This window comes from Trichosurus vulpecula, chromosome 9 (assembly GCF_011100635.1).
Source record: "Trichosurus vulpecula isolate mTriVul1 chromosome 9, mTriVul1.pri, whole genome shotgun sequence".
Classification (NCBI taxonomy): domain Eukaryota; kingdom Metazoa; phylum Chordata; class Mammalia; order Diprotodontia; family Phalangeridae; genus Trichosurus; species Trichosurus vulpecula.
The window spans coordinates 141,628,454-141,690,170 of NC_050581.1; the positions used below are offsets into that span (position 1 = coordinate 141,628,454).

The 61,717-nt window shown below is 39.5% G+C and overlaps 1 protein-coding gene across 3 annotated transcripts; it reads right to left on the minus strand.

Moving 5' to 3' along the window:
- Positions 1 to 31,825: 31,825 nt before the first annotated feature.
- Positions 31,826 to 60,696, minus strand: FBXW12 (F-box and WD repeat domain containing 12). Of its 3 annotated transcripts, none has more exons than XM_036738713.1 (10): positions 60,556 to 60,696; positions 59,125 to 59,162; positions 50,703 to 50,866; positions 50,005 to 50,123; positions 45,745 to 45,954; positions 40,988 to 41,152; positions 35,170 to 35,377; positions 33,454 to 33,632; positions 33,246 to 33,373; positions 31,826 to 32,184 (listed from the first exon to the last, which is right to left on the minus strand). In XM_036738713.1, the coding sequence occupies exons 1-10, from the start codon at positions 60,649 to 60,651 to the stop codon at positions 32,085 to 32,087; spliced, it is 1,407 nt and encodes a 468-aa protein (XP_036594608.1). In that variant the 5' UTR covers positions 60,652 to 60,696; the 3' UTR covers positions 31,826 to 32,084. The 3 variants fall into 3 exon arrangements, with proteins under 3 accessions (XP_036594608.1, XP_036594609.1, XP_036594610.1); XM_036738714.1 differs by lacking the exons at positions 59,125 to 59,162; positions 60,556 to 60,696 and adding exons at positions 52,439 to 52,471; positions 55,731 to 55,797; XM_036738715.1 differs by lacking the exons at positions 59,125 to 59,162; positions 60,556 to 60,696 and adding an exon at positions 52,439 to 52,513.
- Positions 60,697 to 61,717: the final 1,021 nt, after the last annotated feature.

Below are 61,717 nucleotides of genomic sequence, written 5' to 3' on the forward strand. Positions count from 1 at the left end.
CCTTCTCCAGTGGATTAAGGCAAACAGAGGTTAAGTGATTTGCTATCACACAGATAGCAAGTGTCTGAGGCCAGATTTGAACTCAAGTCTTCCTGACTCTAGGCCCAATGCTCACACTAGTGCTCTCTCCTAAATGACAAAATGAGCAATTCAGTTAGACCAAGACTTGTGGGTATATTTGCTTGTATTCTACAAGAGGATATGAGGATATTTCAAAACTTGGGAATAAGGAAAGCCAGGCATTCTTCTTCACATCAGACTGTCTAATGAAGGTTGCCCTAATTCTGAAAGTTTTTGACTGCCTAACCTGTACTGAGGTTTATGACATGAATACACTGATTCACTCAAGTTAATATGGTAATATTATTTTAGACACATATTAGAATTGCAGCATTGTGGAGTATCGATTGGAAGGAACCTTAGGACATAGCATATCACCATAGGAAAGGACCCAGAACACAGAATGTCACAACTAGAAGGCCTTAAATTCTAAGCAAAGGGCTCTGAACTTGATCCAATAAGCACTAGAGACGCTGAAAGGTTTTGTTTAGAGGAATGATATAACCAGTTCTGTTATTCTGGAAATAGTATGGATAGACTGGAGATGGAAGAGAATAGAGAAGGGAAAACCTCTGAAAGCCAGTGGGCCACTAACTGGTATGTGCATGTGTGCGTGCGTGCGTGCGTGTGTGTGTGTGTGTGTGTGTGTATGTGTTCCTCTGTCTCAGCAGATGAAAAGCTCTCTGTATAGGCTTTACCACTCACCTGAATATTCACCCAACACTCCTCATAAACTTCCAACACTGAGCCAACCCAAACATTGTTCTGTAGTCACATGCTCCAGAGCTGCTAGGGAAGAATGATTATTTCAAAAAAAACCAAACAAACCACATACTATATTCCTGTACTGATTCCTGGAACTCTTGTTCCCATATATTCCTGTGGAGCCTGCTGCATTCTGGAATTTCATCTCCAGCTGGAGAGGTAGACTGTAGTTTTAATAATTTCTCTGATTAGAGAAGAGATTTTTCAGATGTTATTTTACACAATCACCCTAGAAAGCTTCCCACACCCCACAACAGGATTACAGGACTTAGAGCTGGCAGGGATCTTAGAGATCTAGTACAACCTCCTCATTTTACAGAAAAAGAAATCAAGACAGAGAAAATGTGCCTTTTCTAAGCTCATCAGGAGGAGAGCTATGATTCCTACCTAGGTTCTTTGACTTTAAATCCAGTGATCCAGCTGCCACAGTATGCTGTCCTGGTCCCATTCCCCCGATTCTCTCCATTTTATAAATGAGGCTACAAGTCACAGAGAGGTGGTGACCTCGACTGAACCAATATTTATTAAGGGCTACTCTGGGCTGACAAGAGGACAAAAATAAAAGAAGCCCTGACCTCAAGGAACTTCTTTTCTACTGCAGGGAGATAGCACTTACCTTGACAAGTAAAGGTGTAATGTAAGGTAATTCCAGTGAAAACATACTAACACCTTTAATTTAGGAGGTGGCACCTGGGCTGAGCCTTGAATGAAGATAAAAACTGTAAGAGGCAGAGATGAGGTGGGGGTGCACTGGAGATATGGGAGGGTCTGGGTTTCATGGGAATTATCTTTGATTCCTCATTCTTCTTCACCCCACATAACCAATCAGTGGCCAAATCTTGTCCTTTCTATTTCCATGATATATCTCTAATCTAACCCCTTGTCTTCATTCAGGTCCTTATTATCTTTCACTTCAGATTATCGCAATGGCCTCTTAATTGTGCTCCCAGACTATCTTTCCACTTAAGAGATTTCCCTTAATCATGCCATTCTCCTACTTCAGCAACTCCAGTGGCTCCCTATTGCCTCTAGGATAAAATATAAATAAAACCTTCTATCTGTCTTTTAATGCCCTTCACAACTTAGACTCAATCTTTCTAGTTTCATTATACATTACTTTCCTTCCTGCACTCTAAGCTCCAACCAAACCAGCCTCCCTGTTCCTTCTACTTGGCTCTCCATCGCCCATCTCCACCCACGCCTTTCCACTGGCCACTCTCCATGCCTGAAGGGCACGCCCTCCTCACTTCCGGTTAGAATACCTAGCTTCCTTCAAAGTTCAGCTGAAGTGACAACCCTTATGAGATCTTTCCTGATCTCTCCAGTTGCTAAATTCCCTCCTCACCCCCAAATGATCTGGTAGTCATTTTGTAGGTACTTATATGTATGCATGGATTTTCCCCCAACAAAATATGTTTCTTGAAAGTAGAGACTGCCATTTTTGTTTTCGTATCCCATGGCACCTAACACAGTAACATATTGAAGTACTTACTATTAACCAATAAATAAAGAATAAATAAATAAATAAAAGAAGTACTTACCAGGATGCATTAAGCATCCTGGCTAAGACTGCACTCAGGTCTTTGGATTTTAAATCCAGCATTCTTTACATGCTATGCTGTCTCTGATACTTGCTACATATGTGTGGTCATTTTATTTTGCTAGGTCTCATTTTTCCTATCTATAAAATGAAGATATCAGTAGATGATCTGAGGTTCCTTTCCACTCTGGGTCCTATAATTACAAAGGTGCTTCTTTATGAACAGCTGCATAAATTCCAGGCCCAGACCTACGGTTCAGTTCAGAGTATAAGAGAGTGCTATGTTAAAGGAAACCCTTGTTAGTGTTCTTAAAACAAAGAGGGAATAATTCTTAGTTGTTATTCACTCAGAATGGTTATTAAGCAGCTACTATTCAACTAAATGAACATTTATTAAATGTCTGCACTATGCAAAGCAATGTGCTAGGTAGGTATCGGAAATAGGATACAAAGACAAGATCATGAAGTTCCTACCTGGCCTCCAAAAGTTTATTGTCTCCTGGAGAAATATAACATGCACACAGATAAATTTTAAAAAATAATTTCAGGAAGAAAAGAGTACTGGCAAGTGAAGTGAATGAGGAAAGTCTTTGGGTAGGAGGGAGCACCTGTGCTGAGCCTTGAAGGATGCCAGGGATTCTAAAAGGCAGAGTTGGGGAAGGAGAACATTACAGGCACCAAGGACAGACAATTTGTGCAAAGACAGAGACAGAAAGTCAAGTTTGACCAGTTTGGCTAGAAGAAAGAGCGCATGAAGAGGAATAATAGGAAATAAGCTTGGAAATGTAGATGGAAACCAGGTAGTTGAGGGGTTTAAAAACCAGGCTGAAAAGCCTGGAAATAGGAAACTGTCATTTTGTGAGGGACCCAGCATTGAACAAAACCTGGACCCTGTTATTATGGAGTTGAGTCTAGTAGAGGAGACAGATAGGAAGAAGACAAATAACCATCTTAAGGGAGAAAATGTGAAAGTACAATAATGGAGGCACCAAGTGCTGCAGAATTTCAGGGAGGAAGAGTTCCAGGTGGAGGGGGTTGGGAAGGAAGCCTTCTTTATGGAGGAGATGCCATTTGAGCTTGGCATTAAAGGATAATGGGGACTCATAGCCAGGTGAGGGTAGGTAAGGAGGGAGAGATTCCATTTCTCAGGGAATGGTGTCAGCAAAGGTATGAAAATGGCAAACTTCAGGTTGTGGTCAGGATCAAGCCAGACCAAAATCCACTCTGAATTGCCCCCAAATCTAAATAGGAACAATATTTCTGTCCCCATTCTCCCCCCCACACACAATAAAGGGGTCACAGGATTTAAAGCTAGAACAGAACTTAGAAATCATAACTCATTTACATAGAGCTTTAATGTTTGGAAAACTGTTTACATACATCTGGTTTGGTCTTCACAAGAACCTTCTAAGGTTAGTGCTGCAATTATTCAAATTTTATAGATGAGGAAACTGTGACTGAGAGAGGTGATTTGCCCTGGGTCACAGAGCCTGAAATGGGATTCAAAGCCAGGTCTTCTTTCTGTGTCCACATAGCACTTTATCTAATGACATTCTTTCTCCCAAAATCTAATTCAAGAATTCTTTTTTATTTTTTTTTGGAGGGGGGGAGGTAAGGTAATTGGGGTTACGTGACTTGCCCAAGGTCACACAGCTAGTAAGTGTGTCAAGTGTCTGAGGCTGAATTTGAACTCAGGTCCTCCTGACTCTGGGGCTGGTGCTCTACTCACTGTGCCACCTAGCTGCCCCATAATTCAAGAGTTCTTAATCTAGGGTCTGTGAACTTGTTTTTAAAAAACAGATAGACAATTGTATTTTGATATATTTGGTTTCCTTTGTAATCCTATGTAATTTATTCCATGTATTTAAAAACATTATTCTGAGAAGGGGTCCTTGGGCTTCATCAGACTTTAACAAGCGGTCCATGACAAAAAAAAAGTTAAGATCTTCTCCCATCTAATTTAACCTTCATTTTACAAATGAATAAACTAAGGACACAGTAAAGTGAAGTGACTTTGTACAAAGAACACACAAGAACAGTGTTTCAAGATTAGAACTTAGATCCTCCACCTTCCCAGGGTTAGACTAACAGATGTCAAGGGTTCCTTACAGCACTAATAGTCTACATGTCCATGACTCAGTCCCTGCACATTTCACTCCTCAAATGCTTGCTGACTAGGGCAGATAGATGAAGGAGTGACTCACTAAAAAAGCGTGTGTCATTTTAACAGGAAACAGAAAAACTGATCAGCGAGCTCATCGCCAGCACAGCAGACACTCGAGCTATGATCGACACTATTGGAAGCAGTCTATTAAATGGTATCAAGTTTAGGATTGCCACCCTGAAAAAGAAATTAGACAATGAACATTCTACCAAGTTAGAGAAATTACAGCTTGTTGCCAGGGAACTTCAAGCCCCCAGACAGCTTTACCAGCAGATGAAAACTCTCTTGGAACAACATCTGAATGCAGTGCAATTCCTTCACGAAGATAAGAAGCTCAGGACAGAAATGGAGAGACTTATGGAAGGCAACTCTCTCCCAAAGGTGCCAGTAAAAGATAACATTTCCATCAGGCACTATTTTCAAGAGCTCATCAAAGGCATGAACATTACTGATTTTGTCCTCTCTAAAACAGACCAGGTGTTGGTGAATGCTGCCGAACTGTGCGAGGCCTGGAGGTCAGAGTGTCCAACACAGAGTGCTTTGTCAGGAGATATTCCAGATGAGATTTTCTGCAAGACTGTGTTGGGTTTGTTTCGGAAACCAAATGAAAAGGAGCCCAACCTTCCTCGAAACCCATCTTGTTCAGCCTGTAGTCCATCTGCTACACTTAGCCCCACACAGGAAAGTGATGCTGGGTCAAAAGAGTCAACAGTATAAGGCAATATTTAGGGCATGAAGATGAATGCTGCTTCTATCACTGCAGATGCAGTCAGAAAGACACAACTACATTAAAAAAAAAAGGGGGCTCAAGTTGTTTTTTTTTTCTCTTTGAACCAAGGGGCTCCACTGGGAATATAACCTATAGGAATTTTTTTTTTAATGGAAACTTCATGTAGCTATCTCTTCATGCCTTACTCATGGACTGATTATGTCCCAGGTCAGCATGTGGGTGCTTTCAATCTGAAAGAATCTGGGGGCTGAGCTCTTGGCTAATGAGAGGAGAAATTTAGCAAAACAAAAAAGCACAGTGAAGGGCAGAGGAGTGATTATCTCTGATCACTTGCCATGGAATGTCAGTTTTTGGGTTTGACCTAAGAACAGTTTTCATTGGTTAGAAATTCTATTAACACATTTCATTCCACATTAATGAAAGCCCCTACTCATGCTTTCACCCCCTTTGCTCCCCCCTTTCCACTGAATGAAGTAACTGCTGGGGAAAGACTTCTTTAGGAATCCTGCAGCAGTTCTGTAGAATGGAAGGAAGTTCTTCTCCTTCCTTAATGCTTGTCAAGAGAATAAGTCTTAATTAGTAGACGGCATCATACAGTCCAAAGGGCACTATTTATGACCTTTTCTGACCTTGTGCGAAGTCACTTTCCTCTGGGGCTCAAATTCTTTATCCACAAAAACACTAGAACTCTAAGCTCCTTCTACCTCTAAATTCTATTCCATTAAAAAAAAAAGGCACCTATAAGAGCCTCAGTCTAAAAGGGTAAAATGATGGTTCACATTTCTGTAGTGGTTTCAAGTTTACAAAGCATTTTTCTCTGAATAGCCTCGGGAGGTAGGTAACACTATCTCATAGAAGAGGAAATAGAAGTTTAGAAGAGGTTAAAGGACTTGCCTCCCATTGCACACATAATTAAGAGTTAAAATACTAAAAAGCAGAGCCAAGACCGGAACTGGGGCCTTCTGACTCCTGTCTAGTACCCTTTCCACTGGAGCCTCTTACTAGTGTGTTCAGCATTGGGCTGGGGGTTGTTGAAGAGTCTATAAAAGAAATGTAAAATGTAATCCCTGCCATCCAAGAGTTTACAATCAACTTGGAGGCATCCATGTTCCTCCCACTATGGTAGGTACCAAGAGGTTTTAAAGGAATTTTAGTTAACTGTATTTTTTAAGGGTTTTTAATACCTCCTAATTATCCATGAGAGGTCAGCTGTATACTCCAGGAGTCCAAGAGTCCCAAGGGGAAAAACACAAATATGTTATACAGGAAGGGAAAGTTACCCATTAATATCTATAGATGTATTAGCACCTCCACTAAAATTATTCATGATTACCTTCTGGAGATACTGAGACTGACTAATGGAGTAGAAGCTATGACATGTCCTACTAAGCTGAAAAAGTTTTGACTGTGGGTCCACAGATGGAATGTATTTGTCATCTGTGGACCAGCCTAGATACATATGCATTATCCACAAAGGGTTGACCATGGGGCAATTAACCTTTCCAGTTACAACTCATGAAACTGTGTACTGTGATGTGGAGGAGTAGCGATGAGCATCAGTGAAGGGAGCACCTTCACCAATTAAAGAAACATCATATTAGCTAACTGAGCACAAGGTTCAGAAGGTAGAGGTTCCAGGAAAGGTAAGTCTTGATGAGTGAGGAGGGAAGAAAAATCTGGAATATATCTCAGCCAGGGAAAACAGGTCTAAATGCTTAGTGGGATACCACAGTGAGTGGTCTTGTATATCTTAAGGGCTGGGGAGGAAGGAGACGGGATATGGTGAGGGAGAAAAAGGAAATCAAAAGCAATTAATTTACTGTTTTACTACAAGTACTTACTACGTGTAAGTCATGTAATATTTCAATGGGCTCCCACCCCATCCTCCCCTAAATTAGAATTGAGTAAACTCTTGGCCAGATTGCCCTCCTTTATCCACCCCTACACAAGCCTGACCCCGTTGCTCTTTGGGGCAGCTGCTTCTGGCTGCCCCACAATCCTAGCAAGAAGGGACTAGGTAGAGATGAATAGTTGAGCATACTATTTAAAAGCAATCCTAGTCTGTGAGATACTGTCTGGCATTTGGCTGTTGCCAATTTACAGCAAAATCTTGTATACCATGGGAATTCTGGTTCATCAATAAGAAATGTTTGGGGCTGTCACTGGGGACATTCTTCCAACGAGGACCTCCACATAGTCCCATTTCTTGGTTTGATTGGTCTTCACTATTGCACAAAGCCTCTATTCTGTAAGGCTTTGTGTACTGTACACATTGTAGACTTCTAGAAGGCGAGACTGTATTGTTATCTCCTAAAGGCCTTCAAACATGATGACAATACTCACAAATCACTAAACTGGGAGTTAGGAGACTAGGTGAAAGTCTTAGGTCAGCCACTAATTTAGCTGTGTAACCTTGGGCAAATCATTTCTCTCTGAGCCTTTGCTTCTGATTTATAACATGAAGGACCTGGATTAGATGATGTCCGTGGTCCCTTCCATCTTTACAATCTTCCATTCTGAGCTGTTATAACCTTGCAATAGTTTAAGGCATCAATTCCCTTGAAAGATAACAGGATTCTGGGAGATAAATTTTCCATCAGCTACTTTTCAACCAAAGTTGTGTAAACCAGGGCTGTAATAATTTTTTTTTCTGAAGAAATTATTCTTTGTTATGCATGTGTTATACAAGGCAGGGTTAGAAGTCAAATGCTTTGTCCCTCAAATTCCATGTCTCACCAAGTTCTATGTCAACAAACTTCTGAAGCATAAGCAGTGACATGTCAGAAATAAAACTCAAACTACCTTCACTAGTGGCTTCTATTATTGTGAGAAACATGATAGTGTTCCAATTCAATATAGTTCAACAAATATTTAGTTATCTACTATAAGTAGAGCACTTTGCTAGGGAGTTCACAAAACTTACGTATGTCCTGGCTCACAGTCCAGTTTCCTGATACTGATCATTTACATCAATCAAATCCCAAGCCTCAGTAACTACAAGCTGACAACTCATTGGATACAAATTCTCATACCTGGTGATAGAGGATGTAAAAAGAGAATCAGAGAACAATCAAGCATTTATTAAGTTCCTACTATGTAACAGACTGTGCGAACCTCGGGTGAAACAAAGACAAAAACGAAACAGTCTCTTTTCTCCTAGAGCTTACACTGTATCAAGAGAAGATACTATGTACCTCGTGAAAGAAGTCTGTACAAAGTAGCAGCTGGGGGGGGGAGGGGAATCAGGATGGAGCCGAGTTCTGGAGGAAATGAGGCATTCGTTCTGAGAAGGGGGAGCCCGGGCACAGGCCCAGAGGTGGAAGGCGGAGGAGGACAGTCAGGATGGTTGGTGGGGCACAGAGTGCCCTCGTGGGGGGAGGGGGGTAGAGCAAGACAATGAGCTCGCTGGAAACATGGCCTGGAGGCCGTGGGACGGGTCAGGGCTGGACAAATGGACGCTCACCGGGATCACCAAGAGCAGTAAAGAGGGCCAGGAGCGGGGTCCCAGGGCCGAGAGGGGCTCGGGTGGCAGGCGTGGCGGAGGGAGACTGACAAAGGACACGGAAGAAGGGGCTTTCAAGAGGGCTCCTCCCGGGTCGTCTCTAAGCTTTCTTCCTGCTCTAGATCCTCAGCCCAAGGTCACCCCAAAGCTGGTCAGTGGCAGAGCTGTGACAGAAAGTCTGGCCTTGTCCCTATGGGCCACAGGCCTTCGCAGGAGGGCCTTGGGGGTCAGGAGACCTGTGCTCAAATCCCGGCACTGCTGTGTGACCTTGGGGAAATCACGGAACCTCTCTGGGCCTCAGTTGGCTCCCCTGAAAAAATGAGAATGGATGCCAGCTCTGGCCCTGTTGCTCCCTTTACGGGGCGTTTGTGAGGGGGGAAACTATCGCCAATCGCGAATCCTGGGCAAACTTAGGCTCTCAGAGTTGGGAGGGGAGGGGAGTCGGCCGAGGAGAGTCCCCTGAGCATGGGCCTCTCTTCCCAATCCTCAGCCCCTCCATCACTGCGGGCCTAACGGCTTCCCTGCGGCCACGTGACGGCAGTCCTGTCAATCTGCGGCAGGCGGGAGCGGAGCTGGGGGCCAGGCAGAGAGGGTGGCCACAAGGCCTGTCACTCCTCGGTTTCCACAAATGGGAAAGGAGGATCGAATCCGGAGAAGGCGGGCTCAATGATCTCCCTTCACCAAAGGGAGTCGGGAATCTCAGCCTCGAGGTGGGCGGGCTCCTTTTGCTTCAGTCCAGTGGGAGCGGGAGAAAGTAGGCGCGGAGGGAAGGAATGGATCGGAGGGGCTGTCATTCCTTTCCTTTCTTCCAATGAGCGGCCAGGGAGCTGCCAGCTCCGCCAAGGGGCCCTACCTTCCTTCCCTCCTTCCCTTCCTTCCTTCCCGCGATGCCTTTACCTCGGGCTGCCGCGGCGGCGCTCGCCCCCGCGACTCCATCCGGGTCCACGCCGCCGCGGGTTACCCCGAACGGCGTTCCGGGGAAGAGGCCGGCGATGGGGGCCCGAGGCTGGCGACCGCAGGCGGCGGGCCCGGACCTTGGTCCTCCCCTCAGCCCTGAGGTGGGTGAGGCAGGAGCGGCCGCCATTTTCTTCGCCCTCCGAGGCGGAGGAAGAGGCGGCGGCGGGCTGTGGTGGGAGGCGGAGGTGGGGGGGAGGGCGGCGGCGGTCGCGCCAGGCGTGGAGAGCTGGGGCCCGGTTGGGTGAGGAGCCGCGGCAGGGCCGCTTCATCCCCAGCAGGCCTGGGACGCCCAGAGAGGAGCGGAGTCGGGCTGGGCTCGGGCCGGTGCCCGCGGTGACAGGTGCCCGCCACGCTGGGCGTGGGGGGAGAGCGGGGACTCGGCCCTCTCCGACACGGCCTCTAGTGCCTGGTCGGAGGTAGGCCCTGGCGGTTACTCCCGTCAAGGGAGCTGGCGGCGGGGAGGGGGAGGGGAACGTGGGGAAAGAGTGAGAGAGCGAGAGAGACACCTTTTCCCCCTCCCCCTCCCCGCACTTCAATCAAACTTGAGGCGCCTGAAAATCCCTCCTCCCGGGCCGGCGCTCATTGGCTGACGGCGCCCATTGCCCCAGCGTGAGAGGCCGCGGGGGCCGCTCGGGCCTCCGTCACTTCCGCTATCAGGTTTGTGGGCAGGGGAGACCTTGGCCTTAGGGGTTGGGATGAAGGAGGGAAGGTAGGGAGTGCGAGAGAGGGGAGGAGAGGAGGGAAAACTTGAAGGGAAGGGGTGGGCCGGAGGTGGGGACGGAACGGGAGGGTTCCGAGGGGACTACTGGATTCCTTATGACCTCCCTTTATCTATTGGGCTATTTGCATCCTCCAATCCCTGGAGCAGCTGCTGCTGCTGAAGCTGAAGGTCTGCTGCAGCAGCCGCCCTTGGGGGCGGGGGGGGTGGGGTGGGGGTGTGTGGGGGGGCGAGAGGATATTCTGTCGGAAAGGAAGGAGGAAATTATGTTCGTGGGGATGAGGCTTGCTGGTTTGAGCAGCAGGTTTGCTTCGTTGAGTCACCGGAAACAGCTTTAAGTACCAGCCCTCGAGGTTTGCCTCTTTAGCTTTCTAAAGCTAGATAAATTAATATTTATTTGGGGGTCATTTTGGGTCATTTCTGTGAGCTCTTGAAATCGAGGCCCTTCCTGATAGCTAATATACTTACTGTGGGATGCTCCAGTATGACCAATATGTTAACCTCTATGTCCTTGGCCAGAAATTACTTTTTTACCTAACATTTTCCTCCTCTGGCCCCCTGCCTACTGCTTTAAAGGTGGTAGGTAGTGTTTTTATTTGGAGGCGTGGGGGGAGTGTGTAATTTTTTTTTTTTTAGCAGACTCTTAAGTTTGTGAACTGATTTTTAAGAAAAAGCTTATTGATGAATAAAATGTGGTAGGTATAGAATTGTGAATTCCACTTGTACCCAAGTGCTTAATTCTTGGTGGAATATTTAGAGATACAAGATTTTTTTTGCTTACAACTTTATCACTTCTGTTTAATGGTCTTCCTCAAACCCACAAATATTGAGAAATTGTGGTGTGAGAACTCATTGTGCATTCACCTAGATGGCCAGATACTATTCTTTTTTCATAGATACTGTGTAATAAGTTGGCAAGATATCCTTGCGGTTCTGAAACAGATTTTAAAGACTTTTTCACCTTAATCCTTTAAGAAGCATTTTTCCAAACATGTTCTTGGAATTTTTAAAAATCAATTGCCCCTTCACTGTGTTTGTACTCCAATTCACATGCCACAGGTTGGTCTGGGTTTTTATGTGTGTGTGTGTGTGTGTGTGTGTGTATGTATATGTATATTCTATAAGAAAGGGGTTGGTATAGATGAAAAGATTTTGCTTAAGAATTACTGTTAACGGGAGTTTCAAGATAAATTCATGGCAATTTAAGTCATTAAAAGTTGAAGTTGGAAAAATCCTTCTTTGAAATTCCTTTAGATTTATGCTTATATTTCCATATACAATTGAAACTGCCTAGTACTGTCACCATCCACACTGGTGTGAATTTTTATTTTTTGGCAATGCTTTGGCATCATCTGCAGTCAATTATGATTGATTATGGCCAGATATTACAAGAAACAAGTTGTTCTGCATCATAAGGTAATGATCATACAGGAACACGTAACAGTGCTTGACAGAAAATTGATGCAAGAAAAATTAAAGGAAGTTTACAATTTTTTAAACTCCAATTTTTTTTTCCTCAGGGTCTTATAGTCCATTGAACCAATTTAGGGGAATACTTTTCTTTGTTTTAAAAACAACTTGCTTGAAAATTAGAAAGTTCAGCCCACAGACTTTGGGGAAAATTATTGAAACTCTTTCAAATATGCCTTATGAAGAATGGATATCTAGGGAATTAATCTAGTCCAACTCATTTTACAGAAGAGGAAATTGAGGCCTTAAAAGGTGAAGTGATTTTACCCATGGGTGGTTAGTTGGCACATGGAATTGAGTGCCTAACTTGGAATCAGGAAGACTCATCTTCCTGAGTTCAAATTTGGCCTCAGACACTTACTAGTTGTGTGGCCCTGGGCAAGTCAGTTAACCTTGTTGTTTACCTTAGTTTCTTCGTCTGTAAAATAAGCTGGAGAAGGAAATCGAAAACCACTCCAGTCTCTCTATCAAGAAAACCCCAAATGGGGTCATGGAGAGTCAGACACGACTGAAATGATTGAACAGCAACACATAGAACTAGCTAGTGCAGTACTGAAACTAGAACCATAGTTTTCTAACTCCTAGACCAGTGCTCATTTACTCACACAACCTGAAAGCCTTTTTTTAATGGTTTTCATATAATGGCTGTTAGCATCAGTGGGACTTCTTGGCCATGATTCTATTTAGTGGGATATCTGCCATATATTCAGATATTTAATATCTTATCTTGTTTATTCAATACTCTAGATGTTTCCACTTTGTAGGTTCAACAGAGTAGTTCTAAAAGTTATTTTCTTCCTATTTTTCATTTCATAGCTGTAGTCTTTTCCAGTATTAAAAACATTGTGTGTTTCAGTCTGTGAAACATGCTTTCGTATTTGGAGAAATTAATTTTTTATTAATGACCAACATGTCTATAATAGAAAGAACAGTTATCTTGTTTTGGAAGACCAGCTTCTAGTCCTGGCTTCTACTGATTCATTGTGGGCTAGTCAATTATTTAATCTTAAGACATGAGGGAAAAACTCCTTCTCTAGGTTGTTAGCTGCTAAAAGGTTTTTTTTGGGGGGGAGGGGTTAGTTTTCCATTTTATTCTAATATAATGGCTTTGTAAAAGAATACAGTATTCTTCCTGAATGAGCTATGAAAATTACTTTACATGACTTTAGAATTAGGCCATCTTGAAATCTTGGTCATTAATATACTAGTTTTTTTTTTTTTTTAACACTGCTTTGACATTTTAAGAGTGAACTTTAATAAGTAACTTTATAGTCTCCTTGCATGGAATTCTTATCTTGTAAGTAACTTCCTTTACTTCCCAAGGTTATTAAAATGACTAATAAAGTAGACTATAATGTACTTTATTTCAGAAATACATTCTACATAATGCAGAATTATTTTGCCACAACAGAAAATTCTAATTGGTTAACTAGTTGTTTTTCAGAAAGTAAAGTTACTATATACATTTGCAAATTTAAATGGTGGGCCAAAATTGTATACTGATTGCATTCTTTGCTCATCTATAAAATTAAGAGGTTGAATGAGTGATCTCCCAAAGTCTCAAATGATGTGATTATAAGCTATGATTAGCAGCTTTTGTGAAGTCAGTCTTTATAAAACATTTTCATTCTTTCCCCATATTTTATGGATTAAAGATTTCTTTCACAGACTTTTTTTTAGGGAGTATTTTAAGAACTTTAAATGGTGTTAAAATGATTAACAGTAATGATGAATCCTGTTGATGACTATTTTAGTATTTTAACTTTAATTTTTAAATTTATTTTTATTTAATATTTTGGTATATATATTTTTATCTCTAGTTGAAATAATTTTACCTCTTTTATGTTAACACAATTGTTAATCTTGAGTTTCATTTTCTTGTGGGTTTACATTATATTAGCTAGCAAGGATTCACTTATAAAATACTGCCTCATTTTCTGAGTTAATAAATTCTTAATGTTATATTATTTGTGAGGCCATCTGAGCTTCCTAATAGCCAAGCAACATCTAGAAAATTAATCGTAATTACCAGAAATGAAGCTAGTTGCAGTAAATTGTGTTTCTTGAAAAAGTTAGATTACCAGAATTTTTCAATTATACTGAAAAAAAAATTGGAAAGGAACTTGATGTAGTCAGGTGTCTTGGTTTCAAATCCTGACTGTTCTATATGGCTCCTATGGCCTTGAACAAGTTAGAGCCTTTTAAAGCTGTAGCTTCTTTGTCTATAAAATTGGAGGAGGGAAGAGTAATTGGAGTAGACTATCTCTAGTCTTTTCCAGGTCTAAATCCTGTGTTTCTATGATAATTGATAATCATGATGATCTTTTTGAATCATATTAAATTATGTTTAGTTCAGAGAAGTTTAAATATATACTAGCCTAGTTCATTAAAACATGTTAATCCTTATAAAGAATTATGAATGTGTCATTGTTAAACTATTTCATATTTGAAATTGAGATATAATCAATTTAGCTCAATTCAGGTGTGCTCTGTATTAGTGACTGAGGATATGATTGGCTTTGAGGACTTAGAGAGTACAGTTTAGCGCTTGTAATATTGGACAAGATGCTTGTGCATTAAGAGTTGAAGACCAACCTACAACTCAGCTCACTTTCATTGTATGAAGTTTATTGAGAATGTTAAAAACTTTTTGGTTTTATTTTGGACATTATAGGCAAGTCAGTTAATGTCTGTAATCTGTTGCTTGAAAGAACATTGAAGAAATTGTGAATTTCAGGGTATCCTGATCACCTGTGGAAAAACTTGCCTAACAAGACTTGAATATTTATAGGGTATTATAATCAGATTAATCATTTGGTTGGTGTTGGAAGGTATAGAAATCTTGAATACCCAGTACATATATTTAAGTAAGTTTATTTTCTTTAGTAGTGCTTCTGACTTATGAGTTTATGAGAAACTGAGCAGATTCTGTTTATTTTTAAGAAAGCTCCATTTAAAAAACTTAATTCTTATTAATGATTTCATTTTTACTGTAACTAGAAATCTGATGACTGAAGTACAATATTTTGGAATTAAAACATGATGAACTATTTTCTGATGTAAAAATAAACATGTGAAAGATCAGAAATTGTACTTTTCATTGCTCTTTAACTTTTTTTCCTAAGAATTTCAGCCTGTGTGTAGATAATTTTAAGACTTAACTCCCTGGGAGGTAGGGTTATATCATACCTGTTTTACAGGTATAGGGAGTACAAGGTATCTAAGCCCTAGATCAATAATTCTGTGGTTTAACCATTTGAATACACCATTGTACCTCAGTAAAATTAACAAATGAATCCATGTAGAGGTGGAATTAATTGGTACTTTTGTTTTAGTCATCTATGTGAGACTTAGTGTCTCTATCAGGTAACTTTAAGGCTCTAAGGTCATTTAACCCTATACTTTGATGAGTTATTCACACTATTTTCTGCCTTCTGCATACATGTTTGAATACTTATGAAGATATTTGTAAATGTTTATGGACTTGTCTATATGGATTAGATATGCCTTGTAATATTAGAAGTACAGGTGCAGAAATATACTAGTTTTTCCAACCAGATTGCCTATTTAGAACAAGTTATACATTTCCTGTAATTGAGGAGCTCTTCCAAGGTGATATATTCATAATTTTATGAAGAATGACAAATGAGTTATATAACATTGATTTTATATCTTCAACATAATTTTGACATACCTTTGTAAACAACATCATTAAATCCAAATGAAGTTAGTTGGCAGACCTTCTCTGACCTCTTTCCCTTCCATTTAGAATTTTAAAATAGTACAATAAAACCTTGAATGCTCAGGGAGTGGTATTTCCTGGTTAACTCCTTTAATTTTAACATTGTTGGAAACATTACTAATGTACTAATCTTTGATCCTAAGCCTGTCCTGAACATCATTCTTTTGATTATTTGAGATTGCTTTGTTATTAAGAGTTATCATTCTAAATGTTCTCCTTTTATCCTGCCTTGCATGCAGATAGTCTGAATATCCGTGGGATCCAGGACATAATTTGAAAGTTTATTTTTTAAACTAAATCTAGATATATATTGTCCTTGTCTAAAGATGGAATGTTTTGAATGGGACTAGAAAGGTAGGATTCTGGCTAATTTTATTTACTTATGTCCTTTATTTTGTTCTCTGCCTCAAACACAGAATGGCTCAAGTGTAACGCCTCTAGACAATTTATGAAGACCACCTAGTCCAACCTATTTTTCTGAAGAAGAATGAGATGGAAAATATTACTTAAAAGATGACATAGCTAGTTCGTAGAATGAGGAATAACTCAGATATCTCTCTGATGCTCTTTTTATTATACTATGCTATCTGTATCAATATCCATTTATTATAATTTAAATCCCCAAAGAAATCAGTTGACATGCCCAGGGTCAACTAGTGGTTGAGCCAGGATTTGAACCAAGTTCTTTTTACTCGTAAATTCCATACTCTTCCAGCCACATGGTGCTTCCTGTAGCCTTTCTTCATCAATTTTGCATCTGGTTTCATGTTAGGAAAAATATAATTAAATGAAATCATCAATTTTCATTCCTCTTCTAAGGATCTATTTGGTGTGGTGAGGGATAGAGTTGACAGAATGTGGATTAGAATTTTGTAGTTGGAATACAGAGAATGATCACTCTTTGAAGCAGAAAGGTTTTAATATATGATCACCAAGGTGTACCATATTTTACAAAAATTGTGAAAGAAATCATATCTTTGTTACATTTTTGCCTTTATAAAAACTTGTGGTCCTCTAGCTTGTATAAGACCTTTTGGGTTCTGTATCCTGATTTTAAATTAGATTAGGAAGAAATTGAATAAGTTCTGTGCTCCACTAGTAATTTAATTTATAATAGAACTTTTCCAAAGAATGTCATCCATATTCGTTTAAAAATAAGTTTCTTTGTTGTTAGCTTCCTAGGGAATTAAAAATGATGAGATAGAATGAGGTTCTCCTCTATTGTGCAGTTTTCTGATTAATTTGACATATGGTGTAGAGGGTTAACTTTTAAATTGTAGGCTAATAAATATTTTAGAAATAAGGCAGTTCTTAAAGCATGGTTATTAAAAGTCTTTTATTCCTTAAATTCTTAACACAGCTTTGTTTCCTTGCCTCAAAACTTAATCCTCAGTTATTTCCACAGCAGCCTATTATGATGTTGAAAACCGGATTTCCAATTATTAAGTCATCAGCAAAAGCAAGTAAGATTGTTATGTCTTTTTTTAATGTAGCTTTTGGCAGAAATGTATGTTTTAATAATATGGTAAGCATCTTTAAAATTTAGAGTAAAGACAGAACCCCTAAAAATGGATCAAGACCCTAAGAATCATGGAGAAGATTAAAGTTGGGGATAGAGTCATAGAAATTGTAGCTATGAAAATCTTATCATGACAGCTTCTGTATACTGGTCTATATGAATGGGATGGGTCCAGTTGTTCAGCCCATTTCCCATATTCTCCTTCATATACTTGAGATTTATAGGGATGTATAAAAGAAGAAAAGAACTATGGGATGTGTGTAATTTTTGGTAGCAGCGCTTACATGACGCAAGTAACAGATATGCACAATCCCCTACACATCATGTAGCTTCTGCTGTGCTTTTTGTGAATTGTGCTGAAGTGTTTGTGTGTTTTGAAACCGTGATGAGAAATATATACACAGAATCCTTTTATAGTTTGAACAAAGCTATGAAGCACTCATTTTTCAGATGATGCCAAGGCTTGCCAAGATTGTGACTTATCCAGGGTCACATAGCTAGTAACATGCAAAACTGAATTCAACCAGGTTCTTTGACTTTGAGAAGTCAGTGCTTTTTCTGCTATTGCAATCTGCCTGATGCTACACAGTGATACTACATAGATGGTTCAGTATAATATGATAAGCGTATAAACTATACTTTATAATTCTTGATCCCATAATTATTTGTTAAATGCCATCTCTGTGAAAATTTTAATTTCTAAGTACAAGGGGGAAATACAGAAGAAATGATGTCTAAATTCAAGGCACCTATATTCTGCTATATAATTTTTCTACATTACAGGGTTTGAAAGGGAAGGGTCATGTTGGCACAGGAGGGAATACTCCTATCATTTAGATACTGAATCCACTGAACTATTCACAATAAGCAATAAATATGCACTATGTGCCTAGAACAGTTACAAAATTGAGATAGGATGTGTTGAGACGTTTGGATGAGACGGTTTTAACTTGTTGGCCTTCAATGTTCTTTCCAGCTCTGTAATTATGATCTTATGGTCCATCCTTCTATGGAGCTTTTAGAGTTTTAATAATAAACCCCTTTGGAACTAAAATTTTGGTTACTCAGCTTCACTATATTTGTGTGGTTCTTTAAAGAGCTTTAAGTTAATAGCGTGGGAAAACTGATTTAACTAGTCATTTTTATTGAAAGTCGGCAAGCACTTGAATATCTTAGGAGAGATGAAGTTGTTAATTTAATTGATCTTTTCTGATTCTAGAGTTGTTGCTTAGATGTTTTTAGCAAAGCTCTTGCCAAATAAAATATTTCCCAATTAATTTAAGGTTTTTATTACCAATTATTCTTCAAAGGTCATTTGAATTCCTAGTTACTGTGGAAAATTGATTTAGAATTGAAGGCAACCATACCTTGGATACTGCTTCCAAATTATATCATGAAAATAAAATATTACTAAGTCTGTATGAGCAGGCAGATTCAAAGTATCTGCATATGAATGTTAGTTTTTTGTATCATGCCAAATTATTCTAGGTTTCTGGGTTATCTGCTCAAGTGCAAAGTCTAGTCATCTTTATTACTAGGTATAAATTGTAAATTAATGAATTAGGGTTTTAGTATTTATACATAATTTATCAAAGCTAATAATTTTGTTTAAGCTAATGATACCTGCCTTGGTTTTGGCCACTTCTAATTTCCAATGCTAGGGACCGAAGTCATTTAAACTTTCCCTAATACCCCTAATTAAAGTTGAAGGGTTTCCCTTAAACTAATAAATTATTATTCTTAACAGCAGGCTCTTTTACAACCAGTTCGTGTGTATATAATTTGGTAACTGCCTATGGTAATAATGCATATTATGAAATCTGTATCAAAGCAATATTTATTAGATTATAGTACTGAATTCTGTTATTGTGCACTTAGCATTTGCTGCATATGGGATGCAGACATGTTTTATTTAAAAAGAAAGGAAGTTTTTAGGATCAGGCTCTTGTCCCTAATCATCAGTCTCTATGACAAGTTTCTTGCTGCATTGAAGTATTAGTACGACATTGATTCATCTGACCAAGCAAGGTAAATGATCTTTGGCTTAGAAATGAATAAATGAATAGGATTTTTTAAAATGCATTTTTTCAAGGTAATTTTGAGGGTCAGTCCAAGACAAATTTGGGGATTATGCCAGGTTCTAGCATTGCCTGCCACCTTCCCATTTTCCTCTCTACTGTAAAAGCATTTCCTTTCTTGCCTCTTTTATGTCAGATAATATTCCCCATTCTTCCTCTCCCTCCATTCTTTTCCCAGCACATCTCTCTTACTCTTTAAAATCATCCCAATCATTGTCAACTCATACCTTTGCCCTCTATGTACATTCCTTCTAGCTACCCTATTAATGGTAAAGTTCTTAGCAGTTACAAGTATTATCTGCCCTTGTAGGAATATTAACTTTATTGAATCTCGTATGGTTTCTCTTTGCTGTTTATCTTTATGTTTCTCTTCAGTCTTGTATTTGAAAGTCAGATTTTCTATTCAATTCTGGTCTTTCCGTTAGGAATGCTTGAAAGTCAATATTTCATTAAATGTCCATTCCCCGCCCCCCTGAAAAGATCATACTCATTTTTGCTGGATACGTTATTCTTGGTTGTAATCCTAACTCCTTTTGCCTTCAGGAATCTCACTCAAAGCCCTTCAGATTCTTTAAGGTGCAAGCTGCTAAACTTTGTGTTATTCTGACTGTTGCTCATAGGTATTTAATTTGCTTCTTTCTGGCTGCTTGTGGTATTTTCCCCTTAACCCAGGAGGTCTAGAATTTGGCTATAATATTTCTGGGAGTTTTCAATTTGGTATCTCAGGAGGTAACTGGTGGATTCTGTTTCTGCTTTACCCTCTGGTTCTAGGATAGTGGGCAGTTTTACTCCATAATTTCTTGAAATATGTTTAGGCTCTTTTTTTTTTTTTGATCACGACTTTCAAGTAGTCTAGATTAGCTATTTTTTCCAATGAGATGTTTCACATTTTCTTCTGTTTTTTTTTCTTTTGATTTTGTTTCTTGATGTCTCATTGATTCATTAGCTTCTAGTGGCTCAATTCTAATTTTTAAGGAACTATTTTCATGTAGCCAATTCTGTCTTTTAAGATGTTTTTCTTTTAAATGGATTTTTGTGCCTTTTTTTTTTACCATTTGGCTTATTGTTTTTTAAGATGTTGTTTGCTTTAGTATTTTTTAGTGCCTTTTTATTGATTTTCTTTAAATAATTTTTCCTATCATTCTCATTTCTTTTCCCAGTTTTTCTTCTGCCTCTCTTATTTGATTTTTAAAATCCTTTTTGAGCTCTCCAGAATTCTTGTTGGGCCTGTGTCAGTTAACTTTTTTTCTTCCTTGTGGTTTTGCTTATCTATTGTTACCTTCTGAGTTAGTAGCTTGATCTTTGTCACCATACTAATAACTTTATGACCAGGTTCCTTTTTGTTTATTTACTCATTTTTCCAGCTTATTTCTTTACTTTTATTTTAAAGTTGGGCTCTGCTCCTAAGGTGTAGGGGATGCTGTCCCAAGGTTCAGGTTTTTCATGCTGCTATTTTCAGAGCTAGGTCTGGGGGTCTGTAAGTTTTCAGTGCTTCCAAGGTGGTATTACCCAAGGAGAGGTGTGGTCACTGCTCTCCTGGCCTGTGCTCTGATTTTTACCTTGTTCTTCTGTAGCTGCAGGTGTTAGCTCTCCTCTTGGCTCTAAAACTGATCAGTTCCCCTGCTGTCCTACAGCTTCAGGCACTAGTGCTCCTTTCTGCCTTGGAACTGAGGCCAGAGCCCCTCCTCCCTTGTGAGCAACTACTAGCAATCTTCTTTACCTTAGAACTGTGACCAGGTCCTTGATCCCATCCCCGCAAGTGCTAGTGTTCCTCTTTACCTTCGAACTGCATATGCCCAGTCCAAGAGATGTCTTAAACCCAGCACCAGCAAAAGGTTCCCTGTAATCTCTCTCTAATCAGGTATCTGACCCTGTTTGTGGGCTTGAGAGCTTCTGAAGCTGCTCCTGCTGCTGATAGCCACCTCCAAGGCTGTGCTCTAGGCCAAGTCACCACCCTAATGACATGAATTTTTCCTGTGGATTTTCTAAGTTGTCTTAGTCTGGAGAATTGTTTCACCCCAACCTTTTGTTTGGTTCTGCTGCTCCAGTATTTGATTTGAAATGCTATTATAAAGTTATTTGAAAGGGAATTTGGGAGAGTTCAGGTGAGCTCCTGCCTCTACTCTGCCATCCTGGCTTTGCCCCCTTGCCAAGTTCTAACAGTGTTAAGAATGATTTGTTAAAATTTAATTTAGTATTAAGATATGGAAAAATAAGTTTGGTGGTTTCTTTATTCAACAATACTCTGCAATTTTAGTTTTCAAGTTAATTTCTTAAACTTAATTTGTTCATTAACACAGTTTAAAATCACATACAGGAAAACAACAGGATCACATCAGCAGAAGAGAACACCATTATTTTGCTTTTTTTTTTTCTTGATCTCTCGACTGGTCTGAGCTGAGATTCTTTCTCCACATCTACCACTACTAAAACAATCTCCACTGTGGGATGAGGTAGTAGGTTGTATAGTTTTAGGGTCACACCCACCACTGGGAGATAACTATACAATCTACTGTCTTTCTTAAAGTGGGAGGAAATCTTCAGGAATATTGTTTTTACTTGAAATTAATAACTAAATGGCATAGAATAGTTCGATCATAATTTACTGCAATTTGCATTATATAAATTATATTTGAAGGTGTAGCATTCATTTCACATGTTAAAAAAGGAAGCAAAATTTTATTGGCAGCTGGGTTACTTTCCCACATTTATGCCTTAAAAATTCATGGATTTGTATTTGTTCTTAAGTATATCTCATGTTATTATGCTTCTAATGGCATAAACAAATTTGTATGAGTTACAAAGAAATAAAGCGATTACTGGACATAATTAAGTTCTGTCTGCTTAGGTAAAAAAAACTTACACAGTTCCTTATGTCTGTTGACTTGAGAATTGTTTCCACTGTAATTATTAACTAAGATTTAGATAAGGTTCAGATACCGAAGTTACTATATAAAGCAGTTTGAGAACAGTGAATATGCCTTTTTGGTTTTATTCTTCTTTCTCTTCATACTTTTTGTAACTTTCTATTTTTGGAACTCTAGATTAAGCAAAAGACATTTTTTGTATCATGTTATGTCTAAAACATTTTTAATGTGTAAAATTAAAAGTATTTATCATAGCTATGTTAAGACATGGTTTTATACTTGTCATCTTTCTGAAAGATTTTGATCATCATTGCTTAAGATTGCTCTATCAGAGTGAGGTAGTAGATTGTATAGTTGTGGGGTAGTGATTTTACCCTGTTCAGGAGATAACTATACAATCTATTGCCTTCCCTGAGGAGTAGACGTTCTACTGTTCTTTGCGGTGATTTGTATCTGCTTAATTTTTCAAAGTTGGGAATATTTCAATTCATAATCCTACTATTGTATTTTCAGATTTACAGAGAAGTTTCTTAAAATGATGATTTTATAGGTACAGTCAATATTAAGAGTATATACTAGCTACGTAGAAGTCTGTATTCACCTGATCTGGCATATTGGGTTGAGTCATGGACAACATATTTTAGAAAGAACGTTGATAAGCTGGGAGGCCTCCAGAAGAGGGCAGACAGAATGATGAATTGATACTATATTAGAATCAGTTTAGCCTACCAAAAAGACTAGAGGAAAATGATAGTTTTCTTCCAAGTATTTGAGGAGCTGTCACTTGGAAGGGGGACTAGACTTACTCTGAGAGAGCAGAATTAGGAACAGTAGGTGGAAATTGCAAAGAAGCAAATTTAAGCTTAAGAGTAAAAAAAATTCTATCAGTGACTCAGAGATAGTTCATGAGAGTTCTTCATAGTTAGATTAAGTGATCCCCTTTCCATGTCTGCAGTAGAGGGAATCCATGTCCAAGTATGGTTTGTACTTATGAATGGCTCCTGAGGTCCCAACTCTGAGAAAGAATTGTGAGAATATCCTGCTTAATCAGTGGAGGATTGGCACAGTTTTTATTTGAAAAATTCAACATACAAGCAAAAGACCACCTAAAGATAAAAAATATTCACGTTCTGTAGCCAGTGAAGATAACTATTTCTGTACTTTTTCTTCCTCATCTCTTACTACCCCTTCCCCCCAAAAGCCAAAGAAATCAAAATACACCATATTTTTTTATTCACAGAAACAATTCAATGAGTATTAAAAGGGCATTATGTACAACTTAATTTCTTCATAAGATGTAGGTAGTATTTGAGTTTTAGTATGAATTTCCAAAGTTGTATATTCTTGAATTTATTCTTAAATTAAAATTATGTATACTGCCAAAACTTAAGGAATGTATTAGTTTTTTCCTAATTTGAGAAGCAACAAAAGCTTGAACAGAAAAATAAGACATTCATATTGTAGCAAAGTTATGTGCTTTTGAACTTGGTGTTCTTCCATAGTGTCAAGAACAGAGAAACTACGCAAACTTAACTCATCTGAAAGACTTTCCACATATAAACTAATCAGTATCCTTTCTGATTGTCAGCAGTATGTGCTTCATTTTCATCATAACCTTTTCGAACCTAAAGGTTTGCCAGGATTTAAACAAACATGCAACCCCTTCAGGTTTTCTTCATTTGTGGTGCATTTCCAAATATACCAACCAGGGCATATTTCAGCAAACTAAGAAGCTTGAAGCAGACAAAAAGAAAAAATTAAAGGTATCAAATGATAGTGCATCAGAATTGCAAGGAGGGATGTTTGTATTACAGTATCACTCTGCAACCAGGACATGCACCTGAAGATGTTCTATAGTCAGCAGCATTTGAAAGTACTTGCTCCACAGTAGATCCTACATGCTGTTTGCTTTGTAATCATACCAAATGCAGTAGCAGTGATAGTATTATTTTCCCTTACTTGTATTCTGAATCTGAACTTTTAAGCAGAATAAACTGACAAAATTTTCTCAGTTTCTTGAAACTAAAATATTTAAGTGATAATCTGTTACATGCCATATATATGCCATAGTTTTCCTGAACATTCTTCAGCTCAAACCCCTGGTTCGCAGTTTTTATTAACAGAGTGTCACTGAATATTCTGGAACATATAGACTTTATCTTTCTCTGGTTTCCTTGGAGAATGTCCCAGTGAATTCTGAGATCACTGATTTAAAGGATGAGGATATTGTAGTCACTTGCATAATTACAAATTGAAATATACTTTAGGTTTCTATCAGTATGCTTGTTGCCCATTTTTCCCAGTTTGCTGGGTGTAAGCTATTTGAAACCTCTTTTACCTTGTAACTTCTTATTGTTAGTGACTTAGAACATATTTTCATGTGGTCATTTATAGCTTGCAATTCTTATTTTGAAACTTTATATCCTTTGTATTCATTTCTTAAGTTCATTTGTTGTTTGATATAATGGAAAGATCACTAACAAGGTTGTGAGGGAGACCTGGGTTTTTCAACCCAATTCTCCTGATTTAGGCACATTTCATTAATATTGGGAAATTTGGATCAGACTTAAGCTATCCGTAAGATAGCTTCTCACTCTGAAAATTGATTTTTATATAGCAAGTACTGTATTAGTCCCTTTTACATGTTTTATAACTCTTTGGGGTGTTCATTCTTTTTGAAGATTGACTTTAGGTCATGGAGTGGACAAGCTATTACAGTACTGAATGGCTGCATAGATATTCATCCATTATGATTGCTCTCCCATGCTGCTATCATGTTGTTTATATTACTAGCAAAGCAAATATTAAACTATTCATTATTTACTATAGAACCAAGTGTTTTGAGCCTAATACAAATTTCACTTCGGCTTCTCTGTTGTTCCCTTTCTGTTTTTTAAAAACTGACTGAGGTATGATCACAAATTTGATTCCTATTACAGGCAAGTTTATCCTTTCTGTGAATACTCAATATAAGAGGCTGCATTGATTCTTTGCATAGCTTCCATTACCAGTTCATATTTGGACTCAGAAAATGTCAATTTTGTAATGCTCTGATGGTCTTGGTAACGTAAAAACTTATTGCCACTGCATTTTCTTGTATTGACAGTGGTGTTCTGGAAGAATGTTGCATTTTTAAGGGTTTGGGTTATTTTTACATGTGTATGTTATTTGTATTTACTTTATACTTATGTTGACTTGTAGACAAGTTATCCTGTCTCTCCTTTGTTTTCTCTAACTTTAAAAGCTTTGATGTAAACAACTGCTTATAATATTTGATTATTGGATGTTTGCTTTTGCGAACTTTATGAATCCCAAGAACTGAAGACCAAGAGGAGCCGCGTTGCAACTGTCTTCCAACTCCAAAGTATAGATACTTGCTAACATTTCTCTGACCTGTCTTCTGACCAGCCTCAACATAAGTTCCTTGTTTCTAATCTCTTGAAGAATAAATGGACTCTAGTACTGTTTCGACTCTGTTTCCATTTGTTTGAGAACTAACCATGCAACCTCTAAAAGAGACAAAGCTTTTAATCAGAGAGGAGGTACTGAATCTTCTGAAAATGTCTGTGGCCCTTCCAGGCAGAAATACATCTTGTTATTTCATTTAATGGTACTGTAAGATTTGTCAGTGCACAGAAATTGTAAAAATCACCCTGTTCTCCAATCTTCCCCAAACCCTCATTTGTCCAGAATGACAAAGAACATTTGTTTTTCCTTGCTGTAGAAGGAAAGCCCAGAATTTCAAGCACGTTGGTACAAATTTGAAAGCAGCATTTGCTCTGTTTTCTAGTTCAGATCTTTAAGGGTTAAAGGGAAGAAAATACAACACTTTCTTTGATGTGCTTATTTTCCAAAGAAGACTTGAAAAAGTCTTAGGATTATTTGATTAAATTTCTGTGATTTTGCACAGACACTTGCCCCACAAATGATTTAATTAGTAAGGGATGAGTTAGGTTTTCAAATTGTGGTCATCTACATACTATTAGTATAACTGACTATTCAGTTTATTCATGGGTCAGTAAACTCAAGAATGCAATGCAGTTTTAGTGTTAGAATTTTCTGGAGAATATGGAGCAACAAACTAAATATGCTAGAAGAATTGGGGTTAAAGCACTTTTTTCCTTCATTGCTCCAATCTTAAGTAATTTCTTTTAAGAGCTTAAGAAATTATCATGGAGGATATTCTCTGTACTAGATTTATTAGTTAGGTGCTGTCAAATAATGTTTACAATATTGCCTACTGTGCTTGATCGAATCATTTCTTTTAACATTTGGTTAAAATGATTATATAAATTAAACAAGTATAAATGTTTGTAGTCTTAACAGTATGAATAGAAGGAATAATTGGTCTAAATTTCAGGAACTAAATATTATGAATGTGGCCTAAGCTAACAGGTTGGTTCACAGTGCAGCTGCCAAATAGAAGAACTGCAGAAGAATGAATGGGCTCCTAGGAAGAGGTAGTAGGTTGCATAGTTTTAGGGCAGGGATTTTGCCCACAAGGAGTTAACTATACAACCTGCTGCCTTTCTTAGGGCTCTATTATTACAACGGAACCTGTTTCTTGGCTCAATTTAAATAGATGTTTACATGTTAAATGGGGGTGAAGGTGGGAGAAAAATAGAGCTATACAAAAAGCACAAGTACATAATTAGTGATGTATATTGAAATAAACAGCAGGTTTGGTCACAGCCTGAAATTATTAGGATTCCTCAATAAAAATCATAGCTACTGAATTTATTTAGATATTAAAAGTATTAGCCCAACAATCTGGAAATGGAGTTTGGTATCGCTAGATGAACTTGGGCCCAAAATCTGTTTAGTTGTATTAAAAACTTCCTCTACTATTTAATCCAGAGAGATCAGTGTATTTATCATTGATGGGGGGTGCATGTTCTTGTAAGCTAGGTCTTTAAGCTTAGAAGTGTCGCATGATATTGTTTAATTCTCATTTTTTGTTGGGGCTATAAATTGTTTCTTTGAAATGTGGATTTTCTTGGAACATCAAGATGCTGAACATGGGTACTCATGCTATTTTATAAATGATTATTTTAATGTGGAGAGAATGCTTAAAATCATGTTTTTAGGACATGCTTAGAAAATTTTTCAGTGGTGGACTGCTTAGAACCTTTTTCAGGGATAGATTGGAATTAGATGGCCTTGGAGCTTTGCAACAGATTCTCTGAAAACCAGGTGCATGTAAATGTCAACTTTCCTTATTCTCACTTTCCTAAAGAATAAATAGCATCTTCTAACATGTTGGGCATTTAAAAATGTTATTTAAAGCTGTATAGTAAAAATGTTGAACGTTCAGTTTCATTTCATTTTTCCCCACAAAATTTTAACAGTGATTTTAATTAATTTGCTTATTGTGAATTGTTGCTTACATGTAGGGGAGAGCGAGCTATCAGCAAATAAAAATCTGTTCCAAATCTGGGTTTTGTTTTTTAAGTTTGTTTGTTTTTGTCTTTCGTTCACAAGAACTCCAGTCTCAAGATTTACAGAAATCCCTAAGTCAATTCAAGTCTCTTGTGGGTGATTTGGGGTGGGGAGGGGAGGGCTGAGTGGAATCAAACTGGTGACTTCATTGGTGTACAGAGCTCAATGTAAGAATTTTCTCAATATAGAGAAGGAACAGATAAAAAAATCGTTAGATCCAGCCTCAGAATTTACAGGTGGAGAAACAGAAATGAAGAGGTACTATTACTTGCTTTGAATATCACAACTAGTGTCTTGAGGTAGGATTTGAACACACGTCAAACTTGAACCTGGTGTTCTGGATTGAGGCCAGCTCTCTTCCCTCTTTCATATGCTATGTTGCTTCTTTTGTCTTCAGATTTAAAGGCAGGTGTTGAAATAGCTTTTTGTTGGTCAGGGTTCTCGCGCCCTAATTTCTAGGGAACATTTTAGGCATGCAGCCTATATTTTATCAAGTGCCTATTACAGGCCAGGCATGATGTTAGCCACTAATGATAAAAATAGTGAAACTCCATACTATCCAATAATAATAGCCTTTTGCCTGCCTTTTTGTGCATTCCTTAGATCACATCTACTTTTGTAAAATTTTGCTTTTTCAGAATGTTAAAACAGAACAGGCATACCTTTTGGGCTATCCTAAATCTTTTATGATAATTTATTGTTACAAGAATATGTCCCACTCTCACCCATTCTGACCTACTTGCACCTATCTTGGTTTTGTAATTTCTAGCCTTAGAGTCATTTTCTTGAGATTAAGTTTAGTAAACATTAAGCATCTGCTCCGTACAAAGTACTTCCTGGAGCATAAAACGTCCTACCTTGGGAGCTCTAAGAGCTTGTGAAAGAACAAAGATGGTGACTAATAATTGAAACTATATTATAGGTAAAAAGTAGTATATAAGGACCTAAGAGTTTTTCAATTGAGATTAATGACATTCCTGATAAGAAGTTGGATAACTTGGTAAGTAAGGTTAAATTAGAAAACCCCAAGGCTATGTTCCCCTTTAAAGTTTACCTAGCAAATCATGGAAGATTCGCCACAAGATGAGAGGGGTTAATCAATGTGTCAGATAAAATTGGGAAGGATTACTGGGGAGACTGCCTGTTTCCCCTTCAGTTTGTCCCAATATTAAATAGCAAATGTTTTTAACTAGAACTGAACTATTGTGCCAACAATTGGAATTCATTTCTACCCTGGAAAAGATTGGATAGTGACTAAAAGTTGCAAAGGACTTTTTCTTTTAAACCTTTAATAACCCTGAATTAGGGGGACTGTGATTAATCTCAAGGTTTAGGAAAGTGAAGTTTGGTTAAATCGTGACTTAAACATGGTTATATCTATCATCAGAAGTTTCAAATCCATGTCTTTTCTGACCCCCAAGTATAACATTCCATCCACTGTACCACACTACCATAATCAATATAGGGGAAAAAAATGCTAAGCCAGCCTGATAAGCGATCTGGCTGCCGAGGCCTACATAAATATTCCTACTATCAGTCTCCATGACTGGTATTTTTGTTTCTGTGTAAGAAGTACCATAAGAAGAGATAATTCACCTACAAGGTGAAATGGTAGTTCTGTTTGCCCAAAGCACATTTTGGCCTTACTTTAAATTAAGGGTGGGGAACCTGTGGCCTTGAGGCCACGTGTGACCCTCTAGGTCCTCAAGTGCAGCCCTTTGAATCCAAACTTCACAGAACAAATCCCCCGATAAAAGGATTTGTTCTTTAAAACTTGGGACTCAGTCAAAAGGCTGCACCCAGGGACCTAGAAGGCCACATATGGTACTTACACAAAAACAAAGCAATAGGTAGCCACTGGAGTTTGCTGAATGACCTGTGTGGAAGATATTGGAATGGGGAACAAATTCCTCCAGCCCCATTTGTCCATTTTTATACAACCTACAAATGGGTTTTTGCATTCTTAAATACAAGAAAACTTGTATTAGTAGGTTATTGTAATAGTAAAGTTAAGAGGTCCATACAAGGACTCATTTGTGCTCGCCCCACATAACAAGTCTGTTTGATTGTTTTTAACTTTCACATCTCCCAGCTCTTTTCCACTCATGCAACTACCACCCCTTGTATGGACCTCTCACCTTTACTGTTACAATAGCCTACTAATACAACAACCTGCTTAGCCCTTTACCTATTTTCATAAGGCCTATGTAAGGCAAGAAAGTTTAACATTTAAAGTTTTCTTACTGTTTTAAAATGATTAAGTGTCTTTGAGTCTTACTAGATGCTAAGCCCCAGGCCCAAACCCCTATCAGGTGTTAAATCGATGTGGGCATGAAGCCTTCAAGGTCCTAGGGGGAGGTGCTAAGTAAGAACTTAAGTTCTGGTCACTCAGATGACGTTTGATGACGGCTAAAGAGTGCATAAAAAGAGAAGACATAGCTATTTGCTTAGGGCTCTCACTCTTGGTGGCACGCTGATGTGGAGACTCTGGGCAGCTGTAGTTAAGAGCCCTCTGGCTTGCCCAGATGTTCAGACTTGGTTAAACTCAGGTAACTATGAATTAAGATTTAAATCAGACAAGGTTTGTCTGTTGATGTTTATAATTTGTTTGTATTTGCTCTGAAGTTCAGGGTGCTGGTTTTTACCCCTGAACTAAGCAAATGATATTTGTATGCTGGATTAAAGTAAGATTGTTAACCCCTTAACATTGCTTTCCTTAGTAAAGCAGATCAAAAGAACTTAGGCTTGCAGCATTCTATGAGCTGGTTGTTGTTGGTTTTTCACCCCCACAACGGCTGCTAGCTGGATTGTTCGGACAACTGAGTAGAAGTTGTTTTTTTTTTTTTAAAGGGGGCAGTAGGCCAAATAAGTTTGGGAACATCTCCTCTAGTAGGTGAGTATCCCAAAGAGATCTAAAAAAAGGGTGGGGGGTAGAGAGTGAAGACCTATTGTACAAAAACATTTATAGCAGCTTTTTGTGGTGGCAGAGAATCAGAAATTGAGGGGGTTTCCATCAGTCGGGGAGTAGCTGAAGAAGTTGTGGTATATGACTGTAGTGGAATACTATTGTGCTGTAAGAAATGATGAGGAGGATGCATTCAGAAAAATCTGGACTTATATGAACTGATGCAAAGTGAAGTGAGCAGAACCAGGAGAACATTATGTACAGTAACAGCAACATTGTATGATGAACAGCTGTGAGTGAATTAACTATTCTCAGCAATACAATGGTCCAAGGCAATTCCAAAGGACTTATGATAAAAAATGCTATCTACCTCCAGAGAAAGAACTGATAGGAGTTTGAATGGAGATTGAAGCATACTATTTTTCACTTTTTTTCCCATGGATTTTTTTTTAGTCTATTTTCTTTCACAACATGACTAATATGGATATATGTTTTGCATGATTTCACATGTATAACCTATATAAAATTGCTTACCTTCTCAGGGAGGAAAAAGAAGAGGGAAGGAGGGAGGGAGAGAATTTGGAACTCAAAAATCTTTTTTAAAATGCTAAAAATAGTTTCTACATGCAGTTGGAGAAAAAAAAAAATTAAAGGCTGAATAAAAAGAGGAACCAGGTAAAATTATCCATGTAAACAAGCTCCTCTTACTAGAAAAGCTACTCAGATGACATGTTACTATCAAGTGGAATAATGCCATTTTGTGCAAAATGCAAAAGAAATATCTAAGGAAAAACAAGTAGTGACATACAAGTTCAGGAATTGTAGTCAACCTAAAGAAGAAAAAAAGCATTAGGATTTTCCTGGCCAAAAGAGGAAGCCTACCTTATATAAATATCATCACTAACATTCAAACTCTTCCATTCCTGTGCTGCTTTCATAATAAATGGGATTAGGAGAACACTTGCAAGGAGAAATCAGAAGAAAGGCTTCTTTCCCAGGCACTTTAAAGAGAACTTGGCAGCAGAAATGCATCACTTACAATACCTAGGCAACTTTGTGGGTCAAGTGTTTGGTAAATGTACTGGAGTGAGGCAGTTGGAATGGTCACATTAGCATGCATAGTAAACTCTTTTGAAGTGAGTAATGACGAGTTGTACTTTCCCTTAACAAAAAGAACCTTCAGTAATTGAAATATCCATTGCCTGGTTGAAGAAGGGAGTACTGAGTTTGCATATGGATCTCAGTGAATACCAGATCTAGCCCTTAAAACAGCAGGCATTTATCACATTACATACTTTTAAGTTGTCTAACTTTGTACAGATTCAGACTGAAATGAAAAAAAAAATTCCGAAGAATTCAACCACATAGGTACGTGCTTGAGTAATACTTGTTTATACAAGCTACTATGTAGTTCCTTACATACTTTATTAGAGTGAAAAAGCTTTTAAATCATGCATCTTTGTATCCTTCATAGAGCCTTAGATAGAGCAGGGAAGCAAATAGTTGTTAAATGATTATCATCACAGCTTGCCTTCTAATTTATTGGTCAAAATTTTTATAATTTTTAATGTTCTTTACTAAAGGCAGAATGAAGAGACAAAATTATAACTATTATCATCTTAAATATGTTATAGATTGAAGAAATATGCCCTTAAAATGCTTTTGCCACATTTTCTGGACTCCACACCCACGATGCTCACATTGTCACATGACACATCTGTGAATCCACTACAGGGAGAAAAGAGAAAATGCGTGTAAATGAAAAACATGTAACAAGAGTTCAACGTTACCAATTACCCTCTGGAGTGAGTCACCTCTTTAAAGACAATATCATCTTTCCAAAGGGTTCTTGGCCCTTAAGGGCTACCTGGGACACTAGATGTGAGATTTTTGAGAACTCAAGTGGCTCCTGTGGAGCAAGAAAACATTGTTGGGATGTTTCAGACTGAGTGGCAATCACAACCTTTTATACTCAGACATCCAATCTTAGGCACTAAAATCGCAAGGAGCACTCACTCACACTGGATCTTTGCCAAACAAAGGCCTGCTTTCTATTGGATTTGTAAGGTTCACTGGTTCAGTAACTAAGGTAGTATTCATTCAAATGAAAAACAGCATTCCACAGTGCTTCAGAGTATCAAAATGAAGTGTTCCAAAGAGCTGAAATTTCAAGATTCATATGAAAACTCATGAAGTGATTGATTCTAAGTCCCCTTAGAAGATCCTATTCCCATCCCTAGGTGACAGCCCACTTTAAGCAAAATTCAATACAACAAAATTCCAAAAGCTTCCCAATAACTGAACACAGTGCCTTGAAGTTGTTGTAAAGGGCACCTGAACCATACACAAAACTGCCCCAGGTTACATCTCAATAAATGTGGGAATAAAGGCAGGAAACAGTAAGTCCCACATGAATTTTAATTCTCCCACAGAAATCACCATTTTAAACAGATTTGTTCATTCTCACAGCCATTAGGTCTCAGACCTCTGATGTTCCAAGTATGCCTGCCCTGAGGTCTTCACGGCCTTCATCACTTTGCATAACTGAACCCCCTGTTTTTGCAAATGCTCACCTTGCTATCCAAGCTGAACCCACAAGAACAGAAACTAACAAAACTGTAGACTCTGCTTAGGAAATGGGACTTGGACTATTAGTAATAAATAGACATCTCTAGGGCATTTAAAGCTTTTCAAAGCTCTTTCCTATCATTTTATCTTCACGTCAATCTTGGTAGGTAGTTTAGTTAACACCTATTTTCCAGATGAAGAAACTGACAGTGAGAAATTACCTGGACCACCTGTGAGATCCCCCTAATAAGTGATAGCAGCTCTTCAGAACAACAGTGTTCTTTTCCCTTTTCCATGTGTACACTCGTAGAGAGATGTCCTGGGAGGAGGTGACAACACGAAAACTGTCCTTAAAATAAGAAGATAGGGAGTGAGTTTACCCAAAATTTAAAGAGGGAGAATGATGGTTGAGTACCTGAATCATCATACCACCCATATGGATGTGATTGTCTGGTGATGGTCTTTAAAGGATGCTAACAGGTTGCCAGTCATTGAAAAGATTGTCAGCTCTGATCCACATCCTAGAAGAATGATGTCAGTACCATGGCTTTCCAGTATATGAGGCCTCCTGATACATTCTGGCAATATAAAACTTGCAACCTGTTGTGCTTTTATCATTAAAAACAAAAACAAAAACAAATAAATAGCTCACATAGTAGCTAAAGCTTTTAGCATCTAAAAATTATCAGTCCTAGAACAACTAGTAAACATACAGTGACCCAGTCACAGGCACATTTATTGCATTTATTAAATACCAAAAGATAGCTAAGTTTTGTGAAAGGGTCAAATTAGGGTGAGGTATCTAAAAATTCTAAAACGACTCATTTTCACTAATATCAGTGTTTCCCATCCATTGTTTTTCTGATAATGAGCCAGCAATTTTAAAAATCTGAGAAACTTTGTGGGTTCTAAACTTGGAAGCCTATATTTCCATTTCATTGGTGGGAAAGGTGGTAGGAATAAGCTAAGGTGAGAAAGAAGACTATTTTACTTGTCCTCAATTTTCACCTAGTGCCTAGCACAGGGCACTGCAAACAGTAGGTGCTTACTAATTAGATAAAGCAAGCTTCCACAATAAGCTCTGGGAGACATCATAGTACAGAAATAAAGCTGGTTCTAAAATCAGAGGACCTGGGTTCTAAGTCTAAATCCACCTCGATGCTACAATATAGATCTGGACCTTTGATTTTTAAGTCCTGTCCCCTACATCACCAATGCTTTTCAAGATGTTCTATATCCTAGTCATGTCTCCTAAGCCATAGACATAAAAGGCCTAATCACCTTAATAATCATTTCTCTAGGGGCAGCTAGGTGGTGCAGTGAGTAGAGTACTGGCCCTGGAGTCAGGAGGACCTGAGTTCAAATCCAGCCTCAGACACTTGACATACTTACTAGCTGTGTGACCTTGGGCAAGTCACTTAACCCCAATTGCCTTGCCTTCCCTGCTCAAAAAAAAAATAATCATTTTTCTAGCCTACATATTTATATCTCCAAGAATCACAGAATTTCAGAAATGGAAGGTACCTCAGCATCTATCTACTGTGACCCATGTCTGAAAAATGACCCCTACTACATCATACTCAACAAATGGTTACCCAGTCTTTACTTGAGAAACTCCAGTGAAGGGGGGAGGTTCATTAACTTTCAAGGTAGTCCACCCACTTTTGGATAGTTCTTATTGTTTAGAAGTTTTCCTGAGATCAAGCCTAAGAACTTCTCTGAATAACTTTTACTGACTGCATCTAGTTCTGCCCTGTGCAGCCAGGCAATATATAAAATGAATTCATAGAACTAGGAGGGACTTGAGAGATTGTTTAATTCAAACTTTCAATTTTACACAAGGGTAAATCAAGGTTTAGAGATGAAGTGATATGTCAGGGATCAGACAGCTAGTTATTGGCGCATTACATTCTAGAATCCAAGTTCCTGCTTCCTAGGGCAGGGCTCTTTTCTCTATACCAAACACACATACACACACGGGGTGTGTGTATGTGTGTATGTCTCCTCTCTCTCTCTCTCTCTATATATATATATATATCCTCTATACCACATATACTATGTGTGTTTTCATTACTGAAAGAAAAGTACTAATTTTGACTTGTTATAAGGGGTAAAGAACACAATTTGAGGAAAGAGTGAGCCTACCCAGTATTTCCACTTTATTCTTGGATCGTTTTGATGCTATATCAAAAGTGGTGACAGACAATTTTCTGGTTCCTCCATCTTCATGCAGCACTATTAACCTGGCTGCCTCTTTGGGTGCCCAGCTGGCATTCTGACATACCCCAACAGGCAGGGAATTAGAAAGAGGCTCATCTTCAGATGGTCTACTCAAGGAATCTGTATGAAATACCTGCAGAGACATCACAAACACCATTGCAGGTATAACCTGAACCATTCCAGGAACATCTGTGCTTAGGGCAAATTCTTGAAGGTAGGGAGCTGGCCTAGAAGGATCTTGGGACTTTAGTGGTGGCAGTGGCCCAGCCATGCAGTTGGGTACTTTAGGTTGGTGAGGGACAAGCAGGAAGCAGGCCCAGGAGATAATGTTTGCCTTTCAAAGAAACATGTACCACCTTAGATGCCAGCAGCCTGGGGCAAAGTCTCATACATTCCATGCTAGTTAGAGCTCTGGGTCCAACTAGACATATTTGGTGAGCAATACATGGGATTAGGTGGGTTTACTGCTGAGGAATCAGTAGCTTTTCCTAAGTTATCTCTATCCTTATTCTGCTGGCTATAGGACATCATCATGTACCAATGGTATTACCTGATTTCAGATTCTGGTCAACAGTAATAGTCACACTGAGTGATTTTACTCTGATGGCAGCGGTTCAGTTAGTAGTCCAATGAAAACAGCCACGGTACAATCGCAGAACTTCAGAGTTGTTAGGGACCTCAGGGGTTATCCAGTCCAGCCAATTCCTTTTATAGAGGATGGAACTAAGACAGGAGTAGGCAAACTTCTTCTTCCTCACTTCCAGGTCTTTCCCCTACCACCTTCACTCAGGAACCTCTCCTACTTTAAGGTTCACTGTACACAAGTACAGCAGATCCTAGTAACTGGTCATTCTTCCTCCTTTCTCCAGTTTACCTATTTCACAGTCATCCTCTCTACCTCAAGTCCTGCCCTTATACTTGATGGCTCCTCAAATACCCTTGCTCCCCAGAATATCCATTTCCTTAACAACTCCTACGATCTATACCTTCACACCAACTTAGCCACACACAGATATGATCAGACCCTTGATTCCTATCATCACCCACAAATGTTCCACTTTCATAATCCAGAACTCCTGTACCTGACCATAACCTTCTATCCTTCCAGTTCACTTCATATTCACCCTTTCTGAGCCCAGTCTTCTACCTCAAAGCAATCTTGAGTCATTCTACCCCTCTCTGTTTTCCCAGTCCATTACCTTATTCTGGCCTATCTTTTCTCTTCAAAATCTCCACTCTGTCATTAATCAATTCAATTTTACACTTTCCTCATCTCTTGAATACCTTGTCCCATTCTTCTGTTACCATTCTTCATTTTCCAGTCCCCAATTCTGGATTACTCCTATCATTTACATTCTCCATTCCTACTCACAAACTGTGAAAAATTACTAGAAAAAGAATCATATAACTGTGCTGATAGGGTTCACTACAAATCAATGTTTTCCATTCTCTCTTGGGTTCATATTATTGTGTGACAACCATCTTCTCCCTGACGGACTCTCTGATACTTCCCACAACGGTTGTTCCAATTTTTTTTTCTCTCTCTCAGCTCTTTGAGGGCAAAGACTGTCTTTTCTGTCTTTTTACATCCCCAGTGCTTAGCACAGTGTTTGGTAGAATCAGGAAGACTCATTTTCCTGAGTTCAAATCCAGACTCAAATCCTTACTAGCTGTGTGATAATGGGCAAGTCACTTAACCCTGTTTGCTTTTGTTCCTCATCTGTAAAATGAATTGGAGAAGGAAATGGAGAAGGAAATCACTCTAGTATCCTTGCCAAGAAAACCCCAAAACATGGAGCTACAAAGAGTTGGACACAACTGAACAACAACCAAAATGGCATATAGTAGAAGCTTAATAAATGTTTATTGGCTGACTTTTTCCAAACTATGTCACCTATGCGCTGACCTTCTTCATTCCCCTCTCTCTGAAACTTATACTCCGCCCCTCAGAACCTGAGCTCTGGTAGGCAAATCTTTACCTTATGTTACCCAGAACCATGCATCCACATCACTTCCTGGCCATTTCTAAAACATTCCACATGGCATGTACCCTCCTCCTTCTAGCTCCCTTTTATGTACTGTCTTCTCTAATTAGATGACTTTTTAAAAATATTTTTATACTTTCAGTTTAATTGATGTATTTTGTTTTTCCATGACATCTATAGATCACTCCCACTTCATGAGAAGTCTCATGTAACAAAGTAAAACAGTTCATTAAAACTTATAATACAGGGACCTCACGTGAAAGTGCATGCAACATTTCACATCCGGAGTACAACCCCACACCTCAATAATTTAAAATGATTAACAGATTAATCTATTTTTTCTCTCACCATAGTCAAGCAAAACAAACCCAATACACATAAAACACTCTCTCTCTCTCTCTCTCTCTCTCTCTCTCTCTCTCTCTCTCTCTTTCCCTCCCCCCCCCCCAAAACTGCTAGGAAAACTGTACAGTAGTACAGAAGAAACTAGACTTACACCTCACACCTTATACAAAGATAAGGTCCAAATGGATACAAGACCTAGATATTAAAGGACATACCATAAGCAAATTAGAGAAGTATAGAAAAAATTACTTATCAGATTATGGATAGGAGAAGAGTTGATGAACAAACAAGAAACAGAAAAGCTCATAGAAGACTAAAATGGATTACTTTCATTTTATAAAAAGTTTTTTTTTCACAATCAAATCTTGTAAAGCTAAGAATAGAAGGGAAATAACTACGAAAATATCATTGCTGCAAGTTTCTCTGAAAAAAAGTGTCATTTCCACACTATATAAGGAACTTATTCAAATCTATGAAAAAGAGCCTTTTACCAATCGATAAATGGTCTAAAGATATAAACGGTGGTTCTCAAGAGAAGAAACTCAGTCTTTTCATATCCACAGGGAAAAAAAATTGTTCCAAACCACTAGCTGTTAGAGAAAAGCAAATTAAAGCAATTTTGAGATTCCATATCATACCCATCAGAGTGGCAAAGATGACAAAAAAGGAAAATTATAGATGTTGGAGAAGCTGTGGGAAAACAGGCACATTGCTATACTGTTGGTGGGCCTGGACAATGAGTACAACCATTCTGGAAAGCAATTTGTAATTATACACAAATAGTTACTAAACAGTGTGTTCCTTTTGACCCATCTATGCCATTGCCAGGTCTATACCCAAAAGAGATCAAAGAAAGAATAAAAGGTCTTACATGCATAAAAATGTTTATAGCAGATCTTTTAGTGGCAGCAAAAAAAAATTGGAAACTAAGAGAATGGCCATCAATTGAGCAATGGCTAAATAAGTTGTAGCATATGAATCAGATAAAATATTATTGTGCTGTAAGAAATGAAGAAATAAATGATTTCAAAAGGACATGGAGAGACTACTATGAACCTACATAGGGTGAAGTGAGAAGAAGCAGCTCAATTCATACTATGCACCGATATTATAAAAATGAACAATTTTGAGGACTTTTATAAACAAATGATGAATGAAATGAGCAGAATCAAGAGAAAAACTTACACAATACCATAAAAACAAGCAACTTTGAAATCAATAAAATTACCATTCATAATTCCCCTACTAGATGTGTAAGCTTTCTGAGAGTAAAAACTGTCACATACTTGCTTGACATTTGAATCCCCAGCAAACTAAACCTTGGCACATGGTAAGTGCCTAATAAATGCTTTTTCATTCATTCATTTCAAGCCACTGAAACTATCCCTCTCACCCACCTTTCAGCAAAGGACCCTGCCTCATACTAAACTGAAAAAATGGAGGCCATCTGAAATAAGTTCTCCCTTCTACCCAATTCAATGCTTTAAGTAACCTCAGCATCACAGGCTCATCACAGGGAAACCCTCCCTCCTCTCCCCCCCCGACACACACTCCCAGCACTCAATTCTCTCCTCCCTCACTCCACCATCAGGGGAATAATGTTGCCTTTCTCCTCGCTAATCCCAGGTCTCCCATCTGTCTCCTCCAAAAGCTTGCCCTTTTGATCATCTCCTCTCTCCTCATTTTTAACCACTCATTCCTTCTCTGCTGCCTACAAATATACCAAGTTCTTTCATGTCTTAAAAAAAGAAGAATTCACTTGGCCTTATCATCTCTTTGAGTTGTCTTGTATACCTTGTTTTCTTTTCATAACCAAAGTCCTGGAAAAGTTACATAGACGAGTTGTGTCTACTTTCCTGTGTCCCATTTCTTTTAGAACCCCATCATTTTACTGAAACTGCTCTCCCCCTTCCAACGTCACCAATGGTCTCTTTATTGCCACATCCAATGATCTTTTCTCATCTCTCGCCCATATCCAAGCAGTTTCCAAGTCTTGTAGGTTTCACCTTTTCTATAGCTCTCAGACCCTCCTCTTCTCTATTCACACCACAGCCATCCTCACCCAGGCTGTGATCACCTCTCAACTACTAAAATGACTTCATACTTGGTCTCACTTTATCTATTCCTGCCCCTCTATAGCCTACCCTCCACACAGCTGACTAACTGATATTCCTCAAGCATAAGTCTTTCTAGGTCACTTCTCTGTTCAAAAAGCTGCAGGGGCTCCCCATTGCGTCTGTGATAAATACATACTTCCTCTGTTTAGAAAACCAGTGTGGGTCCCACCTATCTTTCCATGCTGATTAAATATTATTCCCCATCACATATTCTATACTCCAGCCAAGCTGGCTATCTGTTTCTTGCTGGCTGTTCCCTGTACATGCTATTCTATCCACTACCTTGGTGGAAGGCATGGTTTATGTGGGAGTTCTGAGGCTAGCTGAGTACAATGGGATCAGAATAAGGGCAGCACTGAATGCCAGGCTAAAGATTTATTTTATTCTCTAGGCAGTGGGAAGTCTCTGAAGGGTTTTGATGTGATCATATTGCTTTGGGGAGACAAATATGGCAGCTTAGGCAGAATTACCAGGAGGAGAAGGAAGAAGAGAGAAAGGTAGATAACAGAAAGGCCACAACTGAGGCATTAAGCGATCACAGTTTTAGCCTGGGTGATGTCTGCAGGGAGGAAAAAAGGATGGAATGAATTAGAGTGAGATTTTGAATGAAAGCTTCTATTTCTCCACCACCTCCTCCCTCCATTGTGCCTTGCCTAACTTTTCAAAGCCTAGATTCTACCCCTACCACTAAAGTGCCCTCTCACTAAGGCAAATATTCTCATCTTAACTCATTACAAGAATAGGTACTGTGCCAATGATTTCATTGGAATAAAGAACTCCCCGATGTGGAAACTCCCTCTATCAAAGCATGTTGGCAATTTTGCTGAAACCTAGAGACTTACAGAAATACCTAGAAAACCCTAATAGGTAAAGGATCTTGCCCTGATTCACACTGTCCAGTACTTGTCAGAGAGAGAACTTGAAACCAGGTCTTCCTGGCTTCCGGGTCTTTTCAGTAACTGTCTAGTAACTGTGCCCCTGGGAAAAGAGAGCTTGGAGGCCAGCAAGTACTGAGAAACAGTTTCTAGGCCAGAACTGATCTGTCCTTCCACCAGACTTCTCTGTTGCACTTACATTCTAATGAGTATTGAGTTATTTTGTGCCTGTGCTTTCTTTCTCCTATTAGAGTGTGAGTTCTTAGCTTTCATCATAGAACACAGGACCTTGCACAGAGTAGGCACTAATAACAGTGTCCTGAACTGAACTGAACCAAATGCTGGAACCTATTCCTTCAGCATGTCATCAATATTTCAAATTACACAACCTAGGGGAGATGTTTCTCAGAGATGGCTGTACCTTTAGCAAAACATCTGGAGTCTCTGTGGAGCCAACTAACAACCAGTTCTTGTCAGGTGAGCAACGTAGCAAATTTATATGACAATTGTGAAATGCAGTAACTTGGGAGACCTCCTTCAGACAGGGAATTGTAAAGGTATGAAGCACACCTTCTGTAACAGCCACCTAAAAAAAGAAAAATTAGAGATATCTATAAAGCAGTAGGAATACACAGAACTCACAAGACAGATTAGTAGGAGTCTAATCTGGCGCTCAAAATATGTTTATGGTATCTGAGCTCACACACCATAGGCTGTTTGTCTATTGGCTACTGCCAGCTTTGTTCTAAAAAACAATGAATGAATAGCTGGTTAAGAAAATGGTTCCTAAAGATGGGATTTGGATTTGTGGACCACGGCTTAAAATATAGGAATAACAGGCTACCAGAGAAGGATGTAGAGCAATTAATAATTCATAATAGGAAAACACTAGAAGCTTTCCCAATTAATATAGAGTAAAGCAAAGGGGTCCCCTTTCCTCCACTAATTTAACATAGCCTAGAAAGGCTAGCAATAAAACAAGTGAAAGAAATTAAAGGCATAAAATAGGCAAAGAAGAAAAAAACTATTTGCTGATGACATGATGCTTTACTTAGAAAAATCTTAGGGGATCACTAATGAAAGTAATATAATCTAATAGATTCAACAAAGTAGCAGGTTACAAAATAAACTTACAAAAAACCAACAGTATTTCTATGTAGCAACAAGAAGAGCTAAGAGCAAAGACTAGAAAGAAAGACTGACTTAAAATAACTACAAAATACATAAAAATCTGGAAATGAATCCATCGAAGTCCATTCAGTTCCTGTGTAGATACAATTGCCAAATGCACCTTAAAGAAATAAAGAGCAGTTCATATAGCTGAAGGGAGAGTCAGTGTTATTGTCAAGGCTATGCCAATATAAAAGAATGACAACACTACCAATATTAATTTACAGATTTTAACGTTATGCCTATCAAGTTACCAAAGGGATACTTTGCAAGGCTAGACAAAATAATAATAAAAGTCATTTGGAGAAATCAAAGGTGTGGAATATCAAGGGAAATAATGAAAAAAATAGAAATGAAAAGATTATAGCACTTTTGGACCCCAAATTATATTACAATCATCAAAAATACTCAGCATTGGTTAAAAATATAAAAGTAGATTAATGGAATGGATTAGATAAGGAAGAACCAGAAATTAATTGAATTCAATGATCCAGAGTTATAAACCTGAAACATATATTAACTAGGGAAGAACTCCATATTTGACAAAAATTGCTGGGGAAACTAGTTGAAAATAGACTGTTAGAAATTAGGGTTAGAACAACATCTTTTGCCATCTACCACAATAAACAAAATGGATGTGCAACCTAAATATTAAAGATCACATCATTAAAAAACTTAGAAGAGAACTAGATCAGGTACTTTTCACATTCACAGAAAATATTATTCCCTTATTAGCAAATCAATATTGTAGTGGTAGGATAATAGAGAAGAACTTTGCTTAAGTGGAAATATTTAAATATATGTACACATATAGGATTAAAATGAGAGGATGGAGCAAAATTTTTTATTCTTCAGGCAACTCTAGGGGGAAAAGTTGAAATCATGATTTCAGATAAAGCAGCAACAAAAATTAGTATTATCAATAGAAATGCAGAAATAATATTATGCTTAAAGGTGCCTTAGACAGTGAAAAATACCATATTTAAAACCAAACACACCAAATGCCATAGAATCTAAGTGTTTAAAAGAAAAGTTAGATGAAATACAAAAATACAGCAGGAAACTCATATTTCTCTTACATAAGCAGATAAATCCAAAAGGAAGAAAAAAGGAATATATAAAGCTGAACAGATTATTGGAAAAATAAGATTTGACTGACCTGTGGCAACTTCTGAATAGGGATATTAAAGAAAATGCATCTATCTTGGCATTTTATTAAAAAATGGTCATGTACTAAAGTATTGAGGAATTATGAATGTGTACTAGAACGATAATAATGAACAAAGGACAGATGAGCAAAAGTTAGATCTAAATGGAGATTTAGTAATGACATTCTAAGTAATGAATGGGACTCTATGAGTTATAGAAACAATAATTATGTTAACGATAACAATGAGAAAACACATTATAGCTGTTAAAGCTATAAACTGAAAACATACATTATACAGTTAAAGTTGTTCTCAGAGGGAAATTTATGTCTGAAAATGTATATTGAAAAATAGAAAAATGTTATCCAAAGAATTGCAAACTATTAATAACCATATGAAAGACTACTACAAGGCAGAAATAGTAACAGAAATACAAATTAAAATAACTCTGCGGTTTCACTTCACACCCATAAAATGGACAAAAATGACAAAAGATCAAAAACTCAGAGTTGGAAGGGCTATTGGAAGACACAGACTGGGCATGTCTATATACTGTGGTACAACGAGGAGCTGAAATAACCACTCTGGTGACAAAAATATTCACTCTTTCACTCAAATATCATCTAGTTGAGCATCTGCCCCAAGGAGCTCAAAGGCAGAAAGCTGCTATCTTTGTCAAAAATAATTCATTTTGACAATTTTTTTTGTGATAGTAAAGAAGTGGGGGCAGGGGGGAGTGAGTGGCTATCAGATGGGCAATAGCTGAACAAACTGGGATACATGAACAATAGGATAGTATACATACATATATGTATGTAAGTATGTATTTACGAGGCTTCTGAGTCATTGACAAACCTTTAGTCTCTTTCATTTCTTAGTAATAAATTGTACTTTCCAACATTTTTTTCATTGTCTTTCCCCATGCCCTTCTTTGCTTTGAAGCCTTTGTGTATCAGGGTATATTTGTTAAGGAATGATTCTTAACATCCTTGGCTCCCTTTTCTGTCAGGCTGCCACCCTCTCTACAAAGATGGAAAGGGGCTCTCTGGGACTGAAGATCAGTTTTTATGTTTCTCTGTTTAATGAGTTATAAGAGCCAAATAATTATTTAAAGAGTACCTAATCTGCCCGTGATAAGTCCATCTTTGCTTAGCTGGACTGATCCTTGGACAGCAGGCACATTCTGTTGCCAGGACCACAATGAAGCCTTTGAAGCCTGGCAGAATTTGCCAGAGTTTGAGTTCTACAGGTATATATCCTTTGAGAAAGCAGGGTCACCTCCACGCCACAATGAGGCAGTGAAGTAGGACTCTTATAGAAGAAAGATTTAATTAAAGGAACAATACCAGAATGACTATTTTGTGCTTATGGATCTTTTGGTTATTTAAAAAATAATTTTAAAAGGACTAAAAGCATATAATCATACAACTATATACATATATATAGTTATATATATATAGTTTTATATATATATATATAGTATATATATATATAGTTGTATATATATATATATATATATATATATATATATATATATATATATATATATATATATATATATATATATATACATATGTATACAACTATATATATATGCTTTCTTTAGAGGCAGTTGGGTGGTGCAATAGATAGAAAGCTGGGCCAGGACTCAGGAAGATCTGAATTTAAATCTGGCCACAGACACTAGCTGTGTGATCCTAGGCAAGTCACTTAACTGCTATTTGCCTCCATTTTCTCAACTGTAAAATGGGGATAATAAAAGTACCTACCTTACAGGGCTGTTGCAGGGACTAAATGAGATAATATTTGTAGGGTGCACGTATTTGTAAAGTGCTTAGCACAGTGCCTAGTACATAGTAGATGCTATATAAATGCTTATTCCCTTCCTTTAGTTGTAATACCAACAAACAAACCTGAAAACAACCTATGTGTCCAAGATTAGAAAATGGCTTAACAAACTTAGGTATATTAGAGTAATAGAATACTTATGTTCTGGACCTGTAGTTTCACTCGTATATGCAATTTCTGGCAAGGAAAATTCCTTCTATCTATACAGATCATCAATTTCTCTGACCTAATAAATACTGACAGTTGACTGAGAGTCCCAAGAGATGACTGGGTCACACAGAGGTAGAACATAAATCCAGGTCTTTCTAACTTTAAGACCAGCTGTCTCCACTATGGTGTGTTGCTGTCTCTCTGTAGTTCTATTCTACTATAAATAACAGCTATATTATAAACCATTGAATGCCAGAGCTAGAAGGGACCTTAGAACCCAGACTGTCAGAGCTAGAAGGTACCTTAGAACCCAGATTGTCAGAGCTGGAAGGTACCTTAGAACACAGAATGTTAGAAGTAGAAGTTGCCTTGGAATACAGACTGTCAGAACTAAAAGGAACATTGGAGCACAGAGTTAGAAGGGGCCTCAAACCACAGGATGTCAGAGTTAGAAAGGACCTCAGAGCACAGAATTCTAGGGCTTGAAATGATCTTAGAGCATAATGTAGGAGTTTGAAGGCTCCTCAGAGACGATCTAATTCTGGGATTCGTATCCTGGGTTCTTCAGAGCCTCAAAGGATCTGTGGATAGATCTAGAAGGAGGGGATGTACTGTGAACTTAAATGGGAAAAAATACTTCTTTATTTCCCTAGACTTTGATTTCTTTTATAATCCTATGGATTTTATTTTATATATTTAAGAATATTATTCTGAGAAGGGGTCCATAGGTGTCACCATCCATGGCACAAAAAAGGTTGAGAACCACTGATCTGGTTCAACTCCACCATTTTACAGATAAGGAAACAGGTACATAGAGAGAAGATAACTCGTTCAAAGTCAAACCTCTTCCAAGCCTACTTACTGTCAAGAAGGGGCTCTCTGGCACCCCAGAAAGCACCAGATTACACCAGCTGGAGGGGGTGACGAAGGTGGCCTGCTCCTTCCCAGTTTGTCCATCCCACACCTTGATGGTCCCTAGCCCATCCATGGTGATGACTAGCTGACGCTCTGGGATAGTCAAGAGGCTCCTCAGTGGTGCTGGCTGAACAGAGCTGGACCAGATCTCAGTGCCCTGGGAAAACAAATGCTCATTATTTACCATTTGCGAGAATTGCCACAGCAATATCAAGGAACGTGTTACACTGATGTGGCTCTACTACTTAACAACCTCCAGGGTTTCCCATTACCTACTAAATAAAGTATAAACTCCTTATTCTGGCATTCAAGGCCCCAGCCTGCCTCTCCATCTTTGCCCTCCACTGTTCTGTGTCTTGTGTCAGGCAAATTCTATTCCCACCCCCACATACTCCATTGTAGAATCAGATTTACAGTTGGAAGGTATCTATGAAGCCATCTAGTCCAATGCAGCATCTTAAAGAGAAGGGAACTGAATCCCATGAAGGAAAAATTACTTACCCAAAGGCACATGGGCAGTAAATGTAGGAGGTCGATTTTGAACCCAGGTCCTCTGACTCCAGAACCAAGTGCTCTTTCCACATCCTCTTAATTCTTGTTTCTGTGCCTAACTTATCCAGTCCCCCATTCCTGAAACAGACTCCCCTCCCATATCTGTCTATCCAAGTGCAGCCTTTAAAGTCTAATGCAGAGATTATCTCTTCCATGAAAACTTCCCTAAAAATCTTTTCTTCCCCTTTTTGCTTTCTCTCGAAAGTGATCAGTGACTTCCTCCTCCTCAAATTTGTCACAGCTCTACCCAGACCTCTCCTTTTCATTTACCTCATTTGCCCTCATATCAGTCAATCAATCAACATATAATACGTGCCAGGCACTGTGCTAAGCACTAGGGATACAAAAAGAGGCAAAAGACAGTCCCTGCCCTCAAGGAGCTCACAATCTAATGGGAGAGACACCATGCAAACAAATACACATTAAGCAAGCAATACACAGGATAATTAGGAAATAATTAACAGAGGGAAGGCACTGAAATTTAGAGGGGTGGAAGAAGACTTCAGGTAGCAGGTGGGATTTTAGTTGGGACTTAAAGAAAGCCAGGTAGGTCAGCAGTCAGGAGCAAGGAGGGAGAGCATTCCAGGCATGGAGGACAGTCACTTATCTGTGTACTTTTTCTCCCTCCTTAGTTTGCATATTCCTTAAAAGCAGACCTCGGGTCAGGTTTAATTCCATAACCTGTGTAGGCGACAGTGCCATGCCTGTAGTAGGTACTTACTCAGTAAGTGCTCACTGAATTGAAAAATTCTAGCAGAATGCCCTCTGGGGTTTTTGGCTTAATAAAAATGCTCTTTCCTTCAAACACCTTTTCTCTTTTTCTCAAATGCTAGAACTACTTGGAAAAAACTTAAAAGCATCTAGCTTAACTTTTTTGCTTTACAGTGGAAAAAAAAAATATAAAGCCCTAATGAGGCCTTGAGGGCCGAACCAAAAGAAGAGGAGTGAATTCCCCAAGGTCACCTAGAAAATTAGTGTCAAAGCTGGTATTCTTCCCTGAACTTCTTATTTGTGTCACTGTGATGACTCAGCCAACCTCATAGTGGGTTGGAAATTTTGACTTGGAGCCAAATGAGCCTTTCCAGAGATTACATCATGGAATGAAACCAGCAGAAGTATTCTCAGGGTCACATGCTTCCTTCACTTTCTTCCACACTTACTGACCTTCAGGAGTAAGAGACAGCAAAAAAGGTCCGAGGCCTTGGCTGGAGGTCTGGCTCTGACACTGGCTAGCAGCATGACCATGCCAAGTCCTTTTCCTTCCTGGCCCTTAGCTTCTTCATCAGTGAAAGGAGTGTCAGATCAGATGACCTCAGAGGTTCTTTCCAGCTCTGACATTCTGTAATTCTATGATTTTAAGACAAGGAAATGGGTTTGTGGCTTGGACAGTGAGGGAATTAACATGACTTTAGCTCTTCATGGATATCACCCCTTGATCTGGGAGCAGAAGATAAAAGGACCCACTCTGAGGTCCCCTCTCATGTCAAGCAGGCCTGTCTGTTTCATGAATGAAGTGGGATGGGTCATAATCTGCCCTAGGTGAAGATGCACCCTATCAGTGAGATTGTGGAGCCATTGAAATAGCAGACAGACTTATAAAACAACAAGAAGGAGGGTGGGGAAGGAAAAGTCATGATTCACAATACAAAATGTCTTTGCTTTATCACAAGAGTCACCACAGGGTTGCATTAAAAATATGAGCTTGCAAAGCGCATTTAACTCTAGAAGGATCAGAAGCATCAAATGATGGAAAAATTTGCTTGGTCCTTCATAGAATTCATAGGCTTATAGATTTACAGTTGGAAGAGATCTTACAGGCCATCTAGGCTAATCTCCAAGTTTTATGTATGACATGTTTTTATCCAGAGAATGCACAGATATAATCTGTCTGATTCTGGCTGAATACATTTGACTCAAGCGTTTGGGTGCATCAGAGCGACAAACTCTCTAGCAGCTTCCAGCTATGTGGTGTGAGCCAGTGCTGAAAGGACTGGGTGTTTTGGTATGATGTGGCAAACTGTGGGTGGTACCCTTGGTCCTTCCCCTTCCGCTCCCTTCCTTAATACTGCCCACCCACTTTCCAACCGTACCCTTTGATAGCAGCTAGGAGGTGGGGTGCCCAGCCTTCTATCCACTGTACCCTGGAATGTCTCTCCTTAATTCTACATCTCATAATCCCTAGCTTACTTCAAGGTTCAGTCCAAGTGCCAAGACCTCTCCTGTTTCCCCAAGTCAGTGCCCTTCTCACCCCTCCCCCAAATTATTTTATACATATTTTATATTATGTTATTATTATATATTGTGTTATATTTATATATATATATATATAATATTGTACATATTTTATACATATATAAATACACATTTATGTATTTGATTGTTTCTGTGTGGTTTCTCTATCAGAATCCTGAAGGTAGGGATCATTTGGATTTTATCTTTGTATCCCCTGAACCAAGCCTAGTGCCAGGCACAAAGTGAGCACAGAAGGAATGCTTGTTTGAGTAAAGTCCTATGAGCTATGCCAGGGGTGATTATTTGCATTACAAAGGGATTATCTGGTTTACAAAGCATGTCACCACAACATTCCATTAAAAAGTTGTGCTCTCTAGTGTATTTAACTTAGCATTAAAGTAACAACAATTTTACACATGCCTCAAGGATACCTCAGGAACCTACCACTTGGTCACAATTTTACACTAGTGAAGTGACTTTGCATTAGTATGCAAAGTCTTTATGAAGGGATCATATTACTGTTCAGTCATTTCAGTTGTAACTGTATTTTTGTGATCCCATTTGGAACTTTCTTGGCAAAGATACTGGAGTGGTTTTGCCATTTCCTTCTCCAGTTCATTTTTACAGATGAGGAAACTGAGGCAAACAGGTGATTTGCCCAGGGTCAAAGAACTAGTAAATTTCTGAAGCTGGATTTGAACTCATGAAGATGAGTCTTCCTGACTCCAGGCCCAGTACTGTATCCACTGTGCCACCTAGCTGCCCCTATGAAAGAATCATAGGATGATAAAATTAGAGCTGGGAGAGACCCATGTCATTTGTTCATCCTTCTCATTTTACAAATTAGGAAACTGAGATCTAGAGAGTATATCAAGACGCCACTTTACCAGGCACTTAAAAGTAATTCTTATTAATCAGTGCTAGAGCCAACTTGGCTCTAACATGCACATGATAGAGCACTGATCTTGGAATCAAGAATACAGGTTCAAAGGTTGGCCTCTGACATTTTCTAACTCTGGGACCCTGAGAAAGTCACTTAACATCTGTGTTTCTCAGGCAACTCTGCAGAACTTATTTAGCAAGCCACACAGAGGTTTTGATCCATAGTAATGGGAGTAGTTCCCATACCACGAGTTTCTTCAGTGACAAAATCAGATTCTTTGTACATTTTTCATTTATATAAGAGGAGGAGATGTGAAAATGAGCTGTACCAAGACCACCACTGAGCAAGCATTATCCCCCTACTGAGCATCACTGCTGATCTGTTTCTTTGCAGGACTTTCGAAAAATGCTGCCTGATCCCGATGTTGTTTAAGATGCTGGGCAGCGTCCACCGAAACCCCAGGAATCTGGCAATACGGCCTTTGCATCATTCAGGTTTGGATCTGGGAACATCACACCTCCAGCCTCCTGCTAGACTCACCTCTTGCACATTCCAGGCACGGACGGTACAGTCTGCTGACACAGTGCACACCACTGACTTCTCCTGCCCATCAAATCTGTCTTCGATGGCTGAGAGGTAAGCCATTCCATCTATCTTTCCTGAAATGAAAATCAAATGGATCCCTTTTGACCACAGGATGCAAATAATTGGGTTTCTCTCCTAATAATGATAAAAGGCACCTAGAAAACTCTTTGCCTGCCCCTCTCTTCAAAAAATGAACTTGGTTGTAGAATGATTGGGAAAGTGGGCTTGGGGTCCCTCAGCAAGCACGACTTGCTTAGGGTAAATGTAATGAATTCTAGCATTTTCCTATAAATCTGTTTGTAGCCATCACTATTATGGCTTTCTTGTAATCCACAGTCCCATGGTCACCATTATAAAAGGAATAGGTGGGAAAGGTGGGAGCCAGAATATTTCTTTGGGCCTTGGGCTAGTGAGGCAAGAAGACCTAGGTTCAAATCCCACTTCTTTGATGTATGACCTTGGGCAAGTCACATCAGCTTGCTGAGACTCAGTATTCTCTTCTGCAAAAATGGGAATATACTCCTTCCTTCACATGGTTGCTATGGGTCTCACATAGAATAACGTACGTAAGCCCCTCTACACACTTTCAGGGTATGTATGTATGTATGTGTGTGTGTGTTGGTTGTGCTGTGGTTCCTCTTAGTACTTATTACCCTCATGCCCTGAAATGGCTTTGCAAGTGAAATCTTGTGAAGGCCTCCCACGGGCCATCTGGTGCTCTAGCTGGGAACGATGGAGGTAGTACTGTTTCCACGTCTGTGCTCCTCTACTCGATTGAGAAATGTTGCAGAAAGTCCATCGGCTCAGGCTTAGCCTCCTGAAAGAGAGCGACAAGGCTTCATTTGGGTCGCAAATGCTTTCTCATGCCTCTCATGGGTTGGGGGTAGGGGGGCAGGGCAGTCAGTTAATAAGCATTTATTAAGTGCCTACTAAATGCTAGGCACTATGTTAATTGCTGGGGATACAAAGAGAGGCAAAAGATAGTTCCTGCCCTCTAGGAACTCAGAGCCTAACAAGGGAGACATATACAAATAATTATGTTAATAGAAGCTATGGACAAGGATAAATTGGAGGTAATCAACTGAGAGAAGGAACTATCCTTAAAAGACACCAGGAAAAGCTTCTTGTGGAAGGTGAGATTTTAGGGGGGACTTGAAGGAAGTCAGGGAGGCCAGGAGGCAGAAGTGAGGAGTGAGAATAGTACTCCCCAGGGACCCAGCGAACATGCCTGGAGTCTAGAAATGCAATATGTGAGCAATAGCCAGGAGGCCAGTGGCTCTGGAACCCAGAACTCATGGAGATGAGGAAGGTATAAGCAGCCTCGAAAAATGACTCAGCTCTTCTCAGCCACACAAAGATCCTAGACAAGTACAAAAGACTCACAATGGAAAACGCCATCCACATCCACATAAAGAACTGGTGGACTCTAAATGCAGAACGAAGCATACTTTTTTCACTTTTTTGTGTGTTTTTTTCCCTCTTACTCCGTTTCTTCTGTCACAAATGTGACTAATTTGGAAATATGCTTTACATAATTGTACATATATAACCTATATCAAATTGCCTACCATTTTAGGAAGAGGGGAGGGAAGGGAGGGAGGGAGAAAAATTTGGAACTCAAAATCTTGTAAAAATGAATGCTAAAAATTGTCTTGACATATAATTGGAAAAAAATAAAATACTATTAAAAAAAAGAAGAGAAAGGTAGGAGGAAGCCAAGTTGTGAAGGGATTTGAATGCCAAACAGATGATTTCATATCTGAACCTCAAAGGGTTAGGGAACCACAGATATTTATAGAGTGGGGGAGTGATCTGGTCAGATCTGTTCTTGAGGAAGTTTAATGTGACAGCAGGGCTGGAGTGGGAAGAATGATCTTACAGTGATGCTATTCTTGACTGTGAAGCAGGAGAAACTTTGTGACTTGGAGGTTCCATTAATACATCTAATACATGTTTTCATTATCAGGAAGACTACTACGAAAATAACGTTTAAGTGCAAAATTTGGGGCTTAGTTAGGTGAACCCCACTGGAGAGAGAAAGATGAAATCCATCCATTGTTAAACTGAATAATTATTTATTAAGCACCTAATATGTGCAAAGTGCTGGGCATACAAACAAGAACAAAAGGGAAAAAACCCTAAATGGCACATGCCTTCAAAGGATCTTACATTCCAGAGTGGGGAAATAACAGAAAAGCCACAAAAATATATACACAAAGTAAATATGAAGTAATTTGGGGAATAAGGGTTATGGGAAGCCAAGCAATTAGGGCTTTCATGAGGGATCATTAAATGATCTGAGTGCCAGGAATCACAGAACATCACAGTGCATGAGAGCTAGAAGGCAGCTTCCAGGTCATTAAAAAAAAAAAGTCCAAAGAGGACTTACTAGAGTGACTTCCTTGAGCTGTAGTTTCTTCACCTGTAAAATATGGATTATAATATTTTCACTACCTGTCTTGCAGGTTTGTTTCCAGGAAAATGCACACTTAAGGTCAAATGAACATTCATTCACTAGGGAATAGCATCAATTATATTAAATAGAAAACTCAGGATTTCTTCAGTTGTGTTATTACAAATGTATTTTTCAAATTTGCATGTTCTTTTTAAATGACGCTTTATTGTCTACTATATTTACTTACATAATTATGACCCATCGTCTTCATATTTTAGCACTAAAAGGTAGCAAAATTTGTGGCCAAAACATAACAAGAGGTATTCATGAACATTGTGGGCTTGGTCCATGGCCACAAGAAGCGAACTCAAAATTCTCACTAAATGGTTAGTGAGAATCGTTTTCTAAAGACGAGTAATTCATCCAAAGGCACCTGGGAGTCAATGCCAAGGTTAATTAAATCTGCCAGGTGTGACTATAAAATAAAGCAGCTGATTATAACATACATGCCAGAACTTGTTTACAAACCTAAATACTCTCTCTCAGAGTAGTCACCAAGGGAGGCCATATATACACATATGCCTACCACAATGCCATGCCTCAAAGCATCTTTGGACTTTCCTTTTCAAATTATCAAAACTGTTTCTTTGTGGAATCTTCTCTCTCCCAAATTATTAATTTTCCCCTTTATCATGGATCTGACAGGCACCTCATTCCATTCTTCTCCATTTTTTTTCATAACATGCCCTTTTAATATTTGGATAGGTGTTTATTATGGAATAGCAAACAATCAACAAGCACTTATTTAGTGCCTATTTTTTGCCAGACATTGTGGTAGGTGCTGAGTATACAAAACAAAAAGAAAATGGGCCGTGTCCTTCTCATGGAACCTATAGTCTAGCTGGGAGAGAGAAAACATGTAACATATGTATGTGTATCTAAATATATAGAAGATAATTTGAAGGGGGGGAGGGAAAATACTAATAGCTAAGTGGTATAGGAAAGGCTTCATAATGCCTAAACTGGGAGGAGAAATAAGGAAGGAGTCCATTCCAGGAATGGTGAACAGCCAGCACAAACATGGTGGCTGGAATGTCATGTCCAAAGAACAGTAAGAAGGGCACTTTGTCTTGACCACAGGGCAGGTAAAGGTGGCAATGTGTAGTAATTCTGGAAAAGGGGACTGGGACCATATTGTGAAAGGCTTTAAATGCCAAACAGAGCAATCTGTATTTGATTCTGGAGGTCACAGAGAGCCAAGGAAGTTTACTGAGTAGGAGAGTAACACAGTCAGAACAGTGCTGTAAGGAAATCACTTTGGCTATTGCGTGGAAGATGGATTGAAGTAGTGGGGAACTGAATGAAGGGGCCCAATAAGGAGGCTACTGTAATTGTCCAAGCAAAAGGGGATAAGAGTGTCAAGCAGGGTGGGGGATATGTGAGTGGAGAAAAGAGATGTAAAGTATGTGCTCTTAAAGTGGTCTGGGGGCCCCTGGGGGTCTCTTCTAGTTCTAGGACTCTGGTCCTATAATCATGTGCAAAGCCAGATGTTGATCCTTCTTTGCCTATGCTTATTCCCTTCATTTTTTTCTGACTTTAATGCTATAATTAGCAGTATAATTACACACTAGTGCTAACAGCTGGAAGAGCTTTTAATGTTTCCCTGCTACAAATAATGTTTGCTCTAGATTTTAGGTACTTCTGATCATATAAAAGAAAGGTCTTCTTATGTCTATGCTTTTTTATAATGTTATCAAAAATGATTATGAGAAAAAGTGGAATTCTCTGAGAGTTGTATTGTATAAAGAGTAGTAAATGCACTGTACTTTTGTGAAAGTCATTCAAGAGAAAATGAAATTCTACAAGAACTACAGTACAGGAAGTAGAACAAAGTGAATGTTAATGTGTGCTATGTTTTGCAAAGCATTTGTTATAATCATGTGTTTTTATTGCTTTGTTAGTAATATGATTATATTTAATTTTTTTCCTAATGTAAAACAGTTCTTGAATCCCTTGTATGAATCTGGCCATAACAGCTAATCCTTTAAATAGATCACTGATGTCACTTTACTATAATGTTATTTAATACATATACATCAATATTTTCATATCCCTTAGTGACACTGGGCTACTCTCTCTCCCCTGTAAGTTGGGCATCAGGACCACTGTTTTGATCTCCTTGCCCTGTTTTCAAAGTCAGTTGTTTTCAATAGTAGGTATCTCTTTGCTTCTTTCAATTTTGTTGTCTTTTAACTTTGCTCTGATATTTTTTGCTGAATTACTGAATTCTAAAATCCTCTCCTTGATTTTTAAGGGTATCCAATGCTATTTCCCAAATTCTGTTCTAAGCTTTTTATCTTTTAGTCTATTAGGACTTCCAACCACTCTTGGGGTTCTTGTGGACATTCCATTCTCTCTTCTGGAGTTCTAGTTCTAGCTATTGCTTAATTACTCTGTTCTCTAGGGTTGAATCCTGGGAATCTCTGATCTCAGTCTTCATGGTTTTAGGACATTTTCTTTTTGATTCTTTCCTTAGTCTTTCTGATATATAACTATATTAATAAAGATAGATATCTATATCTATCTATATCTATCTATATATATGTATATCTATCTATCTATCTATCTATCTATATATACCTATATATATCTTCCCAAGATTCAACTCCAGAGGAGACAGACACATACACATACACACACAATGAAGGAGGGAGGGAGGGAGGGAAGAAGAGAGGGGGGGGCAGGGAGAATATGTTTCTTTTCTTCCCAAACTTGTTTAGGAGTGGAATTTGGGGGTTCTGCTAGGTTACAATGTATCTTTTTCTTTTGAGGGGTAGAGACTGGTAAAGTCCCTTTTTGGATATATGCTTCACCTGCTAATGGTCCCCACATCCTCCTGCTCTTCAGCCCCTTGATCTATCACCACGTGGAACCTTTAATATCAGGCCAAGAGAGAGGTGGGTGGGAGTGGAAAGAACAGATGAACAAAGTACAAAAACAGCGGGAGTCTGAGAGCAGTGACAAACACTCCTCATGTTGGTGGCTAGTGAAGGTCCTTGGTAGGTGACTGGCCCACCTGATGTTAGTCTGGCCTCTGAGGCTGCTAGCCTGCTCACTTCCCCCACTCCTATGAAGCTTGAATGGCGTGGTGGGGGCAAGGCCTAAGTGGTCATGAAAATAGATATTGGGGAGGTGATAGTATGGTCCTGCTATTTTTAAGTTTTCTACATAAATCGCCTTGAAGGAATTTTTTCTTTCTATTCTTTTAATTGGTCATGCTTCTTACCTTCTTGAGGTGATAAGGGAGAGCAGAATTAAGGCACAATCTTTCACACCATTTGTGGAAAAGTCCACAAATACTTGCTGTATCAAACAGTCTTGCACTTGATCTTGTATACCCCCATTGTCTCCTAAAATTCAATTTCACAAACATTTTTAAGAACCCACTACATCCAATATTCTGTAGCAGATAGCCCCCACAACCACAGGATCAGAGAATTATAGGTTTGGAGTTGGAAGGAACCTCAGAGGCCATTTAGTCCAACCCTTCCTTATACAGATGAGGGAACTGAAGCACAATGAGGTCAAATGACTTGCCTGTGGTCACACAGGGAATGAGGGTCAGAGATGGCATTTGAAACCAAATCTTCTGATGTTAGAGCCAGTTTTCCTTCTACTGTGTCATACAGCTTCCTCTCTTTCTAATTTTCTCTTTTTGTTGTTTGGTCATTTCAGTTGTATCAGACCCTTTGGGACCCCATTCAGGGTTTTCTTGGCAAAGATACTGGAATGGTTTGCCATTTCCTTCTTCAGCTCATTTTACAGGTGAGGAAACTGAGGCAAACAGGGTTAAGTGACTTGCCCAGGTCACACAGCTAATAAGTGTCTGAGGCCAGATGTGAACTCAAGAAGATGAGTCTTCCTGACTTCTGGCATAGTATTCTATCCTCTTTTGCCACCTTCTATCTCTCCCTATCTATTGGTTCTTTCCTAGCTGCCTACAAACACATTCAGTGTCCTCCCTCCTTAAAAAAGTCCTCTCTAGACCCTATATCCTTATTTTCCTATCTTTCTTCTTCCTTTCTCAATCAAACTCTCTGGAAAAAGCTACCTATCCTCATTACAGTCTCCATCTACTTCATCTCTTCCCACTCACTTCTCAACTCAGTATTGTGGCTCCCAACCTGATCACTCACCTGAAACTTCTCTCTTCAAAGTTACCAGTGATTTCTTACTTGCCAAAATCAATGAATGGCCTTTTCTCTCTCCTCATCCATCTTGACCTCTCCGAAGGATATGTTGTCACTAGTGGCCACCATTCCTCTTGAATTCATTCTTTTTCCTGAAACTACTCTCTCGGTTTTACACCTAATTGTCTGGTGGATCATCAGCCATATGATGCTCCCTAACTATGGATTTAACCCTGTCCTGCGCTCCCTTCTCTTCTCCACACTTTCTCACTTGGTGACCTCATCAGCTCACATGAGTTTAATGATCATCTTTATGCTGATGACTCTTAGATTTATAAATCCAGCTTTCACCTCTCTTTTGAGCTCCAGTCCAACATTGCCAAATGATTACTGTACATCTCAAACTCAACCTGTCCAAAACAGAATCCATTCTTGTCTCCCCTGCCCAAAAAAATCTGCATCTTTTCCAAACTTTCCTATTTCTGTCAAGTGAACCACCATCTCCCAGGCGATCAGGTTCACATCCTTAGTGTCATTCTTAACTTCTCCCTTTCATACACCTCACATATCCAGTCAGTAGCCAATTCTCATCATTTCTACTTGCACAATATGATTTGCATCTAAACCCTTCTCTCCACTCACAGTCACCAACCTCGGTCAGGCACATATCACCTCTCCTTGGACCATCACAACACTCTCCTAATTGGTGTCCTTGCATCCAGCCTTTCTCTCTTCCAATTCATCCTCTACAGACATGTCAAAGTGATTTTCCTAAAAGCACAGTTCTGAAAACAGCATGCCCTTACTCAAAAGAACTCTGGGGGTTCCCTTTTTGCTTCTGAGATCAGATAAAAACTCCTCTGGAATTTAAAGCCTCTTTGTGACCTGGCTTCAACCTATCTTTTCAGCCTTATTACATTTTTACATTTTATTTCTCCATTTTATGAATACTATGTTCTAGCCAAACCGGCCTCTTACTTTTCCTCTTATGTGACACTCCATCATGCCATTATTTGCACTGGAATGCATTCCTTTCTGTGCTGTACCCATTAGAATCCCTAGTTTCCATCCCATTCCATTCCATTCACTCCAATGTTACCTTCTCTATGTGGCCTTTCCTAAGGCCCACCCCCACCCTACTCCTAGAGCCTTTCCTTCCAAATGACCTTCTATCTATTTTGTATGTATCTATATATGCATGTGTGTCTTTCCTCCAAGCTAAATTGTAAGCTCATTGAAGGTACCTAGGTGTAGACATGGATAGAGCCCTAGATCTGGAGTCAGGAAGACCTAAGCTGAGATCTGACCTCAGACACTTATTAGTTGTGTGATCCTGTGCAAGTCACTCAACCAGTCTACCTCAGTTTCCTCATCTCTAAAACAATGATGGTTATGGTACCCACTCTTCAGGATTGTTGAGGATAAAATGAGATATTTGCAAAGAATTTTACAGACCTCAAAGTGCTATATAAATGCTAGCTATCATTATTATTATTCAGATAGTCTGGTTAGCACCCTGGGAGGGGTTAGAAGGAAGGAGGGTCTTGGGAGAAGGGTGCCAAGGACTATAACTCCAGGGGTGGTGTAATGTAAAATGGGCAGGAAATACTGTCTATAACGGTTCAGAGAGTGATCAATAGATGTATATTACTATTATACATTAAAGCAAAAATCACTTATAATAAATCATAAAGCAAATACCCAGGTATAGAGGGATTTGTATAAAGGTAATATGAAGAGAAAAAACTCTAAAAACTTGAGGGAATCAAGAAAGCTTTCATATAAGCACTGGCACCTGAGCCTTAAAGGAAGCTAAGGATTCTAAGATCAGAGGATCATAGGTAGAGAGATGGATGGACTCTCAGATGTCATCTTACAGATGAGGAAAGTGAAACCAAGAGAAGTTGAGTGACCTAAGGTCACACTGGTCAGTCATCAGAGGAGGGATTTGATCTCAGGTCCTCTGTATCTAATGCCATTGTATGGCATTACCTTTTTGAAACAGTGGTGAAGGAATAACATTCCACATATTTGGGGCCAACCTGAACAAAGGCATAGAAATAAGAGATAGAGTTCAAATGTAACAGCGGCCTGGAGAGACTAGAAGCAGACATAGAACACCTGCCATGAAGATAAAGTCTGAGATCTCATTGGCTGGCTCCCAGTGAGCCAAAGTATGGCCCGGAAGTGAGTTTATCTGAAAGGTAGAATGCAGCAGGAGGAGGAGGAATGCAAAATGACTGCAAAGGCAGGGAAACTGAAGGGGCAATGGGTGAGCGTTATTATTCTAGACAAACCATAATGAATGAGAAAAAATTTCACACTTCCTATCTCCCCCAACCATTCTCTTCTATTCCTCCTGTTTCTCCATAAAGAAACAGGGCTGAACAGAGAGCAGGCACTCAGTTAAAGGCCAGTAAATTGTTCTCTTTCTCTGAATTGGGGGTCACTTTCCTCCCAACCTCATTCTTCCTTCATTCACTCACTCACCTCCACAGGAAGGCATACTCAGCAGCTTCATTCCAGACCTGGAGAGGGAAAGGGAGAAGGGAGATGGAAAGAGAGAAACATTCTAGGAAACAACTGTTACTTTGGTCTCCTGATCTGCTGTCTGATGGTGTGTTGGAAGTGTCCTCTCAAGGAGTAATCCTCAAGGAAAGGAGAAGGGGAGAGAGCTTGAACTTGGCTACTCAACATCCAGGCTCAGTATACCTTCTGCCTTTCCAATGTTTTGGGGAAATATCAGGTTGGTCTAATCTGAAACTGAGTAACAACCCTAGGCCCAAGTTGCCACAACTTTACTCTAACACTAAAGAACAAGGGGAGTAGCTTTTTATGGAAAGAATTTAGACTCAGGGGATGTAGACCCAACTCTTTTCTCTACAAGCTGTGTTACCTCAGCCAAATCATTGAACTTCTCTGAACTTCAGTTTCCTCAACTCTGAAATGAGGGCAATTAATAGCTGTCCTTAACTTACAAGGTTGTTATGAGGCTCATCGAAGTTACTTTTATTTTATTTTCAAAAAAAAAATCCCGGCCCGATTCCCTCCTCCCCAACAACTCCTAAGTCTCAGGCCACTAGTCCAGGCTACCTGCCAATGTGTCTCTGGTCTTTAAAGAGGGTGGAGATAAGGGAAAGAAAATGGCACCATCTGAACCCCTAGATTCCACCCCTGGTCTACCCACAACAAATGCCAATCACATTAGAAAGCAAACCAGAGCACAAGACAAGAGAGCTTCCCCTACCCTTTCCCCTCAGGTTGTGAGTTTGAGGAAAGAACTATTTATTTAGAGAATGAGGGCAGCTAACCTCGAGTTATCCGTGTCCTCCTATTCCCCAAAAACCAATAAAATGACACTAGGGTAGGGGAAAATACCAGTGGCTGGTAATCAGGAGACCTGCCCCACCTCTGCCACTAACTTGCCAGGCAATCTTTCCTCAAATCCACCTCGTGATGCGTATCTAAGGTTATTCCACTTAGTTTACACTCAGGAAACACGACAGGGTCCTGACCCTGGAACCTTTACATAATGCCTCTCCAAACTGCAGGAAGAGTTGCCGTTTAGTTTTTGCCCTGGCTTATAACGGAGAGTTGGCAAGGGCTGAGAAATTAGGGAATCCCAGATGAATCTCGAAAGGTCATGTCACCCATAGCCCTGCCATGGGCCAGAAGCCCAGACGGGATGGGTGGGCTCGGCCGGGGCCCTCTTGTGGAGCTAGCGTGTCCAGGGGATTTAGGTCCCGTACCTCCGCCCAAACCCTGTTGATCCCACAGAAGCCCACGGGCAGCCCCGCCCTACTCGACCCCAGCACTTCGGGGTGGTGGGAAGGGGCTTCAGGGCCATACGCACAGGGCCTCGGGGACGACTGGACCAGACAAGAGGGTGTGGGGCGCCCGTCGGGAGATGCCGGCCCGTACCTTGTCCACCTGGGCCGCGCGGAGCAGGTCCGGCGCCTCCAGGAAGGAGAAGACGTGCAGAAGCCCGTCCAGCGGCAGCACTGCCGGGGTCCCCATGCCAGGCCGGACCAGTAGCGTCCCTTCGGCCCCCTTCGGCCAACCCCGCGGACTTCTCGGAGTCTCAGCCCCTGCCTACGCCCAGCCCCGCCCTCCCTTCGCTTCCGCCCTGGCGGCCCAGGCCCTGTCCCCGCCCCCAGGGCCAGGCCAAGCTCCGGGGCTCCGCTTCGCCCCGCCTTCTCCAGCCTGGCACTCTCCCTGACAATGCTCGGGCCGTCCTGGCCTGGGGAAGTCTCCACCTGGCCTTAGTCCCCAGGACTCAGCCTCGCGGCCTTGCCCTGGGAGGAAATCCCGTGCTTCCGAGTCGGTCCCGAGGCCTCCTCCCTTCCCATCACACCGCCGTCCCCTCCCCCCCCGGGCCCCCGCAGTTCTCCTGGCACCGGGGCAGATAAGGCTAGAAACTGGGCGACTGGGCGGCCTGGGCAAGTGACTCTGGGGGCCGCCGGGGCAGAGCGGCCTCCGCCTAAGGCATCTGTTTTTTTCCACATTAAATTCATCATTTTATGGTGTGGTGTCTGTGTGTGTGTGTGTGTGTGTGTGTGTGTGTGTGTGTGTGTGTGGTGTGACCACAGGCCTCTTCAAATCACTTGTTTCGAGTGATCTGACATAAATACACAAACCTTTCCAACATGGCTACACACGCTTGTTATAGTTATCCCATCAAGTGAAAGGGGGCAGCTGGAGATGTCAGTAACTAGACAAAGGTCCATTAGTCAATCACATTGAAACACCTCTAATTTCACCTTAAAATAAAATCAAGCAGTTCACATCTTTCATGGGACCTTTGCTTATAACAACCCTCCCTTATTCACTTTCAAGTTATTCTTTCTGAAAGATGTTTGATCGCCATCCCCAGGCACAGATTGTGCCCTCTTGTCTAGTTTATCCTGTCCTGTATTCTACAATTCTTTGTCAGGGCTTATAGGTAGTTGACTTTAAAGACTGGAAGTATTTACATTCTTAATCCAACTGGTTTTTCAATAACACACCAGAATTTTCTTCAAATAGTAATTTCACATATTCAATGTTTTAGGCATGTTCCCCACCTGTCACATTGAAAACTACC

Coding starts and splice junctions, on each gene's coding strand:
- FBXW12 (XM_036738713.1), bottom strand. CDS start 60,651: ATGGGGACCCCGGCAGTGCTGCCGCTGGACGGGCTTCTGCACGTCTTC. Junction 50,124..50,702: donor AGCCATTTCAGGGCATGAGG/GTAATAAGTACT, acceptor TTTTCATTTCAG/GAAAGATAGATGGAATGGCT. Junction 32,185..33,245: donor GGATCTCACAGGTGGTCCAG/GTAATTTCTCAC, acceptor TTCTCCCTGTAG/TGGATTCACAGATGTGTCAT.